The sequence below is a fragment of the Heptranchias perlo genome, chromosome 7, assembly GCF_035084215.1.
Source record: "Heptranchias perlo isolate sHepPer1 chromosome 7, sHepPer1.hap1, whole genome shotgun sequence".
Classification (NCBI taxonomy): domain Eukaryota; kingdom Metazoa; phylum Chordata; class Chondrichthyes; order Hexanchiformes; family Hexanchidae; genus Heptranchias; species Heptranchias perlo.
Genome location: NC_090331.1, coordinates 75,971,204 through 76,043,292, shown reverse-complemented (window position 1 = coordinate 76,043,292; position 72,089 = coordinate 75,971,204). Strand labels below are relative to the sequence as shown.

Below are 72,089 nucleotides of genomic sequence, written 5' to 3'. Positions count from 1 at the left end.
TCCCTATCTCTCCTGTGGACCTTATAACCCGGTATATTTAGTTCCCATTCCTGACCATCCTGCAGCCATGTCCCACTGATAGCTTTCATGTCATCCCCTCCAATTTGAATTTGAACCTGTAGTTCATTTAATTTATTCCTTATACTCCGTGCATTTGTATATAGAACTCTTAGTTGGGCCACACACCCTAGCCTGACCTTCAGCTTTGATGCTGGGATAATCGCCTTATGCCTTCTAGTTTCCACTCTATCTGTAGTGTCTAAAGTACACTTTCTTTCCGCTGCTCTACGCTTTTCCCTTTCACTTGTTCTTGAACAACTGTTTGTACTATTTGTATTGTAAATTTCCCCTGGGTCTTCCTCTCTCTTGCTGCTCTCAACTTTATTCCCTTCTGACTCCCCGCTAAGGTTCCCATTCCCCTGCCACTCTAGTTTAACCCTTCCCCAACAGCACTAGCAAACACCCCCGCAAGGACATTGGTCCCGGTCCTGCTCGGGTGTAACCCGTCTCTCTTGTACAGGTCCCACCTTCCCCAGAACCGGCCCCAATGTTCCAGGAATCTAAATCCCTCCCTCCTACACCATCCCTGCAGCCACGCATTCATCCTGTCTATTCTCCTGTTCCTATACTCACTAGCACATGGCACTGGTAGTAATCCTGAGATCACTACCTTTGAGGTCCTGCTTTTTAATTTATCTCCTAACTCCTTAAATTCACCTTGCAGGACCTCATCCCTTTTTTTACCTATGTTGGTACCGATATGGACCACGACTACTGGCTGTTCACCCTCCCCCTCCAGAATGCCCTGCAGCCGTTCCGTGACATCCTTGACCCAAGCACCAGGGAGGCAACGTACCATCCTGGAGTCACGTTTACGGCTGCAGAAACGCCTATCTGTTCCCCTTACAATTTAATCCTCTATCACTATAGCCCTGCCACTCTTCTTCCTCCCCTCCTGTGCAGCAGAGCCACCCGTGGTGCCACGAACTTGGCTCTTGCTGCATTGCCCTGATAAGCCATCTCCCCCAACAGTATACAAAGCAGAATATCTGTTTGAGAGGGAGATGGTCCCAGGGGACTCCTGCTCTACCTGCCTGGTCTTTTTACTCTGCCTGGCGGTCACCCATTTCCTTTCTGCCTGCATAATCTTTACCTGCGGTGTGACCACCTCACTGAACGTGCTATTCACGATAGTCTCAGCATCGCGGATGCTCCACAGTGAATCCACCCGCAGCTCCAACTCCGAAATGTGGTTTGCCAGTAGCTGCAGCTGGACACACTTCCTGCACACATGGTCACCAGGGACACTGGTAGTGTCCATGACTTCCCACATAGTGCAGGAGGAGCATATCACGGGTGCGAACTCTGCTGCCATGATTGCCTTAGATTTACGCTGCGTTCACCTCTCAGACTCTCCTCCCACTCTCGGTCTCTCCTTTTATATTGTCCTCACCTCTTGGACTCTCCTGCCTCACCTGCGACGTCGCACAGTAGTTGTCTCTTGTTGCGGGTCTGCTGCTGCTTTTATGCCCACTCTCAGTCTTCTGCTGCTCAGGTCCGCCGCCGCTCTGCAGAAAAAGTTAGGATAAGCAAGGCAAAGCAGCACCTCCTACCCCCACTTCACCAAACTCCCACACTTACCAAACTCTGAAGTGACCACTCTGTGTTCCGCTGCACTCCGTGTTGTAATAGTATGGTTTGGAAAAACAGTAACACATTCTGTTCTGATTTAAGGTCTCCACTTTATTGTGATATTGTTTGATCATTTTATGGTGATAGCATCTTCTGCCGTTGACTGTTTTACAGTGTATTGTCCACACTGTCCAGCCTTGAATCGCTGTGTGCAGTGCCAGAGGAGATCAATTGGTGTTACCATAAATGTAAACATGTTAATAAATCATTCCCATGAATCTCTCTGCTCACTGCATAATTTAGAGAAATCAAACAACCATCACAATAACTTGGTACAAATTTCTACTACCTGACTATAATACAACAACTTGCACATATATTGTCTTTAACACAGTAAAACGTCCCAAGGTGCATCACAGGAGCATAATAATGTACAGCAAAATAATAATATTTCTGTCTGACAACATATTATTTTTGATATGTATTATCTCAAATGTCCTTCATTAAGTTTCTGTTGCGTGACACAAGTGTAATGTTATTCCTTTGGTCAGGTTAGTGTTGGAGAAGGCATTACCCAGTTGGATTTAGATATTGATGTCCAGGAAACTACGTGTCTCAAAAGTTCCGGACTCGATCCGACACAATGTGCACTGAAACCTTTGCCGAATGCTGTGAGTATTACAAAGTTTGCCATTTGCTTCTCCGCTGTAATTAATCCTTAGATTGGAGGCTTTAGTGTGATGGTAAAATGGCACAATGAGTGACCATGAAATCATGGAATATTTGAAGTTTAGTCCTCTATTGGCTGATATTTCTCACTGGCCCCCACACAGCAGAAACCAATAAATCACCCACCTGCGTCTCAGCATTTTCGGGGTAATTTTGCAAGGCTGTGCTGTCAGCCTGGAGCCTCAGTGAACACAAGAGACAGGGCAATTATACTATAATCTACAACCCTGATTTTAACACAAGTCGACCACACCATCCTCCTCAATGCCTCTTTGTCGTGTAGCTGAATGGGACTGGCCTCGATTAGTTCCTCTCTTACCTATCCAATAGTAGCCAGAGCATCTCCAGCAATGGTTTCTGTTCCCAATTCCGCACATTTACCTCTGGAATCTCCCAAGGACCTATCCTTGGTCACCTCCTCTTCCTCATCTACATGCTGCCGTCGACGACATCGTCCGATGACATGCGTCAAGTTCCACATGTACGCTGACAATACTAAGCTCTACCTCTCCACCACCTCTCTCGAACCTTCCACTGCCTCTGTGTTGTCAGACTGCTTGTCCAACATCCAGTCCTGGATGAGCCGCAATTTCCTCCAGTTAAACATTGTGACAATTGAAGCAATTTGTCTTCGCCCCCCTCCCCCATGTAACGTTGGGACCGATTCCATTCCCCTTCCCAGCCAATGATTCAGGCTGTACCAGACTGTTTGCAATGACGGGGTCCTATTTGAACCTGAGCTGAACTTCAGCTCATTTAAAAACTCTGCTGCCGATATCCTATTTCGCATTAAGTTCCACTCACCCATCAGCTTGCCGACCTGCATTGGCTCCCAATCCCCCAACGCCTCCAATTTAAAATTCATGGTCTCACCCCTCCCTATCTCTGTAACCTTTTCCAGTCCTTCAACCTTCTGAGAACTCTATGTTCCTCCAACTCATGCCTCTTATACATCACCCACTCCCTTAGAATTAGTAAGTTTCTCTTTCACTGTGGTAGATGTTGGCTGACACCTATATGTATATAAACGTGTTCTACAGATAGTCAGATATACACACTGGAGGTGGAACTCTATGTTGTGCACTCGATGTCTCTCGGCCTTAGTCTTTCTTTCCAATGACATTGGTTGGTTCTTTCTTTCTCCCTCTCTAATAATGGTCTTTCTGCCTCCCTCTGCAGTGACTATTCCAGAACTCTGCCAACTGAATCTTCATCCTGTAATGAATCCCACTTATCTATCACTCCTGTTCTTGTTGACCTTCACTGGCTCCCTGACCCCCAGTGCAATGATTTGCAATGACTTGGAGGAAGCTCTGAGGGTAGCAAGGGCACAGAATGTACTCTGGGTGGGGCCTTCAATGTCCATCACCAAGAGTGGCTCGGTAGCACCACTACTGACCGAGGTGGCCGAGTCCTGAAGTACATAGCTGCCAGATTGGGCCTGCAGCAAGAGCTGAGCGAACCAACACGAGGGAAAAACCCACTTGACCTCGTCCTTACTAACTACCTGTCGCAGATGCCTCTGTCCATGACAGTATTGGTAGGAGTGACCACCGCACAATCCTCGTAGAGACGAAGTCCCGTCTTTGCATTGAGGACACCATCCAACGTGTTGTGTGCCACTACCACCGTGCTAAATGGATAGATTCAGAACAGATCTAGTGCTCAAAACTGGTCATCCATGAGGCACTGTGGGCCATCAGCAGCAGCAGAATTGTATTCCAGCACAATCTGTAACCTCATGGCCCGGCATATTCCTCAACCTGCCATAACCAACAAACCAGGGGATCAACCCTAGTTCAATGAGGTGTGTAGAAGAGCATGCCAGGAGCAGAACCAGGTGCACCTAAAAATGAGATGCCAACCTGGTGAAGCTACAACTCAGGACCACATGCATGATAAACAGTGGAAACAACATGCTATAGACAGAGCTAAGGGATTCCACAACCTACGGATCAGATAAAAGCTCGGCAGTCCTGCCACATGCAGTCGTGAATGGTGGTGGACAATTAAACAACTAACGGGAGTAGGAGGTTCTGTAAACATCCCCATCCTCAATGAAGGCAGAGTCCAGCGCGTGAGTGCAAAAGACAAGGCTGAAGCGTTTGCAACCATCACCAGCCAGAAGTGCCGAGTGGATGATCCATCTCAGCCTCCTCCCGATATCCCCACCATCACAGAAGCCAGCCTTCAGCCAATTCGATTCACTCCACGTGATATCAAGAAACGGCTGAGTGCACTGGATACAGCAAAGGCTATGGGCCCCAACAACTTCTCGGCTGTAATGCTGAAGACTTGTGCCCCAGAACTAGCCACGCCTCTAGCCAAACTGTTCCATTACAGCTACAACAGTGGCATCTACCCGACAATGTGGAAAATTGCCCAGGTATGTCCTATCCACAAAAAGCAGGACAAATCCAATCCGGCCAATTACTGCCACATCTACTCTCAATCATCATCAAAGTGATGGAAGTTGTCGTCGACAGTGCTATCAAGCGGCACTTACTCACCAACCACCTGGGTATTCTGCGGTGAGTAACTCACCTGCTGACTCCCCAAAGCCTTTCCACCATCTACAAGGCACAAGTCAGGAGTGTGATGGAATGATCTCCACTTGCCTGGATGAGTGCAGCTCCAACAACACTCAAGAAGCTCAACACCATCCAGGACAAAGCAGCCCGCTTGATTGGCACCCCATCCACCACCTTAAACATTCACTACCTTCACCACCGGCGCACAGTGGCTGCAGTGTGTACCATCCACAGGATGCACTGCAGCAACTCGCCAAGGCTTCTTCGACAGCACCTCCCAAACCCGCAACCTCTACCACCTCGAAGGACAAGGGCAGCAGGCACATGGGAATAACACCACCTGCACGTTCCCCTCCAAGTCACACACCATCCCGGCTTGGAAATATATCGCCGTTCCTTCATTGTCGCTGGATCAAAATCCTGGAACTCCCTACCTAACAGCACTGTGGGAGAACCTTCACCACACGGACTGCAGCAGTTCAAGAAGGCAGCTCACCACCAACTTGTCAAGGGCAATTAGGGATGGGCAATAAATGCCGGCCTCGCCAGCGACGCCCACATCCCATGAACGAATTTTTAAAAAAAATTTCAAAATCCTCCTCCTTGTTACCAATTCCTCCATCGTCTCACTCCACATTACGTCAGTCAGCATGAACTTACATTCTTGAAATTTCCTGCCAAATCTTTCTGCCTTGCGACCCTCTCATCTTCAAAAGCCTCCTTAAAAAGCTACTACTTCAACCACACCTTTGGTTACCTCACCAAACTCGTGCTCCCCTTTTCTTGCAAATTACCTGGCGTCTGTCTCCTTTTCTCAACAAAAACAACAACAACTTGCATTGAAATAGCGCCATTAATGTAGTAAAACATCCGAAGGCACTCCACAGGAGCGATTAGCAAACAAAATTTGACACTGAGCCACATAAGAAGATATTAGGACAGGTGAAAAGTTTCCAGTGCACAGTGACTTATAGTTACTTGCATACTTACAGCTTTAAAGTTTTAAAACGTGCCAAGGTGCTGCAACAGGCTGTGTCAGAGACTATCAGAACAGGAGCGGGGAGAAGATTTAGGTAACCAAAGGTGTGGTTGGGGAGTGGCCTAGACTGCACAGACTCCGATCAGTTCCTACCTAAAATGGATTCGGGCTCCTATTTACCTCATAGGACCCTGATTTCCATATTAAGGGGGGCCTAAGACCTGAAATAGACAGGGGCTTTGGGGACAGGCCCGTTTCAAAATGGAGCCAGCCGCATCAGCGGTGTTAACCTGGTGGTAAGGCTACTGACCCCATTTTGAGGTCGTTAATGGCAGACGAAGGCACTCAAAATCGACCACAAGGATTTGAAATGAATGGACTGAGGTTTGAGGAAGCAGGACAGGAATGACAGATGAACAACAATTCGTACAGGACAGGACGTGAGCAACGGAAATTTGGATAAGATGGAGTTTGCATAGGATTGCGCTTGAGGTGCCAGTAGCAGAGGCATTGAAGAAATGAAGCCTGGAGGTGATAAAGGCATGGGTGGAGATGAGATTGGAAAAGAGGTGAGCAATATTACAGGAGTGGAACGAATGTGGAGTTTGAAGTTCAGCTCAGAGTAAAACAGGAAATTGAGGCTTTGCACCATCAGAATCAGCCTGAGCAAGAAACTAAGAAAGGGATTTAAGGAGAACAGTTTGTGGCAAGCACCAAACAAGTTGGTTGCTGTCTTCAAATCTTAACCTTCAACCTCATGCAACGTGTTTCGAACAAATGCTTGACAAGAGGGCTGTACTCCAGAAAGGGGGTTGTTTATTGCTTTGCTTGTTTGGTTGCCATCCTTTATCTCGTCTGTAGTCTTATTCTTTGCTCTGATGAAGGGAATTGTTGATGCTATAAATAGCTTAAAGAATACACAGGAAGGTTTGGATATTTAACTCGAATTCCCTATAGTAGTCATAGATCTCGGATCACTTTTGAAGCTTCAGCAATGCTGCACATCAGAATGCAACAGCATTCCTGACGCCTGGTGTTGTTTAGGTATTAAGGATGGGAAAGATGTCAGATGACATAGTCCCATCTGTAATCTACAATTTGTCTTTGGGTAGGCCTGCCGTCCCTTCCCACAGAGTATCCCAGATGTGGCAGTGGAGCTCAGGGAGCTGAAAAAGAATAACACAGAGTCGATCCCCCTCACTGAGCAGCTTGTAAAGTCTCCCTCACTGCAGAACTATCACAATATCACATTAATGTGCAATGTAACATTTACCCTGACGATAAAACAATGACCTGTGTTAATAAAACTCCTGGATGTTAACAGTATCCTGGCACTCATACCTGTGACCATTAGTTCAATTTTCCATTGTTGATGCCCACTCACTATTTCAAAATTCACTCTGTTTAGGAACACTAGTAATGAATTACCAAACAACTCTCTATATCTGTAGGTAACTGCTACTTGCATGAGCCAGGTGAGGATTGAAGGTGATGCGATCCTGAGTGTTCAACAACAATGCATGAACACAAATTTTGCAACAACCACAGTGCCTGCAACCAGTGAAAGAACAACATCAACTCCAGCACCAACATCAACTCCAGCACCAACATCAACTCCAGCACCAACAACAACTCCAGCACCAACATCAACTCCAGCACCAACATCAACTCCAGCACCAACATCAACTCCAGCACCAACATCAATTCCAGTACCAACAACAACTCCAGCACCAACAACAACCACGACCACCACCACCACGACCACAACAACAACAACAGCGTCAACTCAACCCCCAACATCATCATCGGAGAGTAGTGAATCATCAGAGGAATGCCGTAGAAAGGTAAATCACAGATTTTTTTTGTTGAATTTAGTTTTTTTTAATTTGTTCATGGGATGTGGGCATCGCCGGTGAGGCCAGAATTTATTGCCCATCCCGAATTGCCGTTGAGAAGGTGGTGGTGAGCCGCCTTCTTGAACTGCTGCAGTCCGTGTGGTGAAGGTTCTCCCACAGTGCTGTTAGGAAGGGAGTTCCAGGATTTTGACCCAGCGATGATGAAGGAACGGTGATATATTTCCAAGTCGGGATGGTGTGTGACTTGGAGAGGAAGGTGCAGGTGATGGTGTTCCCATGTACCTGCTGCCCTTGTCCTTCTAGGTGGTAGAGGTCGCGGGTTTGGGAGGTGCTTTCGAAGAAGCCTTGGCGAGTTGCTGCAGTGCATCCTGTGGATGGTACACACTGCAGCCACAGTGCGCCGGTGGTGAAGGGAGTGAATGTTTAGGGTGGTGGATGGGGTGCCAATCAAGCGGGCTGCTTTGTCCTGGATGGTATTGAGCTTCTTGAGTGTTGTTGGAGCTGCACTCATCCAGGCAAGTGGAGAGTATTCCATCACACTCCTGACTTGTGCCTTGTGGATGGTGGAAAGGCTTTGGGGAGTCAGGAGGTGAGTCACTTGCCGCAGAATACCCAGCCTCTGACCTGCTCTTGTAGCCACGGTATTTATTTGGCTGGTCCAGTTAAGTTTCTGGTCAACGGTGACCCCCAGGATGTTGATGGTGGGGGATTCAGCAATGGTAATGCCATTAAATGTCAAGGGGAGGTAGTTAGAGTCTCTCTTGTTGGAGATGGTCATTGCCTGCCAGTTGTCTGTCACTAATGTTACTTGCCACTTATCAGCCCAAGCCTCAATGAAATAATGACCTGCAATTTCCTGAAACAACAGAGTAAGTACGGCGTAATGCTGATTTTCAGCGCAAAAGATCGTGCAAGTCACTTACACCCTTTCCTTAGGCTATGCCCAAATTTCCTTGATCTTTTGCGATGATTCTGTGATACCTCTGCTGAAACCCTCCACTGCACATTAATATAGTTCTGCCTCCATAAAAAATGAAGCTCATGCAAATTTCCTGAATTTACACCAGTTCTGAACAGACTGTAAATTCAAACCTATAATTTGAAGCACAACAGGGCCCAAACTTATATTTTGGTGCTTTATGGTAACTTTATAAGTGATTTTTACAAAATTCTCTTCAGTGGGACCTACAATGAATTTGCTTTATCTGAGAATCCATTTTTATGGCATCAGAATGATTTGCATTAAGAATTGAAAAACTTCCATGATTGCATTTTCTTAAACGTGCTGTGCCGAACATGCACAAAAGATAGTTTGATGGCTTCAAACTTTAATTTTCATACATAAAGAGGGACTTAAAAAGGAATATGGTGTAAGTTCAGCACTTTATTGGGGTCCTGATTGATTATACTGATTTCCCTTTATTTGATGCTGGTTTTTACATTCTGCTGTATGCTAATGTGATTCCCAGAGAGAATTCTTACGTAACTCTCCGACAGGAAGATTGGCGTAAATTTTGGCTTAACTTGCCGGTTACATCGTTTCAGGAAATTCTGGCCCATATCAATAGGAAATCACACCCTGAGGAAACATTGGATGGAAATATCTAAGTTCCCTTGTCACTGCTACGGCCTAACATGCAGTAGGTGGCTTGCCAGAAAATTATTGGTGAACTGCCTGTGATATTCCTCCCACTAATGTCAATTGACAGATTATCTTCTCAAACCAAATGACTGTGATTGGTTAACCCCCAATGCACACTAATTCTTTTAGCCAATGGAGTGGCTAACTTGCTCGTGACAAGGTCCCACAAATAGAAAATGAGATAAATGAGCAATGAATCTGCTTTGGTGGTGCTGGTTGAGGGAGCAGATGTTGGCCAAGAGAGCTCCCTGCTCTTCTTCGGATAATGCTCCGGGATCTTGTATGTCCATCTACATGAGCAGACACGGTCTCAGTTTTACATCTCATCTAAAGAATGGCATTACCAACAATACAGCACTCCCTCAGCACTGCACTGAAATGTTAGGCTAGATTATATGCTCATCTCTTGCAACGGGGATTGATCCCATGATCATTTGGCTCAGAGGAAGGAACTCTATTACTGAACCAGGCTGACATACTTCTAACTGATGCAGATTTAAACCTGTCTATGGAGAGACACTGAAGTGAAGTCTAAAAATGGATGCTTGACAGGTCTGACTGCAAGTTAGTATCGAGGCGAATTGTTCAGACATTTAATCTGTTCTAGAAAACTCTCTATATAAAATAACCTTTGTTTTCCCTTGACTGAAGCTATAAATGATACATTTTAATTTAGAAACATGGCAAAAAAAGAAGAAATAAGCATTGCAGAAAAAGACGTCGTTGGTGGGAACCTCGTTGGCGGAGACGTGGTAGATGGGGACATAATAGGTGGGGACGTGGTAGGTGGAGACGTTATCGGTGGGGACGTGATAGGAACAGAAGAACATCCCACCGAAGATCAGAAGGAAGAAGGAACGACTGGAGAGAGTAAAATACAGATTTAGTAAGTACCACTAGAGATTATTTGTCACTTTTTGAAGAGTAAGTTGTGCTTATTTTTGTCCCTTTTCTGTGGTCACAGAATTCCATAAAATTACAACTTGTAAATAGGCCGTTCGGCCCAAGTGGTCTGTGTTGGTATTTATCCTACATGTGAGCAGTACTCCTAATCCCATATGCCTGCCCAGTTCCCATATCCCTTTATGCCCCTTGTCTTCAGCCACCAATCTAACCTACTAACCTAACCATAAATATTGATATGGTCCATTGTGATGGTTTTGTTTTAAGTAATATTATGGATTTATTTTTTTCTGTTCTATATATTATCTTCTATATCTTATTTTCTATATATGGTCACCTCTCAGATGCCTCCTATCAAGGTTGAATAGTTCTCCAGTCATTCCTCATCACTCAATTCTCTGACAACAGGGATCAGACTCTTTTTCTGAACTGCCTTCATGATTTGAATGTCTTCCTTGTGTCTCAGAGATCAGAACTGGATGCAGTACTCAAAGTGTGGTCTGACCAGAGCACAGTTCGACTTAAGCATGACTTTGTCTACCTTGTACTCTTCTGTTTCGGCTATATAGTTCAGCATTCTATTTTTTCTTTGATTGTTCCCCTGCAATGATTGAACGTGTTCCAGAATCTCCTTTACCTGTAGCTTTGGACACACATTTGGTATCACTAGCAAATTTTACATTATTTTGAAATTTTTTATAATGACAGCGAAGAACCGAATACAAGACCTGTGGAATCCATTAGTCAATAACCCCAAGAGAGCTTTTTCAACTTATAGAAAGACTGTACTGTCCAGGGTATAGGTTGTAAGAATCATTGAGTGTTGTGTTCCTCGCATTTACCATTATTAGAGGACTTGATAAATCTTTGTGTGTGAGGATGAAACCAATAGTCCCAATTTCTTTCAAACTCCCCTTCACTCACGTAGCTGTGTGTGAACAGAGTTATAAACGTTCCATGTATCTGTACTTTGTTATTGGTCACAGCAAGTGGACACTTCCAGAATTAAACGATTAACCCAAAGGTGGCACCATAAATATCCCGTGGGAAACGCACGTCCTTTCCGATATCAGCCCCGTTCTACACATGCTCCAAGTCAAACAGTCACATTCATTCCACTGAGGAGAGATTTTCGGCTCATTCACTAACTAAATAATGTTCACCAAAAAACTCTTAGAAAAGTGGTTACTAATATTCAGCGGAAAATATTGGAACGTGTTACTGAATTAGTTTTGTTGATTAAATTACAGATGTTATAAGAAAACTGAAGATCGGACGGAAATATCGGGACAAAGGAAGGTGGTAAACATGAGGAAAATACCACATGGCTTAAACTGTCTAATTTTAAAGCATTATGTTTCACAATTAAATATAAGAAAGTAGTTTATTGTTTAATCATTAGTATTTCATACTATAGCTTATTATACTAGTGTTCGTGATGTTATCACTGCTCAGCAATACGCCAACTAACTAAATCATGTGATACATTCCATATCAGACCTCAAAGTGAACCGGGATAATAAACAGAACATTGCTGTCTAATTACTGTATCACTGGGGCTCTTTCAGCTCTGGGAAACAATATGAGAAATAACTCACACCCAGGACATTAACCAACTGGGAGATTTCACATCCACAACGGAGCTCCCACAATACACATCAGATTAATAAAATAAAATGGAATGCCTTCCTTCATGTGCTGTCAGTTAAATCAGTGGTGAGTTATCACAAAGTCCAGCTCTCAATCTGCTCCATGTTCATGAGAAGTTTCATTGGTTCAGTGAGGGCCGAGGATGAGGATAATTTCTGCAACGTGAAACTGATTAGAACCTTTCTCACCAATGCCCACAGACATTGTACCTCCCACTGAGAGCTCACACAGCAGCTAAAGAACCTAGAGTTCCAATCTGTCAAGTAAATGACTGGGCCACCAGAGGGAAGTGTAAAAGTCAGGGGGTCAGAAGTTATTACTAAGTTAAGTCTGGAGCCACAGATGTAGCTGAAGTGCTCAGTACCAGTTCTGGTGTAACTGGTAATTGTACTGTCAGCCATGCATCGAGTTTCACTCAATGATTCATACTGAATGTAATCGTTGATGGAAGAAAGCAGTGAACCTGGACGAAGCTGAAATTCATATTACTTCCTTTGGCAGAATTTTTTCAACAGACCTGCAAAAGTGGGTGTTTGTTCTTTTTGTGTTCTCCCTGGATAGAAGTTTTGGCCATTCTTCCCCTTACTCCTTCCCTGCTCTTGGGTTGCCCAGTATAACTACTCATTATCCAGCTACCACCCCCTTAGGAGTGGATTTCTACCAGACAATCCCATGTTGTGTATGCAAGAAAGCAGTTTCTCACACCATCTCATGTATGAATGCCTATTGGAAGCATCTGAAATGAAATGATAAACTCCCTATTGTCCCGGATTGTTATGCAAAGCAGTTTGAAGAGCAGATTCATTATTACACAAATACCCTCATTTCTATATGGCTCAGCCTTTCCCTGTGTCAAAAATTCCTTTGGGAATTCCTATGGCATTACTAAAGCTGGATGAGAAAGTGAAGGAAGAAATGGATGAAGGCAAGTTATAGCAAAGAAGGCTCATGCTCCACTCGTTGACATTTACTGAAGTGAGTAATCTGAGCCCTTCACCTACAGTCCTGGCCTATTGTTTATAATACAGTGGCACAATCAACACATGCCCTCCATTAACATCTGCTGTACCTCAACTGCCATGCATACCCACTAATCTGTCTGCTACTATTTTAATACAACTCATGAAATGAACAGTTGAGCTTACACTCGAACAAATTTCTACCATTTAATTTCTGCACAAGTGAATTAAATATGTGGCATCAATGTTTCACACCGTGGTATTTCTCCTTGACAGTCAATGGTGTGAGTCTTTTTGAAACAAATCAGCTGGTCTTTCTAAGAGTTCCCGAGGTGGTGCGAGTAAGTGCGGTGAAAGGTTGCTGATCCTCATGGAGACTTTGGGCGATGGATGTAGCATTGCAGCTCCCTTGGTACTGGGTTATAAGATGACCCTGTAACCACAGGTAGAGTTTCTGACTGGCTGCTCCTGCTGGCTTACTGGCACTTCCTTAATCCTTTGAGGTGACTAGCTAACTTGGTCAGATTTGGCATCACCATGAGAGTGCTGCTTTATCGTTATAATTAATAACCAGGAAATAGGGGGCCCTGAATGGGTGCACTGACATCTGCCCTGATTGCCTGATCGGTGTCGTAAAATAAAAAAAACAGTCAAATAGAGAGGATAAAACCCCTGGTCCAGATGGATTGCATCCACGTTACTGAAAGAAGCAAGGGAAGAGATAACAGCAGCATCATTATAAATATATGTGTAAAATTTAATCAGAAAAGAGAATAGTGCCAAAGGACTGGGGGATAGCAATGTTATTCCTATATTTAAAAGGGGAGATAGAACTAAAGGGAGGAGGAGGCTCTGTAAACATCTCCATCCTCAATGATGTCGGAGTCCAGCACGTTAGTACAAAAGACAAGGCTAAAGCGTTTGCAACCATCTTCAGCCAGAACTGCCGAGTAGATGATTCATCTCGGCCTCCTCCTGATACCCCACCATCAAAGAAGCCAGTCTTCAGCCAATTCGATTCACTCCACGTGATATCAAGAAATGGCTCAGTGCACTGGATGCAGCAAAGGCTATGGGCCCCGACAGCATCCCGGCTGTAGTGCTGAAGACTTATGCTCCAGAACTAGCTGCGCCTCTAGCCAAACTGTTCTAATAGAGTTACAACACTGGCATCTACCCGACAATGTGGAAAATTGCCCAGGTATATCCTGTCCACAAAAAGGAGGACAAATCCAATCCGGCCAATTTCCGCCCGATCAGTCTACTCTCAATCATCAGCAAAGTGATGGAAGGTGTCGTCCGCAGTGCTATCAAGCGGCACTTACTCACCAACAAACTGATGCTCAGTTTGGGTTCAGCCAGAACACTCGACTCCAGACCTCATTACAGCCTTGGTCCAAACATGGACAAAAGAGCTAAATTCCAGAGGTGAGGTGAGAGTGAATGACCTTGACATCAAGGCAGCATTTGACCGAGTGTGGCACCAAAGAGCCCTAGTAAAATTGAAGTCAATAGGAATCAGCAGAAAACTCTCCAGTGGCTGGAGTCATACATAAGGAAGATGGTAGTGGTTGTTAAAGGCCAATCATCTCAACCCCAGGGCATTGCTGCAGGAGTTCGTCAGGGCAGTGTCGTAGGCCCAACCATCTTCAGCTGTTTCATCAATGACCTTTCCCCCATCATAAGGTCTGAAATGGGGATGTTCGCTAATGATTGCACAGTGTTTCGTTCCACTCGCAACCTCTCAAATAATGAAGCAGTCCGAGCACACATGCAGCAAGACCTGGACAACATCCAGGCTTGGGCTGATAAGTGGCAAGTATTCGTGCAAGACAAGTGCCAGGCAATGACCATCTCCAACAAGAGACAGTCTAACCCCTTCCCTTGACATTCAACGGCATTACCATTGCTGAATCTCCCACCATCAACATCCTGGGGGTCACCACTGACCAGAAACTTAACTGGACCAGCCATATAAATACTGTGGCTACAAGAGCAGGTCAGAGGCTGGGTATTCTGTGTTAAGTGACTCACCTCCTGACTCCTCAAAGCCTTTCCACCATCTACAAGGCACAAGTCAGGAGTGTGATGGAATAATCTCCACTTGCCTGGATGAGTGCAGCTCCAACAATACTCAAGAAGCTCAACATCATCCAGGACAAAACAGTTCACTTGATTGGCACCCCATCCACCACCCTAAACATTCATTCCCTTCACCACCGGTGCATATGTGGCTGCAGTGTGTACCATCCACAGGATGCACTGCAGCAACTCGCCAAGGCTTCTTCGACAGCACCTCCCAAACCCGCGACCTCTACCACCTAGAAGGACAAGGGCAAATGGCACATGGGAACAACACCACCTGCACATTCCCCTCCAAGTCACACATCATCCTGACTTGGAAATATATCGCCGTTCCTTCATCATCGCTGGGTCAAAATCCTGGAACTCCCTTCCTAACAGCACTGTGGGAGAATCTTCTCCACACGGACTGCAGCGGTTCAAGAAGGCGGCTCACCACCACCTTCTCAAGGGCAATTAAGGATGGGCAATAAATCCTGGCCTCGCCAATGACGCCCACATCCCATGAATGAATAAAAAAAAAGTCTGCGGAACTATAGCCCAGTTAGCTTAACATCGTTGGTAGGAAAGGAAATGGAATCCTTGCACAAAGATGTAATTGAAAAACATCTAGAAACCGAAAATATAATAAATAATAATCAGCACGGATTCCAAAAGAGAAGTTCATTCTTGACCAACCTTATTGAATTCTTTGAAGAATTAACAAAAATGTAGATAAGGGTATGTTGGACATGTTGGAGAGTTAAGGGTTAATCGTTGAACTGACCTGTATAACAATAGCTGGTCATGGAGCAACAGGCTTTCTAAGATAAATAGGAAACCAGCTAGGTTTCTTGGAGAAGGAAGAATGGATTATATGGTCTACTTCCAATGTCTGATAATGATCTGCAAGGAATGCCTGTGCAAAGAGATAGTGACTGTGATGATATCGACCATGAGTGATTAATGTATAACTTCAGTGACTAGTGTAATAAACAAAGGCAGAGGGATCAATTAACCATGGTATAGAGTGGATGTTTAGGTAAATAAGCTGTCAATAAACTCTTATTGAAAGGTTCTGAGAACAAACAGATCAAAGACCTGTTTATGGAATGTACCTTTGAAGTAAGCAACAAAGACTGCTTACATTAATAAGTTGTTCTTGAATGAATCTAAGAACAGATAAATCATGAGGTCTTATCTGTGAAATGTACCTTCGAAATAAGCAAACTAAGGTGTATAAGAAGGATGGTTTTCCAGGGTTGGTTGGAGAGCTCGAAAGAAAGAGAAATCCAAAGTTATTCCTGTGTAGGGTGCAAATTGATCAACTCTGCTGTATGTGAATAAAATCTGCTCTGTATATTCCACTATCGAGTGTTTCATACTTACTCGAAGCATGTCATTGTGAACCTTACAGGAAGGAGTTTAACAATTGGTGCCGTGAATTCGTTCAACAAATACACGCGTGGTGAATACGATTTAATTTAACTTCGACAGTGCAAATAACTAGCTCCTGTCAGTCACAATCTAGAGAATAAGATGGAATCAGACAAGATAGAAAGTTTCTCGACCAAGTTTATCCCTTTTAAAATTTCTAACTGAGAGGTAAAGGGGAACATCTGACTTTTCCAAAGCAATTTTAAAAGGGAGCTGGGATGAGATTGAGCAGGCACTGGAGAATGTGTGTCAGCCGAAACAAAAAGACAGGAGACAGAAATCATAGCTGTTGCAGGGATTGCGTCTGGGAATAGGCATCCTCTGGAACCAGCACGATCAGACACAGGCTGAAACTAGAGTCTTAAAGGCAGAAATAGAGGAGCTTACAAAGGACTGAGATGCTGTCAGAGTCCATGCTGTACAAGCTACTAATTCCTTCCTGGTTAGTCACAATGGTATGGAATGAATGCACAATGAGGGAGAGGAATTGGAAGATGAAGTACACAGCTTAGAAGGTGAGGTGGACAGACTACAGATAGAAAAGGTGCTGGAAAAAGTGTGCCAGTAGAAAGAAAAAGACAGTGGCCCTGGGATGAAAAAGAAACCGGCGAGATGGTTGTTCGACTTTGTGGGTCACTTCTGTGCACAGAAAAGTGAGGCCAACGTGGGTGATCTAATGAAAAGAGGAAGAACGGTCTGAGGTGTTGTTCATGAATTCAGGAAAGGAAGCTGAGGATGAGAAACTGTTACAGAAACAGTTGGAGATGAAAGCAATGGGAGCAGCTTGCTCAGAAGCACTTCAAGGTTATGTAGAAATGGGTCGCCTCAAAACTGATAAGATGTTCAGTGAAAAGGTAAAATGTGGGAGTTGCAAGCATGGTGTAAAGGGTTGTGGAATCAGAGTTGGAATGTTGAAACCAGCAGTGAGAGAGGCTGTTCCAGAGGGTGAACTGAGAAAAGGACCAGGACTCTCGACTGGATTCTTAACATCCCCTTCACCTTTTACTCTATGTTATTACACTCCTCCTGTGTACCAACAGAGAAAAGTGTTAAGAATTGTGCAGGAGGCAACAGGCTTGGGTGAGGACACAGAATGTGAGCTTGAGACTTTGAATCAGTACAGAATGGGGTTAAGTAGCAAGGATGTGATAGCTGTTAATAAACTGACAGGACCCTTTGATCTCATGATTGACAAAGTGACCGTGAAGGAGAAAAAAAGAATGATTAGAGGATCTACTCCTATCTATGTGATAACAATCCGGAGACATCGTGTAGTTGGATTGTAGTACAGAATTGTTTCACAGAGTGGTTAAGTCAGAGGAATTTTTTTTCGGAATTTAATTGTATTAGGATCTTTGTGCAAGTTTTCAAGGCACAAAAACTTTAAAAATAAAATAGAATGTGGTTCTTTTTCATTTGGTGAAGTTTTTTCAAGTTTATTTGAAAGCTGTGGAAGCTGCATGCTGCAAGCTCACACTGGTTAATGAGGTCTGGGATGAAAAAAAATCCGGCGAGATGGTTGTTCGACTTTGTGGGTCACTTCTGTGCACAGAGAAGTGAGGCCAACGTGGGTGATCTAATGAAAAGAGGAAGAACGGTCTGAGGTGTTGTTCATGAATTCAGGAAAGGAAGCTGAGGATGAGAAACTGATGCAGAAACAGTTAGAGATGAAAGCAATGGGAGCAGCTTGCTCAGAAGCACTTAAAGCTCACACTGGTTCATGAGGTCTGGGTCTATCTTTTTTTAACTGCTAAGAAGTAAATTAATTCCATAAGCAGCTTTGCTTTTTTTTTGCTTTCTAGTATGTGATTGACTCTGTTTAATTCTTGGAATCAGTCAGGAGAAGGAGAAAAAGCTGGAGTAAGCGATGAAAACATTGTTTCTCCTACAGATGACTGTTGATAAAGAATCCCTGATAGTGAATCCAGTAATGATCCAAGGAGACAGAGAGAAAAAAGCATTGTGGTACAACCTTCTCATCTGTGGTATGTTGTTTATCATGGTGGCAACAATATTGTTGGTGTGTACTGGTATATAAAAAAACGTTCATCTCTGAAACTTTCATCTCTGTCCCAGCAGGCCCTGTTACACATCAGGCTAACTGGGTGGAAGAAGCAAATGATCCCTGTCCTATCTCTGGGACTGCTTTGACTGATGTGACCTGAAATGAGATTTGTGTTGGTATAATGGCTCGATGAAATGTTTTGAGAATCAATGGATCAGTTGTGGACCGCATAATAAAGATCCTTACAAGAACGCGGGGACAATACTATATCACTATTATGTTTCATCCTGGTGCCCATCCCCCAGCCAAATTTGTTTAAGTATTGGAGAAAGTGCAAAAAAGATTGACAAGGATGATACCAGAAGTGAAAGGGTAGAGCTATCAGAGAAGGTTGGACAGGCTGGGACTGTTTTCCCTAGAAGAGGAAAAGAGAAGAGTGCGAGGTGACCTGATCGAGGTCTTTAAAATTATGAAGGGGTTCGATAGGGTAGTCATAGAGAAAACATTTCCATTTATTATTAGTCCAACACAAGGGGTCATAAATATGAGATAGTCACTAATAAATTCACTCAGGAATTCAGGAGAAACTTCTTTACCCAGAGAGTGGTAAAAATGAGGAACTTGATATGGAGAAGTTAAGGTGAACAGCATAGTTGCATTTAAAGGAAAGTTAGATAATAACATGAGGGAGAAATGAATGGAAGGATGTGCTGATAAGGTTAGATGCAGTAGAGTGAGTGCAGGTTCGTGTGGAGTATAAACACTGGAACAGACCTGTTGGGCCGAATGGCCTGTTTCTGTGTGTAATGCTGTAATTCTATGCATCCTTAGCTCAGAGGGAGTTCCAGCTTTCTATTTTATTTCTAACTTTCTCAAAGAATTTGAGCCGGTTACACAAGGAGGAACTTCAGCAACATGCTACCAATTTCTCCACAAGCTATTGCTATAGTGCCACTCCTGCAATCTAACCCTTAATAGTTTGCATTATTTGACCCAGGTTAAATCAATGGGCTGCTCGTTGTGTGGATCTGATTTGTACCTGGATTAAATATAGATAATACTCGTAAATCTATTGTGGCCCTTTACACAGACCAAGGAAATGGTGGGGTAGACTTTTGTCTTCACTGCCTGGGCGGTGCAGATCACACATCTTTTATAGAACCCACCTAACTTTCATCGCAGCAAGATCAAGGCAATGAAAGGCAGAAATAAAGAGCATGCGATCCACCATGCCAAATTTCCGACCAGGAATTAACAATTCAAATCTACAACGAGACATCTTTTAGTTGTTTATTGTATCAGGTCGAGATGGTTACAGCGCCACCACTGGATAAAAGAAGAATAACAAATGGACCACGGTATTTTTTGGCCGGTCCAGTAAAGTTTCTGGTCAATGGTGACCCCCAGGATGTTGATGGTGGGGGATTCGGCGATGGTAATGCCGTTGAATGTCAAGGGGAGGTGGTTACACTCTCTCTTGTTGGAAATGGTCATTGCCTGGCACTTGTCTGGCACGAATGCAATTTGCCACTTATCAGCCCAAGTCTGGATGTTGTCCAGGTCTTGCTGCATGCGAGCACGGCTGCTTCATTATCTGAGGGGTTGCGAATAGAACTGAACACTGTGCAATCATCAGTGAAGATCCCCATTTCTGACCTTATGATGGAGGGAAGGTCATTGATGAAGCAGCTGAAGATGGTTCGGCCTAGGACACTGCCCTGAGGAACTCCTGCAGCAATGTCCTGGGGCTGAGATGATTGACCTCCAACAACCACTACCATCCTTTGTGTTAGGCATGACTCCAGCCACCGGAGAGATTTCCCCCTGATTACCAAATTGACTTCAATTTTACGAGGGCTCCTTGGTGCCACACTCGGTCAAATGCTGCCTTGATGTCAAGGCCAGACACTCTTATCTCACCTCTGGAATTCAGCTCTTTTGTCCGTGTTTGGACAAAGGTTGTAATGAGGTCTGGAGCCGAGTGGTCCTGGCGGAACCCAAACTGAGCATCGGTGAGCAGGTTATTGGTGAGTAAGTGCTGCTTGATAGCACTGTCGATGACACCTTCCTTCACTTTGCTGATGATTGAGAGTAAATTGATGGGGCGGTAATTGGCCGGATTGGATTCATCCTGCTTTTTGTGGACAGGATATACCTGGGCAATTTTCCACATTGTCGGGTAGATGCCAGTGTTGTTGCTGTACTGGAACAGTTTGGCTAGAGGCGCAGCTAGTTCTGGAACACAAGTCTTCAGCACTACAGCCGGGATGTTGTCAGGGCCCATAGCTTTTGTTGTATCCAGTGCATTCAGCCGTTTCTTGATATCACGTGGAGTGAATCAAATTGGCTGAAGACTGGCTTCTGTGATGGTGGAGATCTCAAGAGGAGGCCGAGATGGGCCATCCACTTGGCACTTCTGGCTGAAGATGACTTTTGCCTCGTAAGAGGGAATCCGGAAATTAAGGCCACTTGTTCTTTGAGACATCCTGTGGAAGAATTAACAAGAACATGGTAACCATTACTGTTACTGTTAAAGAGTGAACCTCTGATTTCTGCAGATTGGGGAATGTGTTGCCAACTGAAGGATTTTATATATGTATTTTGCTATTTTGTTGCTTCAAATTCTGTAGAATCATGTCTTCTGGATTCTTTTTTTGCTGCAGCCAGACTGCTTCATGATTTTTTTTGCGTTCACCTGAGATGAGGTCCCTGATTTTAAACTGCCCCCACCTGACGGAGAAAGGGGTGAGGTGAGGGGTGTGGAGTTTAAACAATGCGAGTCACTTACCTCCCTGGTCCTGCTGCCTTCCTGCTACGTCCTGATATTAACCTTTTCTTTTGAGCAAGACACCTGCAGGAAGGAAGTGGGGTCCTACTTTAAATATGCAGATTGGATCTGATGATGTCATTCGGACCCAATTTGCAATTTTAACCTGAGGCCTGAGTGGGGAACAGTGACGACTCCCCCATCAGGCAAACGTGTTGGGAGCCGGATCCTGGGCCAGAAAAGGCCCTGTAAAGTTTTTATTTTAGGTTTTCTCATGGGCCTCACAAGGAATCCTTGGGCCAACCTTGCACTGCGCTTCACCCCTCCCGAACTTTGACAGATTTTACCCCCGCCAAGATCGAGGCCGGAGCCTTCCACCCTCCCGATCCCTGCCAACAGCCTTTCCCCCCTCCCGATCCTTGCCGACAGTCTTCCCCCTCCCCACCCCCCCCCACTGACCCCCGGTAACCTTTAACACGGGTCCCCAGGAGCGGCCTGCTGTCGGCAGATGCACACTCCCCTGTGCCGGCCATGCAGACCATCTGGCCGGTTGTCAGGCAGGATTTATTTAAAAGAGGCACGGCCGTTAAGATCGGCAGGGTCTCCATGTCTCCGGCCTTAAAGAGTTTGTCACCTGTTACCGGGGTCCCCCACATCCTTCCCGTCCCCAATTAAAATCGAAGCTGATATTTCAGACTCCTCAGGTTCAAATTATGCAGAACATAGAAACCTCCCTCTCCTCCTGTCTCATCTTTATCTTTCCTAAACACCCTATATCCCACCATATTAAACTCACTCTCATCCTCTGGATTGTGCCATGTTTCTATAATCCCTATGACAACATCATTTTCTTCTATTACACATGCTTCCAATTCCAGCATTTTATTCCGATTGCTTCGAACATTCACATGATATTATTTAATTGCATTCATTGAGACTTTTTCTATTTGTTTTCTTTGCTTGAATTTATTTTCTGCCTCCTAATTGTTTTCATCCCTTTGACCAGTCTTCAAATTCATTTTATTCATCAATAAAGTCTGATTCCCTAGCCCACTCCAATTGGAGTTTAAAAGAGCCTCAATAATTGTATCACATCTACGTTAGGCTTTCTGAAGCACATCTACTGCAGATTCAGAAAGATTGCAAATATCGAACTATTAAATGTTTCAGTATAATTTTTTAAAGTAATTTTCAGTGATTTTAATTCAGATTACTCAGGTGGAGGACTGGACACCCAAATCAAAAATGCTTATTTTTGGTGCTAAACCCATTTTCAGCTGCATTAATAAAACTGCACCAAGTTACCACCATTAATTACATCAAGAAATACTTTTTAATGGAAAGAAATAGAAGAAACGATTGTGTTCTATTACGCTGCCCGATTGCACTGGTTCATGGGAGATTTCACGTTTGTGATTATGCAAATCAATTTTGGTGGAAACTTGAACTGTAACCTAACCAGCCCAATTTCCTGATTGCGCCCAAAGCACAAACTCTACCACCTAACATTTACTGGATACATTTGACCTTTTTGAACTCACCTTCATATTGGGGTTTGGGGCACAATCCTCATTTAATTGCTGATATGCACTAGCAGCAGGCAAAGCTCCACGCTGCGAGGATAAATTCATAAAAGTACACTTTATTAGTTTGTTCGATATCTCATGCCTAGTTCATGGTCATCAGAAGTTGTTTATGCGAAGAATACTTTTGGCATTACAACTGTAGATGTGAGAGAATGGAATACCTTTTTGAAGCAGACCGCTTGGAGCATTATATGGTGCAGTCGGCCAGACACTCGGGGTAATGTTAGAAAGTCACTCTCCTGGCACAGAGCATCATCTGCAGGGAGTTCATTCTAGGAATTAGGGTGTGCTTCCCATGATTTTCCATCCATTAAAATGAATAGACAAAAATCATGGGCCACGTGCACACTAATTCCTGATATGCACTCCTGGGCAAGTCAAGCTCCATTGAGGCTGATGGATATGAAGAGCACGAGTTGACCGTTTGGCACAGGCTGGTCCCATTAACTACTTCCAAATAATAAGTGAGGAGCTTTGCCCTGTACATTGTCAGTATTTAGTAGATGACAAGTGAAAGTATGTGTGGATTAGACAAAAACATTGGGCTCTGAATTTCTGTTTGGCTCCTGCAGTAATGTCAGTGGAAGATCAGTGGAAACCCTGCAGATCTCCTGACAGAGAACCCCCGCGGAAATATCCAGGTGGAGATAGAAGAACTTAAAAAAGAGTAGAACAAGATTGAAAGTCTCAAGGCAGATTTGGTCAAGAATCAAATCAGGACAAGTTGAATTAAGAACTGCCATAATGTGCATCCACATTTGTATGGCTTTTCCATTTGTCAAAGTACTGAAATGGTTTTAAGAACATACAACATAAGAAATAGGAGCAGGAGTAGGCCATACAGCCCTTCGAGCCAGCTCCGCCATTCAATAAGATCATGGCTGATCTTCGACCTCAACTCCACTTTCCCGCACTATCCCCATATCCCTTGATTCCCCTAGAGTCCAAAACTCTATCCATCTCAGCCTTAAATATACTCAACGACTCAGCATTCGCAGCCCTCTGGGGTAGAGAGTTCCAAAGATTCACAACCCTCCTCATCCCAGTCTTAAATGGCTGACCCCATATTCTGAGAATATGCAATCCAGTTCGAGACTCTCCAGCCAGGGGAAATAACCTCTCAGCATCGACGCTGTCAAGTCCTTTAAGAATTTTATACTTTTCAATGAAATCACCTATCATTCTTCTAAACTCCAGAGAATATATCAGATTATGATTTTCGAAGTGTCCTGTTACTATGTCCTTAATAATGGCTTCTAGCATTTTCCCTACTACTAATGTCAGGCTAACTGGCCTGTAATTCATTGTTTTCTCTCTCTCTCCTTTCTTGAATAGCGGGGTTACATTTGCTACCTTGCAATCCATGGGGACTGTTCTAGAATCTAGGGAATTCTGGAAGATCAAAACCAATGCATCCACTATCTGTGCAGCCACCTCATTTAAAACCCTACGATGTAGACCATCAGGTCCAGTGGATTTGTTGGCTTTTCGAACCATTAATTTCTCCAGCACTTTTTATTTATTAATTTTAATTACTTCAAGTTCCCCACTCTCATTAGTTGGTGGGTCCTTGGTTCCCCGCTATTTCCAATATGTCTTTTGTGTCTTTTACTGTGAAGACAGATACAAAATATTTGTTTAAGTCGCTGCCATTTCCTTATTCCCCGTTATAATTGCTCCTGTCTCAGACTCTAAGGGACCCACATTTACTTTCACTAATCTCTTCCTTTTTACATACTTGTAAAAGCTCTTACAATCTGTTTTTATATTTCTTGCCAGTTTACTCTCATATTTAATTTTTTCTCTCTTTATCAATTTCTTGGTCATCATTTGCTGATTTCTAAAACCTTCCCAATCATCAGGAGTTCTACTCTTCTTGGCAACATTGTAAGCCTCTTGTTTTAATCTAATACTATCCTTAACTTCTCTAGTTATCCATGGTTGGATCACTTTCCCCATGGAGTTTTTATTCCTTAAGGGAATGTATATTCATTGAGAATTATGAATTATTTCTTTAAATGTTCGCCATTGCTTATCTACTCTTATATCTTTTAATCTAATTTCCTAATCTACCTTAGCCAAATCACCACTCATCCCTATGTATTTGGCTTTGTTTACATTTAAGATCCTAGTTTCAGACTTAACTACATTACTCACGAAGAAAATATGAAATTCTATGATATTATAATCACTCTTCCCCAGAGGATCCTTAACTATAAGATTACTAATTAATCCTGTCTCATTGCACAATACTAAATCTAAAATAGCCTGTTCCCTGGTTGGATCTTTGACATATTGTTCTGGAAAAATGTTTCAAATGGATTTCATGAACTCATCCTTCTGGGGTCCCCTTACCTGCCTGACTCGCAGTCACATCCTCATATCCCTGACCACTAACCAAATCTAAACCACTACCTAACCGAAAGGGTGTGACTGCCTCCTGGATCAAAGTGTCAAGGTAACTCTCCCCCTCCCTAATACATCGCAATGTCTGCACCTCAGACTCCAGCTCAACAACTCTGAGCTGAAGTTCCTCGAGTTGCAGACACTTACTACAGATGTGGTTGCCGGGGATCACGCTGCTCTCTACAAACTCCCACATTCTGCGGTTACGGCACATCACCTGCAATGCCATCCCTATCTAACCTTGTTTTATTTATTTAATTAATCAAAGTTTTTACGTAATTAATTGACCTGGTTTATTTTTCTAAACGAATTAATTTATCTACTTTAAACCAGTTTCCCGCTGTTTTAATTGTTTAGTTTTAAGACATTTTAACTAACATTAACAGACTATTTTTATCCTGTACTGGTGTAAGCCAGTTGTAAATGAACTGGTGGAAATCTCACTGGAATGGTAATGTGTTAATAGCATTCAATTCTCCAGGATCGGACCATTTGCAAAATTTATTCACAGTTTCAAGTGCAGATTTGAACAGACACATGGAGCAGATTAATGGGTGGGAGTGGAAAATTGTGTGTCAGTGAAATTTAAACAGTTGCAGGTAATTAAAAGAAAGCGCAAGAATATGGGGAGAAATATTTTTAAAGTTTGTGGAAGGACAAAAAGCATCGAAAACCAATGGCAACCTTTGCCAAGACTGAAAGAGAGGCAAAAATAAAGAGGAAGGAAACCCAGTGTTCCAGCATCAGTCTACAGGCAAGTGATGGAGCAGCCCAGCACCCAATCACCTGTTTTTTGGCTGCTGAAGTAGAGGTGGTGCTGCATGAGATGGTTGTGAAGATGGTCGCCCTGTTTGAAGGTAGCCACGGTAGCATCTGCACAGAGGTGGAGACGGGATTGAGGTCTCAGCTGACCAGCACCGTAAAGCTGCATTGGTAGGTATCCTTACAGCAGGTGGCACAGCTCTACATCTGTGACCGTAACTCTTCACAGGCAGTCAGGGCTGGTTGATATGTTTGGTGGCATCTTGGTGGCTGTTGTCAATCAGGGCATACTGGCTGTTGAGCCCCCTGTCATGCCTCTTTCATGCAGTGCCACTGAAAGCATGACCTATAATGCCATTGGAAGCATCCACATGACGGTTAGTCAGGCATTCACAAATGTTAATGGTATCTTTAGATCTGTTGTTCCAGATTCCATTGGGAAGAGGAGCCTCCACATTCACCAATCGTTTGACAAAGGAGGTACGTTCATAAAGAAAGAAGGAAAGAAAGAAAGAACTTGCATTTATGAAGCACCTTTCATGTTCTCAGGACATCTCAATGCCCTTTACAATCACTGAGTTACTATTGAAGTGTAGTCAATGTTGTTATTGTAGCCAAAAGCAGTGGCCAGGTTTCTACAAAAAGCGAATGAGATGAAACCATTTTATCTGTTGTAATGCTGTTGATTGAGGGATGAATAATGGTCAAGACATCCGGAGCACTGTCTTCTCTTCTTCAAAAATTGTGCCATGGGATCTTTAACATCCACCTGAACAAAGAGACAGGGCCTTGGCTTAACATCTTGTGTGAAATATGGCATCTCTGACAATGGAGCACTTCCTCAGTACTGCACCAAAGGATTAGCCTAGATTATATGCTGGAATGGAACACATAAGAACATACGGAATAGGAGCAGGAATAGGCCATATGACCCCTCAAGGCTGCTCCGCCATTCAATCAGATCGTGGTTGATCTTTGACCTCAACTCCACTTTCCCGCCCGATCTCCATATCCCTTGATTCACCTTGAGTCTAAAAATCTATCCATCTCAGATTAAATATATTTAATGACTCAGCATCTACAGCCTTCTGGGGTAGATAATTCCAAAGATTCACAACCCTCTGCATGAAGAAATTCCTCCTCATCTCAGTCTTGAATGGCCGACCCCGTATCCTGCAATTATGCCTCCTATTTTAGACTCCTTAGCCAGGGGAAACAATCTCTCAGCATCTACCCTGTCAAGCCCCCTCATAATCTTATATGTTTCAATGAGATCACCTCTCATTCTTCTAAACTCCAGACAGTATAGGCCCATTCTACACAAGCACTCTTCATAGGACAACCCTCTCATCCAGGGAATTAATCTAGTGAACCTTCGTTGCACTGCCTCTAAGGCAAGTATATCCTTCCTTACATAAGGAGACCAAAACTGTACGCAGTACTTCAGGTGAGGTCTCACCAAAGCCCTGTACAACTTAAGTCAGACTTCCTTACTCTTGTACTCCAACCCCCTTGCAATAAAGGCCAACATGTCATTTGCTTTCCTAAGTGTCTGCTGTACCTGCATACTAACTTTTTGTGTTTCTTGTACAAGGACACCCAAGTCTCTCTGAACACCAACATTTAGTAGTTTCTCACCATTTAAAAAATATTCTGTTTTTCTATTCTATTTTTGTGTACAGCCTGATCTGCCCGGCATCCTTCCATAGAATCTTCTCTTCTTCCTAAAATCTTAGATAGGAGTATTCCTAATGGGCAATAATATTCCCAATAATAATGTTGGCAACGGGTGGGAGGTGGGGGAGGGGGTGCAATACAAGTGTCAGGAGAAAGAAAGTCAAGAACAGTCCGGAATTGGCCTAAAAACAATTTTCCTTACATTACTGTGCATTAGTTCATACATTCCTTACATTAGTTGGACATCGAAGAGTTAATAAATTTTGGACATTTCTAAAATAAACGCTAAATACATCAAATGAGATGAATGAACTGAAATACTGTCTGCTTGTTTGAACAGATTTTATTATCCAGAATTTAATTGTAAATAAAACAAAAGGTAAGATAAAATGCAGCTTGAAAGAATTAAAAGTTACAGTTGCAGGACGGTCTCTGGTTATAAATCAATTTGAACTTCTTCAAAACCCATTGTGCTGTTGCAATTGACTCCTGCCCCACCCCCTCAAGGTTTTGACAAGCAAGAAGTAATTCATCTTTACTTCTGTATTGTTGAAGTTAAGTATTTGGACTGTACGAGTTTTTTTAAGAAGTTGTTCTGACACTTTTTGAATTTCCAGCATTTCAATCTGACGAGTCACAGCTTTCTGAAGTGAATTAAAGCCGGCAGGCCGATATTTAAAGCAGTGATTTAGATGGTTAAACTTGTTAAACTGTTTAATTTTTTGTGTATTGAGGCAGGGAAAGGATTTTAACTCTGCCTCAGGGGCTCGAATTTAGCAGGCCTGCGGGTTCCCAGCGGGTGGTCCTCCGGGAGCGTCGAAAACGCGAACGGCGAAATTAGTGGGTTGCCCACGCGATCGTAGCAGGCAATCCACTAATAGGAATCAATTACCTGCTCCTCCGGGGTCCACGGCGCTGGCCTGCGCGTCGGTCGGGCTGCGCATGCGCAGTACGATCTGTCAGCTGGAGGATCTCTAGTTAAAGGGGCAGTCCTCCACTGACAGATGCTGCAACCAATGGGACAAATTGCAGCATGGAGCAGCCCAGGGGGAAGGCTGCTCCCAGTTTAATGATGCCTCACCCCAGGTATCATCAGATGGGGTGAGGAGGAGGGGGAGGACACAGATCTTCCCCCCGGCGGGCGGGAGGAAGCGGCCTGCCTCTGCCACCAAGAAGGCCTGGCTCGAGGTGGCAGAGGGGGTCACCTGCGCCACCAACATATCGCCCACCTGCATACAGTGCAGGAGGCGCTGCAATGACCGCAGTAGGTCAGCCACAGTGAGAACACGAAGTCTTTCCCCTACACTCCGTCTGCCACAACACTGCCCCCACCCCAAATCTCCTTCGGCACCGCCAACACTATTCTGTCACATCACCCTTCATGCCCACTCACACCCCATCCTCATCTTACCTCCACCTACTCACCTCGCCAGTACTCATCCTGCCACTAACACGCGACCCAATCCTCATACAATCTCATGGCTCCATCCCATACTCACCCTCTCGTGCATCTCCCTCACGGCCAGCCTCACTCAACCTGCCACCACCTGTGCTGCAGCCACAGGGCATGCATCACATATGTGCAGTAGGCAGCGTAAGGCAAACGTCTCGTCAGCATGAAGGGGGTGCACAAGGGTGTCTGAGGGTTTGTCATGGGTGTTACCCATATGGAATTTCAGAGCCACAAACAGCACACATTACATTGACACCACCACTGCCATGTTTCCGCGAATCCTGTCCATTGTGTCCAATAATGCCCGCTCCTGGGTATCACTATGAGGACCCACCACTGATGCCACCCATCGTGTTACTGCAGAGTAGGTGCAGGTGTATTTGCAGGGCTCGTCCGCGCAGACAACTGAGAGACATCGGCGGTGTTGCCGGCTGCACCCTGGAAGGATGCGGAGGAGAAGGTGTGGAGGACAGTGGTGACTTTGCCAGCGACAGGTAAGCAGTTGGTGCTGGGGCCAGCCAGGAGCAGCTCGGCATGAAAGAGGCTGCAGATCTCCACGACTACATGTCGAGCGAATCTGCGCCTCCCTGTGCACTGCTGCTCGGAGAGGTCCGGGGAGCTGCGCCTCGGTCTGTGGACCCTGTGGCGAGGGTAGTGCCCTCTGCGACGCGTCTCTCTCTGCGGTAGCCCTCCCTCCTGCTGTGCAGGTGGGCGTGCAACCACACCGTGTTGGGGGGATCCACGTCTCTGCGGCGGACGGCGTGGACTGCGAGGCTGCTGGTGGTGGTCATGCTCTTCGTCCTCCGAGGGTGTCCACACACCACCCAACTGGCAGGTGTTGATCTGAGGGGTTGTGCAGGGTAGGTGTGTGGGTCCTCGGACTGGGGCTGCGGTTTCGTGTCGGTCTGTCCTCTGGCTTGGCCGGGGGGTGGTGGGGGGCAGGGGTTGCCCTATGTGACGCGGTGGCCTCCTGCGTGGGTGAGGGCGCTCCCCCATGGAGCGCACCTTGGCACCTGCCACAGGCTGCTGGCTGCAACACGCCTGGTTTGAAGGGTCCTGTTTCCCCCAGTGTGGGAAACTGACTGCTTTGAACGTAAAATCCCACACTTCCTCTTTTGACAGCTGCTTCAGCTCATTAACTGACCACAACGAGCAAGTTAAGTGCTCTCAAGTGGAACCCCGCTGGCTTTAATTGCCTGCGGGATTCCCACCAGCGGGGCTTGCGCGCGCAGCCCCGCACATCAGCGCGGTACCCGGAAGTGGCCGGGATTTCGTCCGAATCCGGTCACGTGATCGGAGATCGGGATTTTCGGGGCCCCCCCGCTGGAAACCCGCAGGTAACCCGACCCTAAAATCGAGCCCAAGGTGTTTCCTGTGGCCTCTGAAACACACCATGGAAACGAAGGTGAGTTGCAGCCGGTGTGGATAACGTAGATGTGGATAAAAGGTGAGTTTTTGCAGCAGGGCAAGCAATTCTCTCAGACAAACCTTTGGCTGGGAGTTCTTTATGTTTAGATTCAGATTTCTTTGTTCACACTCAGAATTCTTGTGTACACACATATCTACCAACATTTTGGATGCTTTCAAACTGACAACATCAGGATGGGTGGGGGCTCAATGATTGAATTCAGCAGTATCTGTGATAAGAAGGGAAAATTGGCCATTCTTGTTCAATATGTGGACTTTAATAGCGATACTTCTGCAGTTCAATAGCCTGTTGAAACTAATTTTGCTCTTCAGCACTACGTCATCCCTGGTTCCCTGAACAAAGGGGCCGATCAGCAATTTTTTTTTCCAAATATTCCATTTCATCCGGGGTCTAAGCATTTCCTTTCACCAATGAGGTCTATTTCAGCTATCTAGAGAACGGCACACCTCAACACACTCGGCTCCAGGAATATCCTAGGCCCTAACTGAGTGAGTGTGTACTCCTGGTGTAAGGAGACCCCACCCCTAGATGCAACTTGCCCCACAACACTTTCTTTATTCGTTCATGGGATGTGGGCGTCGTTGGCGAGACCGGCATTTATTGCCCATCCCTAATTGCCCTTGAGAAGGTGGTGGTGATCTGCCTTATTGAACCGCTACAGTCCGTGTGGTGAAGATTCTCCCACTGTGCTGTGAGGAAGGGAGTTCCAGGATTTTGACCCAGCAATGATGAAGGAACAGCGATATATTTCCAAGTCGGGATGGTGTGTGACTTGGAGGATAACATGCAGGTGGTGTTGTTTCCATGTGCCTGCTGCTCTTGTCCTTCTAGGTGGTAGAGGTCGCGGGTTTGGGAGGTGCTGTCGAAGAAGCCTTGGCGAGTTGCTGCAGTGCATCCTGTGGATGGTACACACTGCAGCCACAGTGCGCCAGTGGTGAAGGGAGTGAATGTTTAGGGTGGTGGATGGGGTGCTAATCAAGCGGGCTGCTTTGTCCTGGATGGTGTCGAGCTTCTTGAGTGTTGTTGGAGCTGCACTCATCCAGGAAAGTGGAGAGTATTCCATCACACTCCTGACTTGTGCCTTGTAGATGGTAGAAAGGCGTTGGGGAGTCAGGAGGTGAGTCACTCGCCGCAGAATACCCAGCCTCTGACCTGCTCTTGTAGCCACAGTATTTATGTGGCTGGTCCAGTTAAGTATCTGGTCAATGGTGACCCCCAGGATGTTGATGATGGGGGATTCAGCAATGGTAATAGCGTTGAATGTCAAGGGGAGGTGGTTAGACTCTCTCTTGTTGGAGATGGTCATTGCCTGGCACTTATCTGGCGCGAATGTTACTTGCCACTTATGAGCCCAAGCCTGGATGTTGTCCAGGTCTTGCTGCATGCAGGCACAGACTGCTTCATTATCTGAGGGGTTGCAAATGGAACTGAACACTGTGCAATCATCAGCGAAGATCCCCATTTCTGACCTTATGATGGATGGAAGGTCATTGATGAAGCAGCTGAAGATGGTTGGGCCTAGGACACTGCCCTGAGGAACTCCTGCAGCTTTGTCGTGGGGCTGAGATGATTGGTCTCCAACAAACACAACTATCTTACTTTGTGTTAGGTATGACTCCAGCCACTGGATGGTTTTCCTCCTGATTCCCATTGACTTCAATTTTTCGAGGGCTCCTTGGTGCCACACTCGGTCAAATGCTGCCTTGATGTCAAGGGCAGTCACTCTCACCTCACCTCTGGAATTCGGCTCTTTTTTTCCATGTTTGGACCAAGGCTGTAATGAGGTCTGGAGCCGAGTGGTGCTGGCGGAACCCAAACTGAGCATTGGTGAGCAGGTTATTGGTGAGTAAGTGCCGCTCGATAGCACTGTCGACGACACCTTCCATCACTTTGCTGATGATTGAGAGTAGGCTGATGGGGCGGTAATTGGCCGGATTGGATTTGTTCTGCTTTTTGTGGACAGGAGATAACTGGGCAATTTTCCACATTGTCGGGTAGATGCCAGTGTTGCAGCTGTACTGGAACAGTTTGGCTAGAGGTGCGGCTAGTTCTGGAGCACAAGTCTTCAGCACTACAGCCGGGATGTTGTCGGGGCCCATAGCCTTTGCTGTATCCAGTGCACTCGGCCGTTTCTTGATATCACATGGAGTGAATCGAATTGGCTGAAGACTGGCTTCTGTGATGGTGGGGATATTGGGAGGAGGCCGAGATGGATCATCCACTCGGCACTTCTGGCTGAAGATGGTTGCAAACGCTTATCAGCCTTTTCTTCAGCCAGAAGTGCCGAATGGAAGGATGTCAAGGCCTTAGAGAGGGTGCAGAAGAGATCAACTAGAATGGTACCAGGGATAAAAGACTTCAGTTACGTGGAGAGATTAGAGAACCTGGAGTTGTTCTCCTTCGAGCAGAGAAGGTTTAGGGGAGATTTGATGGAGGTGTTCAACATCATGAAGGGTTCTGGTAGAGTAAATAAGGAGAAACTGTTTCAAGTGGCAGAAGGGTCGGTAACCAGAGGACACAGATCTTAGGTAATTGGCAAAAGAACTCGAGGCGAAATGGGGAACAAAATATTTATGCAGCGTGTTGTTGTGATCTGGAATGCACTTGCTGGTAAGGTGGTGGAAGCAGATTTAATAATAGCTTTCAAAAGGGAATTGGATAAATATTTGAAAGGGAAAAATTTGCAGGGCTATGGGGAAAGAGCAGGGGAATGTTACTAATTGGATTGCTCTTTCAAAGAGCTGGCACAGGCACGATGGGCCAAATGGCCTCCTTCTGTGCTGTATCATGCTATGATTCTATGATTCGATGTCTCAGAGTTTATTCATTTAAATATGAAAGTTCAGCATTCCTTCCTTCCATCACAGTTCATCATAAATAATTTGCAAGGTTACCAAAATAATTAGCAGCCTGGAATGTATTGATTATGAAACTGGAAATTGACACACATCATTCCTTACAAAACATATTGCAACACCCAATAATACTTTTAGAAGACCAACTGGTAAGATTTTGCAGGAAATGACGGGAGTGATTGTGGTCTGATTACATCATTGTTCCATAATTTGCGCTGCTGTTTTGCATGATCTGAAGTATATAAACATTGAACAGAACCAGACAACAGACAGAGAGAAGAACGAACTAGAAGTGTCCTCCATTAATCCATACAGGCAAAATGAAACTCATGATCTTCATTTTTGCTGCAGTCCAGATCCTCTACTGTTCTGGCAAGTATTGAAGTGTGCTGTCCAATGATTAGAGTATGATTTGTTGTTCTGATGATCAGTTGATGTTAAACCAAATGGCAACTTCAAAAATGTATTGATCCTTAAACCCCATTGCTTTTTGATTCAGGTCAGTCATGTAGCGGTATTACCTTTTCAAGGATTAACATAGTTTTAAATGCTACGATTACAAAGGTGAATGAAGATTCCACAATTAGTAACCTCTTCCGTGTGACCAGGTGTGAAGTAAAACGAGTAAGTACCATCAAATCCAACTGATTGTTTTCTCTTGCCCAGATATAAATGTTATTACTATGAATTTCTTCTGTTGCATTGCATTGTACTTTACTTTGAGAATCAAACCACTGTTGAGATAGAAAATAATAATTTGTCGTCTTTTAGAAGAATCCAATCCACACTGTTTGAAATGGTATAATTAGCTACCTATATCTTACTAAAAATCTTGTGTGTGAATGCATTTTCTGTCAACTAACTACTTCCTGTTGTCACATTTCTTTTTTCATTATTTCATGTCAGCTTCTAAACTTGAAATTATAATTGGATCTCCATATCGAGCTTCCCATTCACCTTCGGGGAAGCTTGATATGGAGATCCAATTATGATGTTTAGAGAGGTAATTTCAAGTTTAAAAGTTGACATAACATTTCCAGTGGCAAAAGGAGAAGTGAGATAAGCACATGAGGGAGAAAGGAATAGAAGGGTATGTTGATACGGTGCGATGAAGTAAGGTGGAGGAGGCTCACCTGGAGCATAAGCACTGGCATAGATATGTTGGGCCAAATGGCCTATTTCTGTGCTCTAAAATCCTATGTAAAAATAACTGCTGCGAGGCTGGAGTTCCATTCCAGGAGGCTGTAGTGACCAGCTCTGGCCACCAGGTACCGCTGTGGAGTAATTCTTAATTTGCTGAAGTCCATCTCCACCATCTTGCTGTTCTGGCCGTCGAAGTGAGTCATTTAGTTTCTCAAATTTGTAACTTTTTATTTATATTTTTATATGTATGTTTCAAACTTCCTCTCAAATGTCCCCATCCATGCTTCTCATTCCTGTGATCAGTCACCCACCCGCCTCTTCCCTGTGGTGCTCAAACTTTGGGTTGAGCCTTACTGCTTCTTGTTTTCCAGTCCGATCTTCCACTTTCCCCTCAGAAATCCTCCATACTGTCAGGTAATTTTCTTCATGTCTCCCGCTGTATGGTGCTATCGCTGCTGCCTCCCTGCTGTGGTGAGAGTTTCCCACCTCACTTGCCCGACATTTGCTGCAACCTCCAATTTGACTCCACTGTTCCTGCTTCATTTCTGTCCAGCCTTGAAATGTGCTTTGCTCCTCAAATCGCTCTTTAATTGTTCCTCCATCATCCTGCCCTTGACTGATATATCTGCCCTTTTCATTTCCTGCTGCCTCTCTCACTATTGGCTGTATTTGCCTGCCTACTTAGATTATAAAAAATTATTTTTGTTTCTACAATGAAAAGTAACATATCATAAAAATTATTTCTCAAAATGGTACTTCTTTGAATTATCTCTGCTGCTGCCCATTGACTGGCTGCTTGTCTTTGTTAATTTACTTATATTAAATTACATAAGTTTAAAATAATTTTAATTGGCTAATTTTTAGGTCCAGCTTAGCTATTACCCTGCTGATTGGAATTTTGTTGAGGTGCTGTGTTGGCTCCATCTCAAATTTCACTTTTATATCAATAAGAATTTTCCATCATGTACTTTTTTCATGGAGAATTGACAGGACTCTTTAAAAGTGAATGAGATTACACATATGAAGAATGTGCCAAATGATGACTATCCTTGTGCAGTGCCACGAGAGATGGACAAGTATATTATTAAAATATTTTATAAGGTGTACACTTCCTGTCCACAAACCTTACTTCTTAAAAATCATAGTATCATTGAAATCATAGAGGGAGGCCATTCGGCCTATTGTGTCTGTGTCGGCTGAGAAAGAGCTATCTAGCCTAATCCCACTTTTCAGCACTTGGTCTGTAGCCCTGTAGGTTACGGAACTTCAAGTGCACATCCAAGCACTTTTTAAATGAGTTGAGGGTTTCTGCCTCTACCACCCTTTCAGGCAGTGAGTTCCAGACCCCCACCACCCTCTGGGTGAAAAAAATTCTCCTCAGCTCCCCTCTAATCCTTCTACCAATTACTTTAGATCTATGCCCCCTGGTCACTGACCCCTCTGCTAAGGGAAATAGGTCCTTCTTATCCACTCTATCTAGTCCCATCATAATTTTATATACCTCAATTAAATCTCCCCTCAGCTCCTTTGTTCCAAAGAAAACAACCCCAGCCTATCCAATTTTTCTCATAGCTAAAATTCTCCAGCCCTGGTATCGTCCTTGTAAATCTCCTCTGTACCTTTTCTGATACAATCACATCTTTCCTGTAATGTGGTGACCAGAATTGAATGCAGTACTCAAGCTGTGACCTAAGCAATGTTTTATACTGTTCTAGCATAACCTTCCTGCTCTTAGATTCTATGCCTCGGCTAATAAAAGAAAGTATCCTGTATGCCTTTTTAACTACCTTATCAACGTGTCCTGCTATCTTCAGGGATCTGTGTACATGCACTCCAAGGTCCCTCACTTCCTCTACATCTCTCAGTATCCTCCCATTTATTGTGTACTCCCTTGCTTTGTTTGCCCTCCCCAAATGCATTACCTCACACTTCTAAGGATTGAATACCATTTGCCACTTTTCTGCCCACTTGACCATTCCCTTGATATCTTCCTACAGTCAACAGCTTTAATCCTCACTATCAACCACACGGCCAATTTTTGTATCATCTGCAGACTTCTTGATCAAGCCCCCCACATTCAAGTCCAAATCATTAATATATAGCACAAAAACAAGGGACCTAGTACTGAGTCTTGAGGTACCCCACTGGAAACAGCTCTCCAGTCGCAAAAACACCTATCAACCATTATCCTTTTCTTTCTGCCACTTAACCAATTTTGGATCCAACTAGCCACTTTCCCTTGGATCGCATGGGCTTTTACTTTTTTGCCCAGTCTGCCATATGGGACCTTGTCAAAAGCCTTGCTAAAATCCATGTAGACTACATCAAATGTGTCACCCTCATCGACCCTCCTTGTTACCTCCTCAAGAAATTCAATCAAGTTAGTCAGACATGACCTTCCCTTAACCAATCCATGCTGACTGTCCTTGATTAACCTGTATTTTATAAATGACAATTTATGCTGTCCCTTAGAATCGATTCCAATAATTTGGCCACCATCGAGGTTGGACTGACTGGCCTATAATTACTCGGTCGGTCTCTTTCTCCCTTTTTAAACAATGGTACAATGTTAGCAGTCCTCCAATCCTTCGGCACCACACCTGTAGCCAGAGAAGATTGGAAAATGGTCAGAGTCTCTGCTATTTCCTCCCTTGTTTCTCTTAACTGCCTGGGGTACATTGCATCCGGGCCTGGTGATTTATCTACTTTCAAAGATGCTAAACCCCTTAATACTTCCTCTCTCACTATGTTCTTGTTCGAATAAATTTTGGTCATGCTTTTATTTTAAAATTTACAATGTTAAAATGGTATATCAACATTTTAGAATGCAATTTTGGTATGGTGTCTGTTGCCTGTCACAGGGTAGTTGCAGGCTTTGTCCACTAGATGCATTGATGCTTGAGTCTCTTGACTTCATCTGGCATCTTATTTTTCTTATATTTTGAATCTACAAATTTTGGGAGTGTGCTGCGGGCACATTTTAACTTTTTGATTTTGTTTAAAACTTTTTATGGCCTGTCCCATTTACCTTCAAACACTCCCCATTTTCCCCCATGAAACGCTGATAGGATTAGACGAAGTAAGGAGGGAGGAGGTTAGTGTCGAGCATAAACACCGGCATGGACCTGTTGGGCCGAATGGCCTGGTTCTGTGCTGTACATTCTATGTAATTCCATGTAATGATGGTCTGCCATCCAGCCGAGACTTGTTTCTTTCTGATTGCCAGCCCCGCATCTACTGCTTTCTCCAAACAGGAATTGCCTCCCTGCTGGGAATTTTTTCCAGACCCACTCCCTTCCTCTTTCTCCCAGGGCCTGCCCTCTGTTTCTCCCTGCATCGTCCACCTTTCCCAAATAATTTGTCTGGCCACGTCCTAGCTGCCAATCATTAAAAATAATTTTAAAGTATTTGTAGCCTGGCTCTGCTTCTGAAGCTTGGTCCATTCCCAGTCTTCAAGCTGTACTCCAGTCCCAGTCATAGCTGCCAACCTGCTCCCAATTGTAAACAATTTTACAACACCAAGTTATAGTCCAGCAATTTTATTTTAAATTCACAAGCTTTCGGAGGCTTCCTCCTTCGTCAGGTAAATGCCACATCATAACCTGCTCCCAGCTGCTGCACAATTAATTTAACAATACTTGCTGCTTTTATTTCATCAATACATTGCGGAGGAGTCATTTTATTTAATTAATAAAATTAATAGGATTCCTGTTGGATTAAACGGCTCTGGTTTTATTCAATCAATAAATTTGTGCACAAATGATCAATTACACGATGAACACCATTACCATCAAATGAACACTGCTTTTATTTTATTCATATAATTTTAGGGGAAGAGCAACTTGACAGGATATCCACTAGCATATTATCAAAACTTTTAAGTCATGCTTTTTAAATCAATATTGAGCATTGAAACTGCCTAAGTTAACATTTAGAATGGAGATCAGTATGTAAACGTTCCAATGTAACCTGCAGCTGCCTGTCATGATTTAGTTGCAGGCTCAGGCCACTAGATTAGCAGTGCTGCTTGTGTTGTCACAGTTGATAATGTCTGCGCGTTTCATCAGGGCAGGGGGAGGGGCCAATGACAAAACTTTCATTCCTTCGGTACGCCCTGGTTGAATTGCCTATTTCCCAAAAGCAATCAATATCTTGAAGAGCAATTACCACTGGGAAATGACATTTCGGGCCCTACTTTTCGGATTGGCAGGTTGTAACTAGTGGGGTGCTGCAAGGATCAGTGCTTGGGCCTCAGCTGTTTACAATATATATCAATGACTTCGATAAGGGGACCAAGTGTAATGTATCCAAGTTTGCAGATGATAGAGAGCTAGCTGGGAAAGTAAGCTGTGAGGAGGACGCAAAGACACTGCAAAGGGACATAGACAGGTTAAGCGAGTGGGTGAGAAGGTGGCAGATGGAGTAAAATGAGAGGAAATTTGAAATTATCCACTTTGGTAGGAAGAATATAAAAGCAGAATATTTTATAAAAGGCGAGGGACTAAGACATGTTGGTATTCAGAGGGATTTGTGTGTCCTTGCACATGAATCACAGAAACTTAACATGTAGGTACAACAAGTGATTAGGAAGGCAATGGTATGTTAACCTTTATTGCAAGAGGTTTGGAGTATAAGAGTAAGGAGTTCTTGCAGCAATTAGACAGGGCTCTGGTGAGACATGGAATACTGTGTACAGCTTTGGTCTCCTTACCCAAGGAAGGATATATTTGCCATGGATGGGGTGCAAGAAACTTCACTAGATTGATTCCTGGAATGAGAGAGTTGTCCGATGAAGAGAGATTGAGTAGAATGGGCCTATATTCTCTGGAGTTTAGAAGAATGAGAGGTGATCTAATTGAAAATTCTAAGAGGGCTTGACATGGTAGATACTGGGAGTCTGTTTCCCCTGGCTGGGGAGTCTAGAACTAGGGATCATTGTCTCAGGATGAGGTGTCGGCCATTTAGCACCGAGATGAGGACATCTTTCTTCACTCAGAGGGTTGTGAATTTGAGGAATTCTCTACCCCAGAGGGCTGTGGATGCTCATTCGATGAGTATATTGAAGACTGAGATTGATAGATTTTTGGACACTAAGGGAATCAAGTGATATGGGGATAGGGTGGGAAAGTGGAGTTGAGGTACAAGATCAGCCATGATCCTACTGAATGGCGGAGCAGGCTCGAGGGACCATATGGTCTACTCATGCACCTATTTCTTATGGTTACAATAGTTGCACAGCAAGTAGGTCTGCAGCATGGAGGCGTACTTTTCTTTGGTTGTACACTCCGAAAAATTGTTGGGATTTCCAGCGGGATATTCATCTTGCCAGTCTCACATCTTTCTGTGTGTTGATGTAGGGGGGTTGGCAGACAGAAGTGGCAAATACGTCATAATCAGTGGTTCCTGCTACTTTATCAATTTATTAATTCAATTGTGCTGTCTCAGCTGTGCTGTGATATTGATCAACGAGTTGGCAGCTGTGAGTCATCGTTCTTGTGGTTCGTGCGAGTTTCTGTGGGTTCAGTTCTCATAGGAACATAGGAACATAGGAACAGGAGTAGGCCATTCAGCCCCTCGTGCCTGCTCCGCCATTCGATAAGGTCATGGCTGATCTGTGATCTAGCTCCATATACCTGCCTTTGACCCATATCCCCTAATACCTTTGGTTGCCAAAAAGCTATCTATCTCAGATTTAAATTTAGCAATTGAGCTAGTATCAATTGCTGTTTGCGGAAGAGAGTTCCAAACTTCTACCACCCTTTGTGTGTAGAAATGTTTTCTAATCTCACTCATGAAAGGTCTGGCTCTAATTTTTAGACTGTGCCCCCTACTCCTAGAATCCCCAACCAGCGGAAATAGTTTCTCTCTATCCACCCTATCTGTTCCCCTTAATATCTTATAAACTTCGATCAGATCACCCCTTAACTTTCTAAACCCTAGAGAATACAACCCCAATTTGTGTAATCTCTCTTCGTAACTTAACCCTTGAAGTCCGGGTATCATTCTAGTAAACCGACGCTGCACTCCCTCCAAGGCCAATATGTCCTTCCGAAGGTGCGGTGCCCAGAACTGCTCATAGTACTCCAGGTGTGGTCTAACCAGGGTTTTGTATAGCTGCAGCATAACTTCTGCCCCCTTGTACTCTAGTCCTCTGGATATAAAGGCCAGCATTCCATTAGCCTTCTTGATTATTTTCTGCACCTGTTCATGACACTTCAATGATCTATGCACCTGAACCCCCAAGTCCCTTTGGACATCCACAGTTTTAAACTTTTTACCATTTAGAAAGTACCCTGTTCTATCCTTTTTTGATCCAAAGTGGATGACCTCACATTTGTCTACATTGAATTCCATTTGCCACAATTTTGCCCATTCACCTAATCTATCAATATCGCTTTGTAATTTTATGTTTTCATCTACACTGCTTACAATGCCACCAATCTTTGTGTCATCGGCAAAATTAGATGTAAGACTTTCTATGCCTTCATCTAAGTCGTTAATAAATATTGTGAATAATTGAGGCCCCAAGACAGATCCCTGCGGGACTTCACTAGTCACATCCTGCCAATGGGAATACTTACCCATTATCCCTACCCTCTGTCGCCTTTCGCTCAGCCAATTTCCTAAGCAAGTCCGTACTTTTCCCTCGATTCCATGGGCTTCTAACTTAGCTAACAGTCTCTTATGTGGGACATTGTCAAATGCCTTCTGGAAGTCCATATAAATAACATCCATTGACATTCCCCTGTCCACTACTTTAGTCACCTCTTCAAAAAATTCAATCAGGTTTGTCAGGCATGACCTACCTTTCACAAATCCGTGCTGGCTCTCCCTGATTAACTGAAAATTCTCGAGGTGTTCAGTCACCCTATCCTTAATTATGGACTCCCGCAATTTCCCCACAACAGATGTTAGGCTAACTGGTCTATAATTCCCCAGTTTCCCTCTCTCTCCTTTCTTAAAAAGCGGAGTGACATGTGCAATTTTCCAATCGAGAGGGACAGTTCCTAAATCTAGAGAACTTTGAAAGATTATAGTTAGGGCATCTGCAATCTGCTCACCTACTTCCTTTAAAACCCTGGGATGGAAACCATCTGGTCCTGGGGATTTGTCACTCTTTAGTGCTATTATTTTCTTCATTACTGTTGCTTTACTTATGTTAATTTTATCGAGTCCCTGTCCCCGATTCAATATTAGTTTTCTTGGGATTTCTGGCATGCTATCCTGTTTTTCTACTGTAAATACTGACGCAAAGTAATTATTCAACATGTCCGCCATTTCCCCATTGTCAACGACAATATCCCCACTTTCAGTTTTTAAGGGGCCAACACTGCTCCTGACCACCCTCTTTTTCCTAATATAACTATAAACGTTCTTTGTATTGGTTTTGATATCCCTTGGAAGTTTCTTTTCATACTCTCTTTTTGTAGCTCTTACTATCTGTTTTGTGACCCTTTGTCGATCTTTGTATCTTTCCCATTCGCCAGGATCTGTACCATTTTTTGCCTTTTTGTATGCCCTTTCCTTATGTCTTATACTGTCCCTTACCTCTTTAGTTGTCCATGGTTGTTTTTTTTGGCAAGTAGAGTTCTTGCCCCTCAGGGGTATAAACCAGTTCTGCATCTCATTAAAAGTTTCTTTAAACATTTCCCACTGATCATCAGTCGTTTTACCCATTAACAGATTTGCCCAGTTTACTGTGGACAGTCTCTGTCTCATCCCATTGAAGTCGGCCTTACCCAAGTCTAGAATCTTAGCAGCTGACTCACTTTTTTCCCTTTCAAACACTACCTTGAACTCGATCATGTTATGATCGCTATTGGATAGATGTTCACGCACAGTTAAGCCGTTAACTAAATCTGGTACATTACTCATTACTAAATCTAGTATGGCTTGCCCCCTTGTTGCCTCCAGGACATACTGCTGTAGAAAATTATCCCGGACACAGTCATGAAATTCGCTACCTTTCTGACAGTTGCTGGTCTGCTTTTCCCAATCTATGTGAAGGTTAAAGTCTCCCATTAAGACCACTATGCCTTTCTTACACGCTTGTCTAATCTCTGTATTTATGCAATCAAGCACTTCAGAACTGCTGCCAGGGGTCCTATACACAACTCCCACTATAGTCTTAGATCCTTTCCTATTTCTCAATTCAACCCATAAGGTCTCTGTTGGCTGCTTACCTCTCGTTATATCCTCCTTTATCATTGAATTGATTTCATTTCTAATCATTAAGGCTACTCCTCCCCCTCTTCCATTTTCCCTATCTCTCCTGTGGACCTTATAACCCGGTATATTTAGTTCCCATTCCTGACCATCCTGCAGCCATGTCTCACTGATAGCTTTCATGTCATCCCCTCCAATTTGAATTTGAACCTGTAGTTCATTTAATTTATTCCTTATACTCCGTGCATTTGTATATAGAACTCTTAGTTGGGCCACACACCCTAGCCTGAGCTTCAGCTTTGATGCTGGGATAATCGCCTTATGCCTTCTAGTTTCCACTCTATCTGTAGTGTCTAAAGTACACTTTCTTTCCGCTGCTCTACGCTTTTCCCTTTCACTTGTTCTTGAACAACTGTTTGTACTATTTGTATTGTAAATTTCCCCTGGGTCTTCCTCTCTCTTGCTGCTCTCAACTTTATTCCCTTCTGACTCCCCGCTAAGGTTCCCATTCCCCTGCCACTCTAGTTTAACCCTTCCCCAACAGCATTAGCAAACACCCCCGCAAGGACATTGGTCCCGGTCCTGCTCGGGTGTAACCCGTCTCTCTTGTACAGGTCCCACCTTCCCCAGAACCGGCCCCAATGTTCCAGGAATCTAAATCCCTCCCTCCTACACCATCCCTGCAGCCACGCATTCATCCTGTCTATTCTCCTGTTCCTATACTCACTAGCACATGGCACTGGTAGTAATCCTGAGATCACTACCTTTGAGGTCCTGCTTTTTAATTTATCTCCTAACTCCTTAAATTCACCTTGCAGGACCTCATCCCTTTTTTTACCTATGTCGTTGGTACCGATATGGACCACGACTACTGGCTGTTCACCCTCCCCCTCCAGAATGCCCTGCAGCCGTTCCGTGACATCCTTGACCCAAGCACCAGGGAGGCAACGTACCATCCTGGAGTCACGTTTACGGCTGCAGAAACGCCTATCTGTTCCCCTTACAATTTAATCCTCTATCACTATAGCCCTGCCACTCTTCTTCCTCCCCTCCTGTGCAGCAGAGCCACCCGTGGTGCCACGAACTTGGCTCTTGCTGCATTCCCCTGATAAGCCATCTCCCCCAACAGTATACAAAGCAGAATATCTGTTTGAGAGGGAGATGGTCCCAGGGGACTCCTGCGCTACCTGCCTGGTCTTTTTACTCTGCCTGGCGGTCACCCATTTCCTTTCTGCCTGCATAATCTTTACCTGCGGTGTGACCACCTCACTGAACGTGCTATTCACGATAGTCTCAGCATCGCGGATGCTCCACAGTGAATCCACCCGCAGCTCCAACTCCGAAATGTGGTTTGCCAGTAGCTGCAGCTGGACACACTTCCTGCACACATGGTCACCAGGGACACTGGTAGTGCAGGAGGAGCATATCACGGGTGCGAACTCTGCTGCCATGATTGCCTTAGATTTACGCTGCGTTCACCTCTCAGACTCTCCTCCCACTCTCGGTCTCTCCTTTTATATTGTCCTCACCTCTTGGACTCTCCTGCCTCACCTGCGACGTCGCACAGTAGTTGTCTCTTGTTGCGGGTCTGCTGCTGCTTTTATCCCCACTCTCAGTCTTCTGCTGCTCAGGTCCGCCGCCGCTCTGCAGAAAAAGTTAGGATAAGCAAGGCAAAGCAGCACCTCCTACCCCCACTTCACCAAACTCCCACACTTACCAAACTCTGAAGTGACCACTCTGTGTTCCGCTGCACTCCGTGTTGTAATAGTATGGTTTGGAAAAACAGTAACACATTCTGTTCTGATTTAAGGTCTCCACTTTATTGTGATATTGTTTGATCATTTTATGGTGATAGCATCTTCTGCCGTCGACTGTTTTACAGTGTATTGTCCACACTGTCCAGCCTTGAATCGCTGTGTGCAGTGCCAGAGGAGATCAATTGGTGTTACCATAAATGTAAACATGTTAATAAATCATTCCCATGAATCTCTCTGCTCACTGCATAATTTAGAGAAATCAAACAACCATCACAATAACTTGGTACAAATTTCTACTACCTGACTATAATACAACAACTTGCACATATATTGTCTTTAACACAGTAAAACGTCCCAAGGTGCATCACAGGAGCATAATAATGTACAGCAAAATAATAATATTTCTGTCTGACAACATATTATTTTTGATATGTATTATCTCAAATGTCCTTCATTAAGTTTCTGTTGCGTGACACAAGTGTAATGTTATTCCTTTGGTCAGGTTAGTGTTGGAGAAGGCATTACCCAGTTGGATTTAGATATTGATGTCCAGGAAACTACGTGTCTCAAAAGTTCCGGACTCGATCCGACACAATGTGCACTGAAACCTTTGCCGAATGCTGTGAGTATTACAAAGTTTGCCATTTGCTTCTCCGCTGTAATTAATCCTTAGATTGGAGGCTTTAGTGTGATGGTAAAATGGCACAATGAGTGACCATGAAATCATGGAATATTTGAAGTTTAGTCCTCTATTGGCTGATATTTCTCACTGGCCCCCACACAGCAGAAACCAATAAATCACCCACCTGCGTCTCAGCATTTTCGGGGTAATTTTGCAAGGCTGTGCTGTCAGCCTGGAGCCTCAGTGAACACAAGAGACAGGGCAATTATACTATAATCTACAACCCTGATTTTAACACAAGTCGACCACACCATCCTCCTCAATGCCTCTTCTCTGTCGTGTAGCTGAATGGGACTGGCCTCGATTAGTTCCTCTCTTACCTATCCAATAGTAGCCAGAGCATCTCCAGCAATGGTTTCTGTTCCCACTTCCGCACAGTTACCTCTGGAATCTCCCAAGGACCTATCCTTGGTCACCTCCTCTTCCTCATCTACATGCTGCCGTCGACGACATCGTCCGATGACATGCGTCAAGTTCCACATGTACGCTGACAATACTAAGCTCTACCTCTCCACCACCTCTCTCGAACCTTCCACTGCCTCTGTGTTGTCAGACTGCTTGTCCAACATCCAGTCCTGGATGAGCCGCAATTTCCTCCAGTTAAACATTGTGACAATTGAAGCAATTTGTCTTCGCCCCCCTCCCCCATGTAACGTTGGGACCGATTCCATTCCCCTTCCCAGCCAATGATTCAGGCTGTACCAGACTGTTTGCAATGACGGGGTCCTATTTGAACCTGAGCTGAACTTCAGCTCATTTAAAAACTCTGCTGCCGATATCCTATTTCGCATTAAGTTCCACTCACCCATCAGCTTGCCGACCTGCATTGGCTCCCAATCCCCCAACGCCTCCAATTTAAAAATCATGGTCTCACCCCTCCCTATCTCTGTAACCTTTTCCAGTCCTTCAACCTTCTGAGAACTCTATGTTCCTCCAACTCATGCCTCTTATACATCACCCACTCCCTTAGAATTAGTAAGTTTCTCTTTCACTGTGGTAGATGTTGGCTGACACCTATATGTATATAAACGTGTTCTACAGATAGTCAGATATACACACTGGAGGTGGAACTCTATGTTGTGCACTCGATGTCTCTCGGCCTTAGTCTTTCTTTCCAATGACATTGGTTGGTTCTTTCTTTCTCCCTCTCTAATAATGGTCTTTCTGCCTCCCTCTGCAGTGACTATTCCAGAACTCTGCCAACTGAATCTTCATCCTGTAATGAATCCCACTTATCTATCACTCCTGTTCTTGTTGACCTTCACTGGCTCCCTGACCCCCAGTGCAATGATTTGCAATGACTTGGAGGAAGCTCTGAGGGTAGCAAGGGCACAGAATGTACTCTGGGTGGGGCCTTCAATGTCCATCACCAAGAGTGGCTCGGTAGCACCACTACTGACCGAGGTGGCCGAGTCCTGAAGTACATAGCTGCCAGATTGGGCCTGCAGCAGGAGCTGAGCGAACCAACACGAGGGAAAAACCCACTTGACCTCGTCCTTACTAACTACCTGTCGCAGATGCCTCTGTCCATGACAGTATTGGTAGGAGTGACCACCGCACAATCCTCGTAGAGACGAAGTCCCGTCTTTGCATTGAGGACACCATCCAACGTGTTGTGTGCCACTACCACCGTGCTAAATGGATAGATTCAGAACAGATCGAGTGCTCAAAACTGGTCATCCATGAGGCACTGTGGGCCATCAGCAGCAGCAGAATTGTATTCCAGCACAATCTGTAACCTCATGGCCCGGCATATTCCTCAACCTGCCATAACCAACAAACCAGGGGATCAACCCTAGTTCAATGAGGTGTGTAGAAGAGCATGCCAGGAGCAGAACCAGGTGCACCTAAAAATGAGATGCCAACCTGGTGAAGCTACAACTCAGGACCACATGCATGATAAACAGTGGAAACAACATGCTATAGACAGAGCTAAGGGATTCCACAACCTACGGATCAGATAAAAGCTCGGCAGTCCTGCCACATGCAGTCGTGAATGGTGGTGGACAATTAAACAACTAACGGGAGTAGGAGGTTCTGTAAACACCCCCATCCTCAATGAAGGCAGAGTCCAGCGCGTGAGTGCAAAAGACAAGGCTGAAGCGTTTGCAACCATCACCAGCCAGAAGTGCCGAGTGGATGATCCATCTCAGCCTCCTCCCGATATCCCCACCATCACAGAAGCCAGTCTTCAGCCAATTCGATTCACTCCACGTGATATCAAGAAACGGCTGAGTGCACTGGATACAGCAAAGGCTATGGGCCCCGACAACTTCTCGGCTGTAATGCTGAAGACTTGTGCCCCAGAACTAGCCACGCCTCTAGACAAACTGTTCCATTACAGCTACAACACTGGCATCTACCCGACAATGTGGAAAATTGCCCAGGTATGTCCTATCCACAAAAAGCAGGACAAATCCAATCCGGCCAATTACTGCCACATCTACTCTCAATCATCATCAAAGTGATGGAAGTTGTCGTCGACAGTGCTATCAAGCGGCACTTACTCACCAACCACCTGGGTATTCTGCGGTGAGTAACTCACCTGCTGACTCCCCAAAGCCTTTCCACCATCTACAAGGCACAAGTCAGGAGTGTGATGGAATGATCGCCACTTGCCTGGATGAGTGCAGCTCCAACAACACTCAAGAAGCTCAACACCATCCAGGACAAAGCAGCCCGCTTGATTGGCACCCCATCCACCACCCTAAACATTCACTCCCTTCACCACCGGCGCACAGTGGCTGCAGTGTGTACCATCCACAGGATGCACTGCAGCAACTCGCCAAGGCTTCTTCGACAGCACCTCCCAAACCCGCAACCTCTACCACCTCGAAGGACAAGGGCAGCAGGCACATGGGAATAACACCACCTGCACGTTCCCCTCCAAGTCACACACCATCCCGGCTTGGAAATATATCGCCGTTCCTTCATTGTCGCTGGATCAAAATCCTGGAACTCCCTACCTAACAGCACTGTGGGAGAACCTTCACCACACGGACTGCAGCAGTTCAAGAAGGCAGCTCATCACCACCTTCTCAAGGGCAATTAGGGATGGGCAATAAATGCCGGCCTCGCCAGCGACGCCCACATCCCATGAACGAATTTTTAAAAAAAAATTCAAAATCCTCCTCCTTGTTACCAATTCCTCCATCGTCTCACTCCACATTACGTCAGTCAGCATGAACTTACATTCTTGAAATTTCCTGCCAAATCTTTCTGCCTTGCGACCCTCTCATCTTCAAAAGCCTCCTTAAAAAGCTACTACTTCAACCACACCTTTGGTTACCTCACCAAACTCGTGCTCCCCTTTTCTTGCAAATTACCTGGCGTCTGTCTCCTTTTCTCAACAAAAACAACAACAACTTGCATTGAAATAGCGCCATTAATGTAGTAAAACATCCGAAGGCACTCCACAGGAGCGATTAGCAAACAAAATTTGACACTGAGCCACATAAGAAGATATTAGGACAGGTGAAAAGTTTCCAGTGCACAGTGACTTATAGTTACTTGCATACTTACAGCTTTAAAGTTTTAAAACGTGCCAAGGTGCTGCAACAGGCTGTGTCAGAGACTATCAGAACAGGAGCGGGGAGAAGATTTAGGTAACCAAAGGTGTGGTTGGGGAGTGGCCTAGACTGCACAGACTCCGATCAGTTCCTACCTAAAATGGATTCGGGCTCCTATTTACCTCATAGGACCCTGATTTCCATATTAAGGGGGGCCTAAGACCTGAAATAGACAGGGGCTTTGGGGACAGGCCCGTTTCAAAATGGAGCCAGCCGCATCAGCGGTGTTAACCTGGTGGTAAGGCTACTGACCCCATTTTGAGGTCGTTAATGGCAGACGAAGGCACACAAAATCGACCACAAGGATTTGAAATGAATGGACTGAGGTTTGAGGAAGCAGGACAGGAATGACAGATGAACAACAATTCGTACAGGACAGGACGTGAGCAACGGAAATTTGGATAAGATGGAGTTTGCATAGGATTGCGCTTGAGGTGCCAGTAGCAGAGGCATTGAAGAAATGTAGCCTGGAGGTGATAAAGGCATGGGTGGAGATGAGATTGGAAAAGAGGTGAGCAATATTACAGGAGTGGAACGAATGTGGAGTTTGAAGTTCAGCTCAGAGTAAAACAGGAAATTGAGGCTTTGCACCATCAGAATCAGCCTGAGCAAGAAACTAAGAAAGGGATTTAAGGAGAACAGTTTGTGGCAAGCACCAAACAAGTTGGTTGCTGTCTTCAAATCTTAACCTTCAACCTCATGCAACGTGTTTCGAACAAATGCTTGACAAGAGGGCTGTACTCCAGAAAGGGGGTTGTTTATTGCTTTGCTTGTTTGGTTGCCATCCTTTATCTCGTCTGTAGTCTTATTCTTTGCTCTGATGAAGGGAATTGTTGATGCTATAAATAGCTTAAAGAATACACAGGAAGGTTTGGATATTTAACTCGAATTCCCTATAGTAGTCATAGATCTCGTATCACTTTTGAAGCTTCAGCAATGCTGCACATCAGAATGCAACAGCATTCCTGATGCCTGGTGTTGTTTAGGTATTAAGGATGGGAAAGATGTCAGATGACATAGTCCCATCTGTAATCTACAATTTGTCTTTGGGTAGGCCTGCCGTCCCTTCCCACAGAGTATCCCAGATGTGGCAGTGGAGCTCAGGGATCTGAAAAAGAATAACACAGAGTCGATCCCCCTCACTGAGCAGCTTGTAAAGTCTCCCTCACTGCAGAACTATCACAATATCACATTAATGTGCAATGTAACATTTACCCTGACGATAAAACAATGACCTGTGTTAATAAAACTCCTGGATGTTAACAGTATCCTGGCACTCATACCTGTGACCATTAGTTCAATTTTCCATTGTTGATGCCCACTCACTATTTCAAAATTCACTCTGTTTAGGAACACTAGTAATGAATTACCAAACAACTCTCTATATCTGTAGGTAACTGCTACTTGCATGAGCCAGGTGAGGATTGAAGGTGATGCGATCCTGAGTGTTCAACAACAATGCATGAACACAAATTTTGCAACAACCACAGTGCCTGCAACCAGTGAAAGAACAACATCAACTCCAGCACCAACATCAACTCCAGCACCAACATCAATTCCAGTACCAACAACAACTCCAGCACCAACAACAACCACGACCACCACCACCACGACCACAACAACAACAACAGCGTCAACTCAACCCCCAACATCATCATCGGAGAGTAGTGAATCATCAGAGGAATGCCGTAGAAAGGTAAATCACAGATTTTTTTTGTTAAATTTAGTTTTTTTTTATTTGTTCATGGGATGTGGGCATCGCCGGTGAGGCCAGAATTTATTGCCCATCCCGAATTGCCGTTGAGAAGGTGGTGGTGAGCCGCCTTCTTGAACTGCTGCAGTCCGTGTGGTGAAGGTTCTCCCACAGTGCTGTTAGGAAGGGAGTTCCAGGATTTTGACCCAGCGATGATGAAGGAACGGTGATATATTTCCAAGTCGGGATGGTGTGTGACTTGGAGAGGAAGGTGCAGGTGATGGTGTTCCCATGTGCCTGCTGCCCTTGTCCTTCTAGGTGGTAGAGGTCGCGGGTTTGGGAGGTGCTTTCGAAGAAGCCTTGGCGAGTTGCTGCAGTGCATCCTGTGGATGGTACACACTGCAGCCACAGTGCGCCGGTGGTGAAGGGAGTGAATGTTTAGAGTGGTGGATGGGGTGCCAATCAAGCGGGCTGCTTTGTCCTGGATGGTATTGAGCTTCTTGAGTGTTGTTGGAGCTGCACTCATCCAGGCAAGTGGAGAGTATTCCATCACACTCCTGACTTGTGCCTTGTGGATGGTGGAAAGGCTTTGGGGAGTCAGGAGGTGAGTCACTTGCCGCAGAATACCCAGCCTCTGACCTGCTCTTGTAGCCACGGTATTTATTTGGCTGGTCCAGTTAAGTTTCTGGTCAACGGTGACCCCCAGGATGTTGATGGTGGGGGATTCAGCAATGGTAATGCCATTAAATGTCAAGGGGAGGTAGTTAGAGTCTCTCTTGTTGGAGATGGTCATTGCCTGCCAGTTGTCTGTCACAAATGTTACTTGCCACTTATCAGCCCAAGCCTCAATGAAATAATGACCTGCAATTTCCTGAAACAACAGAGTAAGTACGGCGTAATGCTGATTTTCAGCGCAAAAGATCGTGCAAGTCACTTACACCCTTTCCTTAGGCTATGCCCAAATTTCCTTGATCTTTTGCGATGATTCTGTGATACCTCTGCTGAAACCCTCCACTGCACATTAATATAGTTCTGCCTCCATAAAAAATGAAGCTCATGCAAATTTCCTGAATTTACACCAGTTCTGAACAGACTGTAAATTCAAACCTATAATTTGAAGCACAACAGGGCCCAAACTTATATTTTGGTGCTTTATGGTAACTTTATAAGTGATTTTTACAAAATTCTCTTCAGTGGGACCTACAATGAATTTGCTTTATCTGAGAATCCATTTTTATGGCATCAGAATGATTTGCATTAAGAATTGAAAAACTTCCATGATTGCATTTTCTTAAACGTGCTGTGCCGAACATGCACAAAAGATAGTTTGATGGCTTCAAACTTTAATTTTCATACATAAAGAGGGACTTAAAAAGGAATATGGTGTAAGTTCAGCACTTTCGTGGGGTCCTGACTGATTATACTGATTTCCCTTTATTTGATGCTGGTTTTTACATTCTGCTGTATGCTAATGTGATTCCCAGAGAGAATTCTTACGTAACTCTCCGACAGGAAGATTGGCGTAAATTTTGGCTTAACTTGCCGGTTACATCGTTTCAGGAAATTCTGGCCCATATCAATAGGAAATCACACCCTGAGGAAACATTGGATGGAAATATCTAAGTTCCCTTGTCACTGCTACGGCCTAACATGCAGTAGGTGGCTTGCCAGAAAATTATTGGTGAACTGCCTGTGATATTCCTCCCACTAATGTCAATTGACAGATTATCTTCTCAAACCAAATGACTGTGATTGGTTAACCCCCAATGCACACTAATTCTTTTAGCCAATGGAGTGGCTAACTTGCTCGTGACAAGGTCCCACAAATAGAAAATGAGATAAATGAGCAATGAATCTGCTTTGGTGGTGCTGGTTGAGGGAGCAGATGTTGGCCAAGAGAGCTCCCTGCTCTTCTTCGGATAATGCTCCGGGATCTTGTATGTCCATCTACATGAGCAGACACGGTCTCAGTTTTACATCTCATCCAAAGAATGGCATTACCAACAATACAGCACTCCCTCAGCACTGCACTGAAATGTTAGGCTAGATTATATGCTCATCTCTTGCAACGGGGATTGATCCCATGATCATTTGGCTCAGAGGAAGGAACTCTATTACTGAACCAGGCTGACATACTTCTAACTGATGCAGATTTAAACCTGTCCATGGAGAGACACTGAAGTGAAGTCTAAAAATGGATGCTTGACAGGTCTGACTGCAAGTTAGTATCGAGGCGAATTGTTCAGACATTTAATCTGTTCTAGAAAACTCTCTATATAAAATAACCTTTGTTTTCCCTTGACTGAAGCTATAAATGATACATTTTAATTTAGAAACATGGCAAAAAAAGAAGAAATAAGCATTGCAGAAAAAGACGTCGTTGGTGGGAACCTCGTTGGCGGAGACGTGGTAGATGGGGACATAATAGGTGGGGACGTGGTAGGTGGAGACGTTATCGGTGGGGACGTGATAGGAACAGAAGAACATCCCACCGAAGATCAGAAGGAAGAAGGAACGACTGGAGAGAGTAAAATACAGATTTAGTAAGTACCACTAGAGATTATTTGTCACTTTTTGAAGAGTAAGTTGTGCTTATTTTTGTCCCTTTTCTGTGGTCACAGAATTCCATAAAATTACAACTTGTAAATAGGCCGTTCGGCCCAAGTGGTCTGTGTTGGTATTTATCCTACATGTGAGCAGTACTCCTAATCCCATATGCCTGCCCAGTTCCCATATCCCTTTATGCCCCTTGTCTTCAGCCACCAATCTAACCTACTAACCTAACCATAAATATTGATATGGTCCATTGTGATGGTTTTGTTTTAAGTAATATTATGGATTTATTTTTTTCTGTTCTATATATTATCTTCTATATCTTATTTTCTATATATGGTCACCTCTCAGATGCCTCCTATCAAGGTTGAATAGTTCTCCAGTCATTCCTCATCACTCAATTCTCTGACACCAGGGATCAGACTCTTTTTCTGAACTGCCTTCATGATTTGAATGTCTTCCTTGTGTCTCAGAGATCAGAACTGGATGCAGTACTCAAAGTGTGGTCTGACCAGAGCACAGTTCGACTTAAGCATGACTTTGTCTGCCTTGTACTCTTCTGTTTCGGCTATATAGTTCAGCATTCTATTTTTTCTTTGATTGTTCCCCTGCAATGATTGAACGTGTTCCAGAATCTCCTTTACCTGTAGCTTTGGACACACATTTGGTATCACTAGCAAATTTTACATTATTTTGAAATTTTTTATAATGACAGCGAAGAACCGAATACAAGACCTGTGGAATCCATTAGTCAATAACCCCAAGAGAGCTTTTTCAACTTATAGAAAGACTGTACTGTCCAGGGTATAGGTTGTAAGAATCATTGAGTGTTGTGTTCCTCGCATTTACCATTATTAGAGGACTTGATAAATCTTTGTGTGTGAGGATGAAACCAATAGTCCCAATTTCTTTTAAACTCCCCTTCACTCACGTAGCTGTGTGTGAACAGAGTTATAAACGTTCCATGTATCTGTACTTTGTTATTGGTCACAGCAAGTGGACACTTCAAGAATTAAACGATTAACCCAAAGGTGGCACCATAAATATCCCGTGGGAAACGCACGTCCTTTCCGATATCAGCCCCGTTCTACACATGCTCCAAGTCAAACAGTCACTTTCATTCCACTGAGGAGAGATTTTCGGCTCATTCACTAACTAAATAATGTTCACCAAAAAACTCTTAGAAAAGTGGTTACTAATATTCAGCGGAAAATATTGGAACGTGTTACTGAATTAGTTTTGTTGATTAAATTACAGATGTTATAAGAAAACTGAAGATCGGACGGAAATATCGGGGCAAAGGAAGGTGGTAAACATGAGGAAAATACCACATGGCTTAAACTGTTTAATTTTAAAGCATTATGTTTCACAATTAAATATAAGAAAGTAGTTTATTGTTTAATCATTAGTATTTCATACTATAGCTTATTATACTAGTGTTCGTGATGTTATCACTGCTCAGCAATACGCCAACTAACTAAATCATGTGATACATTCCATATCAGACCTCAAAGTGAACCGGGATAATAAACAGAACATTGCTGTCTAATTACTGTATCACTGGGGCTCTTTCAGCTCTGGGAAACAATATGAGAAATAACTCACACCCAGGACATTAACCAACTGGGAGATTTCACATCCACAACGGAACTCCCACAATACACATCAGATTAATAAAATAAAATGGAATGCCTTCCTTCATGTGCTGTCAGTTAAATCAGTGGTGAGTTATCACAAAGTCCAGCTCTCAATCTGCTCCATGTTCATGAGAAGTTTCATTGGTTCAGTGAGAGCCGAGGATGAGGATAATTTCTGCAACGTGAAACTGATTAGAACCTTTCTCACCAATGCCCACAGACATTGTACCTCCCACTGAGAGCTCACACAGCAGCTAAAGAACCTAGAGTTCCAATCTGTCAAGTAAATGACTAGGCCACCAGAGGGAAGTGTAAAAGTCAGGGGGTCAGAAGTTATTACTAAGTTAAGTCTGGAGCCACAGTTGTAGCTGAAGTGCTCAGTACCAGTTCTGGTGTAACTGGTAATTGTACTGTCAGCCATGCATCGAGTTTCACTCAATGATTCATACTGAATGTAATCGTTGATGGAAGAAAGCAGTGAACCTGGACGAAGCTAAAATTCATATTACTTCCTTTGGCAGAATTTTTTTCAACAGACCTGCAAAAGTGGGTGTTTGTTCTTTTTGTGTTCTCCCTGGATAGAAATTTTGGCCATTCTTCCCCTTACTCCTTCCCTGCTCTTGGGTTGCCCAGTATAACTACTCATTATCCAGCTACCACCCCCTTAGGAGTGGATTTCTACCAGACAATCCCATGTTGTGTATGCAAGAAAGCAGTTTCTCACACCATCTCATGTATGAATGCCTATTGGAAGCATCTGAAATGAAATGATAAACTCCCTATTGTCCCAGATTGTTATGCAAAGCAGTTTGAAGAGCAGATTCATTATTACACAAATACCCTCATTTCTATATGGCTCAGCCTTTCCCTGTGTCAAAAATTCCTTTGGGAATTCCTATGGCATTACTAAAGCTGGATGAGAAAGTGAAGGAAGAAATGGATGAAGGCAAGTTATAGCAAAGAAGGCTCATGCTCCAATCGTTGACATTTACTGAAGTGAGTAATCTGAGCCCTTCACCTACAGTCCTGGCCTATTGTTTATAATACAGTGGCACAATCAACACATGCCCTCCATTAACATCTGCTGTACCTCAACTACCATGCATACCCACTAATCTGTCTGCTACTATTTTAATACAACTCATGAAATGAACAGTTGAGCTTACACTCGAACAAATTTCTACCATTTAATTTCTGCACAAGTGAATTAAATATGTGGCATCAATGTTTCACACCGTGGTATTTCTCCTTGACAGTCAATGGTGTGAGTCTTTTTGAAACAAATCAGCTGGTCTTTCTAAGAGTTCCCGAGGTGGTGCGAGTAAGTGCGGTGAAAGGTTGCTGATCCTCATGGAGACTTTGGGCGATGGATGTAGCATTGCAGCTCCCTTGGTACTGGGTTATAAGATGACCCTGTAACCACAGGTAGAGTTTCTGACTGGCTGCTCCTGCTGGCTTACTGGCACTTCCTTAATCCTTTGAGGTGACTAGCTAACTTGGTCAGATTTGGCATCACCAATAGAGTGCTGCTTTATCGTTATAATTAATAACCAGGAAATAGGGGGCCCCGAATGGGTGCACTGACATCTGCCCTGATTGCCTGATCGGTGTCGTAAAATAAAAAAACAGTCAAATAGAGAGGATAAAACCCCTGGTCCAGATGGATTGCATCCACGTTACTGAAAGAAGCAAGGGAAGAGATAACAGCAGCATCATTATAAATATATGTGTAAAATTTAATCAGAAAAGAGAATAGTGCCAAAGGACTGGGGGATAGCAATGTTATTCCTATAATTAAAAGGGGAGATAGAACTAAAGGGAGGAGGAGGCTCTGTAAACATCTCCATCCTCAATGATGTCGGAGTCCAGCACGTTAGTACAAAAGACAAGGCTAAAGCGTTTGCAACCATCTTCAGCCAGAACTGCCGAGTAGATGATTCATCTCGGCCTCCTCCTGATACCCCACCATCAAAGAAGCCAGTCTTCAGCCAATTCGATTCACTCCACGTGATATCAAGAAATGGCTCAGTGCACTGGATGCAGCAAAGGCTATGGGCCCCGACAGCATCCCGGCTGTAGTGCTGAAGACTTATGCTCCAGAACTAGCTGCGCCTCTAGCCAAACTGTTCTAATAGAGTTACAACACTGGCATCTACCCGACAATGTGGAAAATTGCCCAGGTATATCCTGTCCACAAAAAGCAGGATGAATCCAATCCGGCCAATTTCCGCCCGATCAGTCTACTCTCAATCATCAGCAAAGTGATGGAAGGTGTCGTCCGCAGTGCTATCAAGCGGCACTTACTCACCAACAAACTGATGCTCAGTTTGGGTTCAGCCAGAACACTCGACTCCAGACCTCATTACAGCCTTGGTCCAAACATGGACAAAAGAGCTAAATTCCAGAGGTGAGGTGAGAGTGAATGACCTTGACATCAAGGCAGCATTTGACCGAGTGTGGCACCAAAGAGCCCTAGTAAAATTGAAGTCAATAGGAATCAGCAGAAAACTCTCCAGTGGCTGGAGTCATACATAAGGAAGATGGTAGTGGTTGTTAAAGGCCAATCATCTCAACCCCAGGGCATTGCTGCAGGAGTTCGTCAGGGCAGTGTCGTAGGCCCAACCATCTTCAGCTGTTTCATCAATGACCTTTCCCCCATCATAAGGTCTGAAATGGGGATGTTCGCTAATGATTGCACAGTGTTTCGTTCCACTCGCAACCTCTCAAATAATGAAGCAGTCCGAGCACACATGCAGCAAGACCTGGACAACATCCAGGCTTGGGCTGATAAGTGGCAAGTATTCGTGCAAGACAAGTGCCAGGCAATGACCATCTCCAACAAGAGACAGTCTAACCCCTTCCCTTGACATTCAACGGCATTACCATTGCTGAATCTCCCACCATCAACATCCTGGGGGTCACCACTGACCAGAAACTTAACTGGACCAGCCATATAAATACTGTGGCTACAAGAGCAGGTCAGAGGCTGGGTATTCTGTGTTAAGTGACTCACCTCCTGACTCCTCAAAGCCTTTCCACCATCTACAAGGCACAAGTCAGGAGTGTGATGGAATAATCTCCACTTGCCTGGATGAGTGCAGCTCCAACAATACTCAAGAAGCTCAACATCATCCAGGACAAAACAGTTCACTTGATTGGCACCCCATCCACCACCCTAAACATTCACTCCCTTCACCACCGGTGCATATGTGGCTGCAGTGTGTACCATCCACAGGATGCACTGCAGCAACTCGCCAAGGCTTCTTCGACAGCACCTCCCAAACCCGCGACCTCTACCACCTAGAAGGACAAGGGCAAATGGCACATGGGAACAACACCACCTGCACATTCCCCTCCAAGTCACACATCATCCTGACTTGGAAATATATCGCCGTTCCTTCATCATCGCTGGGTCAAAATCCTGGAACTCCCTTCCTAACAGCACTGTGGGAGAATCTTCTCCACACGGACTGCAGCGGTTCAAGAAGGCGGCTCACCACCACCTTCTCAAGGGCAATTAAGGATGGGCAATAAATCCTGGCCTCGCCAATGACGCCCACATCCCATGAATGAATAAAAAAAAAGTCTACGGAACTATAGCCCAGTTAGCTTAACATCGTTGGTAGGAAAGGAAATGGAATCCTTGCACAAAGATGTAATTGAAAAACATCTAGAAACCGAAAATATAATAAATAATAATCAGCACGGATTCCAAAAGAGAAGTTCATGCTTGACCAACCTTATTGAATTCTTTGAAGAATTAACAAAAATGTAGATAAGGGTATGTTGGACATGTTGGAGAGTTAAGGGTTAATCGTTGAACTGACCTGTATAACAATAGCTGGTCATGGAGCAACAGGCTTTCTAAGATAAATAGGAAACCAGCTAGGTTTCTTGGAGAAGGAAGAATGGATTATATGGTCTACTTCCAATGTCTGATAATGATCTGCAAGGAATGCCTGTGCAAAGAGATAGTGACTGTGATGATATCGACCATGAGTGATTAATGTATAACTTCAGTGACTAGTGTAATAAACAAAGGCAGAGGGATCAATTAACCATGGTATAGAGTGGATGTTTAGGTAAATAAGCTGTCAATAAACTCTTATTGAAAGGTTCTGAGAACAAACAGATCAAAGACCTGTTTATGGAATGTACCTTTGAAGTAAGCAACAAAGACTGCTTACATTAATAAGTTGTTCTTGAATGAATCTAAGAACAGATAAATCATGAGGTCTTATCTGTGAAATGTACCTTCGAAATAAGCAAACTAAGGTGTATAAGAAGGATGGTTTTCCAGGGTTGGTTGGAGAGCTCGAAAGAAAGAGAAATCCAAAGTTATTCCTGTGTAGGGTGCAAATTGATCAACTCTGCTGTATGTGAATAAAATCTGCTCTGTATATTCCACTATCGAGTGTTTCATACTTACTCGAAGCATGTCATTGTGAACCTTACAGGAAGGAGTTTAACAATTGGTGCCGTGAATTCGTTCAACAAATACACGCGTGGTGAATACGATTTAATTTAACTTCGACAGTGCAAATAACTAGCTCCTGTCAGTCACAATCTAGAGAATAAGATGGAATCAGACAAGATAGAAAGTTTCTCGACCAAGTTTATCCCTTTTAAAATTTCTAACTGAGAGGTAAAGGGGAACATCTGACTTTTCCAAAGCAATTTTAAAAGGGAGCTGGGATGAGATTGAGCAGGCACTGGAGAATGTGTGTCAGCCGAAACAAAAAGACAGGAGACAGAAATCATAGCTGTTGCAGGGATTGCGTCTGGGAATAGGCATCCTCTGGAACCAGCACGATCAGACACAGGCTGAAACTGGAGTCTTAAAGGCAGAAATAGAGGAGCTTACAAAGGACTGAGATGCTGTCAGAGTCCATGCTGTACAAGCTACTAATTCCTTCCTGGTTAGTCACAATGGTATGGAATGAATGCACAATGAGGGAGAGGAATTGGAAGATGAAGTACACAGCTTAGAAGGTGAGGTGGACAGACTACAGATAGAAAAGGTGCTGGAAAAAGTGTGCCAGTAGAAAGAAAAAGACAGTGGCCCTGGGATGAAAAAGAAACCGGCGAGATGGTTGTTCGACTTTGTGGGTCACTTCTGTGCACAGAAAAGTGAGGCCAACGTGGGTGATCTAATGAAAAGAGGAAGAACGGTCTGAGGTGTTGTTCATGAATTCAGGAAAGGAAGCTGAGGATGAGAAACTGTTACAGAAACAGTTGGAGATGAAAGCAATGGGAGCAGCTTGCTCAGAAGCACTTCAAGGTTATGTAGAAATGGGTCGCCTCAAAACTGATAAGATGTTCAGTGAAAAGGTAAAATGTGGGAGTTGCAAGCATGGTGTAAAGGGTTGTGGAATCAGAGTTGGAATGTTGAAACCAGCAGTGAGAGAGGCTGTTCCAGAGGGTGAACTGAGAAAAGGACCAGGACTCTCGACTGGATTCTTAACATCCCCTTCACCTTTTACTCTATGTTATTACACTCCTCCTGTGTACCAACAGAGAAAAGTGTTAAGAATTGTGCAGGAGGCAACAGGCTTGGGTGAGGACACAGAATGTGAGCTTGAGACTTTGAATCAGTACAGAATGGGGTTAAGTAGCAAGGATGTGATAGCTGTTAATAAACTGACAGGACCCTTTGATCTCATGATTGACAAAGTGACCGTGAAGGAGAAAAAAAGAATGATTAGAGGATCTACTCCTATCTATGTGATAACAATCCGGAGACATCGTGTAGTTGGATTGTAGTACAGAATTGTTTCACAGAGTGGTTAAGTCAGAGGAATTTTTTTTCGGAATTTAATTGTATTAGGATCTTTGTGCAAGTTTTCAAGGCACAAAAACTTTAAAAATAAAATAGAATGTGGTTCTTTTTCATTTGGTGAAGTTTTTTCAAGTTTATTTGAAAGCTGTGGAAGCTGCATGCTGCAAGCTCACACTGGTTAATGAGGTCTGGGATGAAAAAAAATCCGGCGAGATGGTTGTTCGACTTTGTGGGTCACTTCTGTGCACAGAGAAGTGAGGCCAACGTGGGTGATCTAATGAAAAGAGGAAGAACGGTCTGAGGTGTTGTTCATGAATTCAGGAAAGGAAGCTGAGGATGAGAAACTGATGCAGAAACAGTTAGAGATGAAAGCAATGGGAGCAGCTTGCTCAGAAGCACTTAAAGCTCACACTGGTTCATGAGGTCTGGGTCTATCTTTTTTTAACTGCTAAGAAGTCAATTAATTCCATAAGCAGCTTTGCTTTTTTTTTGCTTTCTAGTATGTGATTGACTCTGTTTAATTCTTGGAATCAGTCAGGAGAAGGAGAAAAAGCTGGAGTAAGCGATGAAAACATTGTTTCTCCTACAGATGACTGTTGATAAAGAATCCCTGATAGTGAATCCAGTAATGATCCAAGGAGACAGAGAGAAAAAAGCATTGTGGTACAACCTTCTCATCTGTGGTATGTTGTTTATCATGGTGGCAACAATATTGTTGGTGTGTACTGGTATATAAAAAAACGTTCATCTCTGAAACTTTCATCTCTGTCCCAGCAGGCCCTGTTACACATCAGGCTAACTGGGTGGAAGAAGCAAATGATCCCTGTCCTATCTCTGGGACTGCTTTGACTGATGTGACCTGAAATGAGATTTGTGTTGGTATAATGGCTCGATGAAATGTTTTGAGAATCAATGGATCAGTTGTGGACCGCATAATAAAGATCCTTACAAGAACGCGGGGACAATACTATATCACTATTATGTTTCATCCTGGTGCCCATCCCCCAGCCAAATTTGTTTAAGTATTGGAGAAAGTGCAAAAAAGATTGACAAGGATGATACCAGAAGTGAAAGGGTAGAGCTATCAGAGAAGGTTGGACAGGCTGGGACTGTTTTCCCTAGAAGAGGAAAAGAGAAGAGTGCGAGGTGACCTGATCGAGGTCTTTAAAATTATGAAGGGGTTCGATAGGGTAGTCATAGAGAAAACATTTCCATTTATTATTAGTCCAACACAAGGGGTCATAAATATGAGATAGTCACTAATAAATTCACTCAGGAATTCAGGAGAAACTTCTTTACCCAGAGAGTGGTAAAAATGAGGAACTTGATATGGAGAAGTTAAGGTGAACAGCATAGTTGCATTTAAAGGAAAGTTAGATAATAACATGAGGGAGAAATGAATGGAAGGATGTGCTGATAAGGTTAGATGCAGTAGAGTGAGTGCAGGTTCGTGTGGAGTATAAACACTGGAACAGACCTGTTGGGCCGAATGGCCTGTTTCTGTGTGTAATGCTGTAATTCTATGCATCCTTAGCTCAGAGGGAGTTCCAGCTTTCTATTTTATTTCTAACTTTCTCAAAGAATTTGAGCCGGTTACACAAGGAGGAACTTCAGCAACATGCTACCAATTTCTCCACAAGCTATTGCTATAGTGCCACTCCTGCAATCTAACCCTTAATAGTTTGCATTATTTGACCCAGGTTAAATCAATGGGCTGCTCGTTGTGTGGATCTGATTTGTACCTGGATTAAATATAGATAATACTCGTAAATCTATTGTGGCCCTTTACACAGACCAAGGAAATGGTGGGGTAGACTTTTGTCTTCACTGCCTGGGCGGTGCAGATCACACATCTTTTATAGAACCCACCTAACTTTCATCGCAGCAAGATCAAGGCAATGAAAGGCAGAAATAAAGAGCATGCGATCCACCATGCCAAATTTCCGACCAGGAATTAACAATTCAAATCTACAACGAGACATCTTTTAGTTGTTTATTGTATCAGGTCGAGATGGTTACAGCGCCACCACTGGATAAAAGAAGAATAACAAATGGACCACGGTATTTTTTGGCCGGTCCAGTAAAGTTTCTGGTCAATGGTGACCCCCAGGATGTTGATGGTGGGGGATTCGGCGATGGTAATGCCGTTGAATGTCAAGGGGAGGTGGTTACACTCTCTCTTGTTGGAAATGGTCATTGCCTGGCACTTGTCTGGCACGAATGCAATTTGCCACTTATCAGCCCAAGTCTGGATGTTGTCCAGGTCTTGCTGCATGCGAGCACGGCTGCTTCATTATCTGAGGGGTTGCGAATAGAACTGAACACTGTGCAATCATCAGTGAAGATCCCCATTTCTGACCTTATGATGGAGGGAAGGTCATTGATGAAGCAGCTGAAGATGGTTCGGCCTAGGACACTGCCCTGAGGAACTCCTGCAGCAATGTCCTGGGGCTGAGATGATTGACCTCCAACAACCACTACCATCCTTTGTGTTAGGCATGACTCCAGCCACCGGAGAGATTTCCCCCTGATTACCAAATTGACTTCAATTTTACGAGGGCTCCTTGGTGCCACACTCGGTCAAATGCTGCCTTGATGTCAAGGCCAGACACTCTTATCTCACCTCTGGAATTCAGCTCTTTTGTCCGTGTTTGGACAAAGGTTGTAATGAGGTCTGGAGCCGAGTGGTCCTGGCGGAACCCAAACTGAGCATCGGTGAGCAGGTTATTGGTGAGTAAGTGCTGCTTGATAGCACTGTCGATGACACCTTCCTTCACTTTGCTGATGATTGAGAGTAGATTGATGGGGCGGTAATTGGCCGGATTGGATTCATCCTGCTTTTTGTGGACAGGATATACCTGGGCAATTTTCCACATTGTCGGGTAGATGCCAGTGTTGTTGCTGTACTGGAACAGTTTGGCTAGAGGCGCAGCTAGTTCTGGAACACAAGTCTTCAGCACTACAGCCGGGATGTTGTCAGGGCCCATAGCTTTTGTTGTATCCAGTGCATTCAGCCGTTTCTTGATATCACGTGGAGTGAATCAAATTGGCTGAAGACTGGCTTCTGTGATGGTGGAGATCTCAAGAGGAGGCCGAGATGGGCCATCCACTTGGCACTTCTGGCTGAAGATGACTTTTGCCTCGTAAGAGGGAACCTGGAAATTAAGGCCACTTGTTCTTTGAGACATCCTGTGGAAGAATTAACAAGAACATGGTAACCATTACTGTTACTGTTAAAGAGTGAACCTCTGATTTCTGCAGATTGGGGAATGTGTTGCCAACTGAAGGATTTTATATATGTATTTTGCTATTTTGTTGCTTCAAATTCTGTAGAATCATGTCTTCTGGATTCTTTTTTTGCTGCAGCCAGACTGCTTCATGATTTTTTTTGCGTTCACCTGAGATGAGGTCCCTGATTTTAAACTGCCCCCACCTGACGGAGAAAGGGGTGAGGTGAGGGGTGTGGAGTTTAAACAATGCGAGTCACTTACCTCCCTGGTCCTGCTGCCTTCCTGCTACGTCCTGATATTAACCTTTTCTTTTGAGCAAGACACCTGCAGGAAGGAAGTGGGGTCCTACTTTAAATATGCAGATCGGATCTGATGATGTCATTCGGACCCAATTTGCAATTTTAACCTGAGGCCTGAGTGGGGAACAGTGACGACTCCCCCATCAGGCAAACGTGTTGGGAGCCGGATCCTGGGCCAGAAAAGGCCCTGTAAAGTTTTTATTTTAGGTTTTCTCATGGGCCTCACAAGGAATCCTTGGGCCAACCTTGCACTGCGCTTCACCCCTCCCGAACTTTGACAGATTTTACCCCCGCCAAGATCGAGGCCGGAGCCTTCCACCCTCCCGATCCCTGCCAACAGCCTTTCCCCCCTCCCGATCCTTGCCGACAGTCTTCCCCCTCCCCACCCCCCCCACTGACCCCCGGTAACCTTTAACACGGGTCCCCAGGAGCGGCCTGCTGTCGGCAGATGCACACTCCCCTGTGCCGGCCATGCAGACCATCTGGCCGGTTGTCAGGCAGGATTTATTTAAAAGAGGCACGGCCGTTAAGATCGGCAGGGTCTCCATGTCTCCGGCCTTAAAGAGTTTGTCACCTGTTACCGGGGTCCCCCACATCCTTCCCGTCCCCAATTAAAATCGAAGCTGATATTTCAGACTCCTCAGGTTCAAATTATGCAGAACATAGAAACCTCCCTCTCCTCCTGTCTCATCTTTATCTTTCCTAAACACCCTATATCCCACCATATTAAACTCACTCTCATCCTCTGGATTGTGCCATGTTTCTATAATCCCTATGACAACATCATTTTCTTCTATTACACATGCTTCCAATTCCAGCATTTTATTCCGATTGCTTCGAACATTCACATGATATTATTTAATTGCATTCATTGAGACTTTTTCTATTTGTTTTCTTTGCTTGAATTTATTTTCTGCCTCCTAATTGTTTTCATCCCTTTGACCAGTCTTCAAATTCATTTTATTCATCAATAAAGTCTGATTCCCTAGCCCACTCCAATTGGAGTTTAAAAGATCCTCAATAATTGTATCACATCTACGTTAGGCTTTCTGAAGCACATCTACTGCAGATTCAGAAAGATTGCAAATATCGAACTATTAAATGTTTCAGTATAATTTTTTAAAGTAATTTTCAGTGATTTTAATTCAGATTACTCAGGTGGAGGACTGGACACCCAAATCAAAAATGCTTATTTTTGGTGCTAAACCCATTTTCAGCTGCATTAATAAAACTGCACCAAGTTACCACCATTAATTACATCAAGAAATACTTTTTAATGGAAAGAAATAGAAGAAACGATTGTGTTCTATTACGCTGCCCGATTGCACTGGTTCATGGGAGATTTCACGTTTGTGATTATGCAAATCAATTTTGGTGGAAACTTGAACTGTAACCTAACCAGCGCAATTTCCTGATTGCGCCCAAAGCACAAACTCTACCACCTAACATTTACTGGATACATTTGACCTTTTTGAACTCACCTTCATATTGGGGTTTGGGGCACAATCCTCATTTAATTGCTGATATGCACTAGCAGCAGGCAAAGCTCCACGCTGCGAGGATAAATTCATAAAAGTACACTTTATTAGTTTGTTCGATATCTCATGCCTAGTTCATGGTCATCAGAAGTTGTTTATGCAAAGAATACTTTTGGCATTACAACTGTAGATGTGAGAGAATGGAATACCTTTTTGAAGCAGACCGCTTGGAGCATTATATGGTGCAGTCGGCCAGACACTCGGGGTAATGTTAGAAAGTCACTCTCCTGGCACAGAGCATCATCTGCAGGGAGTTCATTCTAGGAATTAGGGTGTGCTTCCCATGATTTTCCATCCATTAAAATGAATAGACAAAAATCATGGGCCACGTGCACACTAATTCCTGATATGCACTCCTGGGCAAGTCAAGCTCCATTGAGGCTGATGGATATGAAGAGCACGAGTTGACCGTTTGGCACAGGCTGGTCCCATTAACTACTTCCAAATAATAAGTGAGGAGCTTTGCCCTGTACATTGTCAGTGTTTAGTAGATGACAAGTGAAAGTATGTGTGGATTAGACAAAAACATTGGGCTCTGAATTTCTGTTTGGCTCCTGCAGTAATGTCAGTGGAAGATCAGTGGAAACCCTGCAGATCTCCTGACAGAGAACCCCCGCGGAAATATCCAGGTGGAGATAGAAGAACTTAAAAAAGAGTAGAACAAGATTGAAAGTCTCAAGGCAGATTTGGTCAAGAATCAAATCAGGACAAGTTGAATTAAGAACTGCCATAATGTGCATCCACATTTGTATGGCTTTTCCATTTGTCAAAGTACTGAAATGGTTTTAAGAACATACAACATAAGAAATAGGAGCAGGAGTAGGCCGTACTGCCCTTCGAGCCGGCTCCGCCATTCAATAAGATCATGGCTGATCTTCGACCTCAACTCCACTTTCCCGCACTATCCCCATATCCCTTGATTCCCCTAGAGTCCAAAACTCTATCCATCTCAGCCTTAAATATACTCAACGACTCAGCATTCGCAGCCCTCTGGGGTAGAGAGTTCCAAAGATTCACAACCCTCCTCATCCCAGTATTAAATGGCTGACCCCATATTCTGAGAATATGCAATCCAGTTCGAGACTCTCCAGCCAGGGGAAATAACCTCTCAGCATCGACGCTGTCAAGTCCTTTAAGAATTTTATACTTTTCAATGAAATCACCTATCATTCTTCTAAACTCCAGAGAATATGTCAGATTATGATTTTCGAAGTGTCCTGTTACTATGTCCTTAATAATGGCTTCTAGCATTTTCCCTACTACTAATGTCAGGCTAACTGGCCTGTAATTCATTGTTTTCTCTCTCTCTCCTTTCTTGAATAGCGGGGTTACATTTGCTACCTTGCAATCCATGGGGACTGTTCTAGAATCTAGGGAATTCTGGAAGATCAAAACCAATGCATCCACTATCTGTGCAGCCACCTCATTTAAAACCCTACGATGTAGACCATCAGGTCCAGTGGATTTGTCGGCTTTTCGAACCATTAATTTCTCCAGCACTTTTTATTTATTAATTTTAATTACTTCAAGTTCCCCACTCTCATTAGTTGGTGGGTCCTTGGTTCCCCGCTATTTCCAATGTCTTTTGTGTCTTTTACTGTGAAGACAGATACAAAATATTTGTTTAAGTCGCTGTCATTTCCTTATTCCCCGTTATAATTGCTCCTGTCTCAGACTCTAAGGGACCCACATTTACTTTCACTAATCTCTTCCTTTTTACATACTTGTAAAAGCTCTTACAATCTGTTTTTATATTTCTTGCCAGTTTACTCTCATATTTAATTTTTTCTCTCTTTATCAATTTCTTGGTCATCATTTGCTGATTTCTAAAACCTTCCCAATCATCAGGAGTTCTACTCTTCTTGGCAACATTGTAAGCCTCTTCTTTTAATCTAATACTATCCTTAACTTCTCTAGTTATCCATGGTTGGATCACTTTCCCCATGGAGTTTTTATTCCTTAAGGGAATGTATATTCATTGAGAATTATGAATTATTTCTTTAAATGTTCGCCATTGCTTATCTACTCTTATATCTTTTAATCTAATTTCCTAATCTACCTTAGCCAAATCACCACTCATCCCTATGTAATTGGCTTTGTTTACATTTAAGATCCTAGTTTCAGACTTAACTACATTACTCACGAAGAAAATATGAAATTCTATGATATTATAATCACTCTTCCCCAGAGGATCCTTAACTATAAGATTACTAATTAATCCTGTCTCATTGCACAATACTAAATCTAAAATAGCCTGTTCCCTGGTTGGATCTTTGACATATTGTTCTGGAAAAATGTTTCAAATGGATTTCATGAACTCATCCTTCTGGGGTCCCCTTACCTGCCTGACTCGCAGTCACATCCTCATATCCCTGACCACTAACCAAATCTAAACCACTACCTAACCGAAAGGGTGTGACTGCCTCCTGGATCAAAGTGTCAAGGTAACTCTCCCCCTCCCTAATACATCGCAATGTCTGCACCTCAGACTCCAGCTCAACAACTCTGAGCTGAAGTTCCTCGAGTTGCAGACACTTACTACAGATGTGGTTGCCGGGGATCACGCTGCTCTCTACAAACTCCCACATTCTGCAGTTACGGCACATCACCTGCAATGCCATCCCTATCTAACCTTGTTTTATTTATTTAATTAATCAAAGTTTTTACGTAATTAATTGACCTGGTTTATTTTTCTAAACGAATTAATTTATCTACTTTAAACCAGTTTCCCGCTGTTTTAATTGTTTAGTTTTAAGACATTTTAACTAACATTAACAGACTATTTTTATCCTGTACTGGTGTAAGCCAGTTGTAAATGAACTGGTGGAAATCTCACTGGAATGGTAATGTGTTAATAGCATTCAATTCTCCAGGATCGGACCATTTGCAAAATTTATTCACAGTTTCAAGTGCAGATTTGAACAGACACATGGAGCAGATTAATGGGTGGGAGTGGAAAATTGTGTGTCAGTGAAATTTAAAGAGTTGCAGGTAATTAAAAGAAAGCGCAAGAATATGGGGAGAAATATTTTTAAAGTTTGTGGAAGGACAAAAAGCATCGAAAACCAATGGCAACCTTTGCCAAGACTGAAAGAGAGCAAAAATAAAGAGGAAAGAAACCCAGTGTTCCAGCATCAGTCTACAGGCAAGTGATGGAGCAGCCCAGCACCCAATCACCTGTTTTTTGGCTGCTGAAGTAGAGGTGGTGCTGCATGAGATGGTTGTGAAGATGGTCGCCCTGTTTGAAGGTAGCCACGGTAGCATCTGCACAGAGGTGGAGACGGGATTGAGGTCTCAGCTGACCAGCACCGTAAAGCTGCATTGGTAGGTATCCTTACAGCAGGTGGCACAGCTCTACATCTGTGACCGTAACTCTTCACAGGCAGTCAGGGCTGGTTGATATGTTTGGTGGCATCTTGGTGGCTGTTGTCAATCAGGGCATACTGGCTGTTGAGCCCCCTGTCATGCCTCTTTCATGCAGTGCCACTGAAAGCATGACCTATAATGCCATTGGAAGCATCCACATGACGGTTAGTCAGGCATTCACAAATGTTAATGGTATCTTTAGATCTGTTGTTCCAGATTCCATTGGGAAGAGGAGCCTCCACATTCACCAATCGTTTGACAAAGGAGGTACGTTCATAAAGAAAGAAGGAAAGAAAGAAAGAACTTGCATTTATGAAGCACCTTTCATGTTCTCAGGACATCTCAATGCCCTTTACAATCACTGAGTTACTATTGAAGTGTAGTCAATGTTGTTATTGTAGCCAAAAGCAGTGGCCAGGTTTCTACAAAAAGCGAATGAGATGAAACCATTTTATCTGTTGTAATGCTGTTGATTGAGGGATGAATAATGGTCAAGACATCCGGAGCACTGTCTTCTCTTCTTCAAAAATTGTGCCATGGGATCTTTAACATCCACCTGAACAAAGAGACAGGGCCTTGGCTTAACATCTTGTGTGAAATATGGCATCTCTGACAATGGAGCACTTCCTCAGTACTGCACCAAAGGATTAGCCTAGATTATATGCTGGAATGGAACACATAAGAACATACGGAATAGGAGCAGGAATAGGCCATATGACCCCTCAAGGCTGCTCCGCCATTCAATCAGATCGTGGTTGATCTTTGACCTCAACTCCACTTTCCCGCCCGATCTCCATATCCCTTGATTCACCTTGAGTCTAAAAATCTATCCATCTCAGATTAAATATATTTAATGACTCAGCATCTACAGCCTTCTGGGGTAGATAATTCCAAAGATTCACAACCCTCTGCATGAAGAAATTCCTCCTCATCTCAGTCTTGAATGGCCGACCCCGTATCCTGCAATTATGCCTCCTATTTTAGACTCCTTAGCCAGGGGAAACAATCTCTCAGCATCTACCCTGTCAAGCCCCCTCATAATCTTATATGTTTCAATGAGATCACCTCTCATTCTTCTAAACTCCAGACAGTATAGGCCCATTCTACACAAGCACTCTTCATAGGACAACCCTCTCATCCAGGGAATTAATCTAGTGAACCTTCGTTGCACTGCCTCTAAGGCAAGTATATCCTTCCTTACATAAGGAGACCAAAACTGTACGCAGTACTTCAGGTGAGGTCTCACCAAAGCCCTGTACAACTTAAGTCAGACTTCCTTACTCTTGTACTCCAACCCCCTTGCAATTAGTTCATACATTCCTTACATTAGTTGGACATCGAAGAGTTAATAAATTTTGGACATTTCTAAAATAAACGCTAAATACATCAAATGAGATGAATGAACTGAAATACTGTCTGCTTGTTTGAACAGATTTTATTATCCAGAATTTAATTGTAAATAAAACAAAAGGTAAGATAAAATGCAGCTTGAAAGAATTAAAAGTTACAGTTGCAGGACGGTCTCTGGTTATAAATCAATTTGAACTTCTTCAAAACCCATTGTGCTGTTGCAATTGACTCCTGCCCCACCCCCTCAAGGTTTTGACAAGCAAGAAGTAATTCATCTTTACTTCTGTATTGTTGAAGTTAAGTATTTGGACTGTACGAGTTTTTTTAAGAAGTTGTTCTGACACTTTTTGAATTTCCAGCATTTCAATCTGACGAGTCACAGCTTTCTGAAGTGAATTAAAGCCGGCAGGCCGATATTTAAAGCAGTGATTTAGATGGTTAAACTTGTTAAACTGTTTAATTTTTTGTGTATTGAGGCAGGGAAAGGATTTTAACTCTGCCTCAGGGGCTCGAATTTAGCAGGCCTGCGGGTTCCCAGCGGGTGGTCCTCCGGGAGCGTCGAAAACGCGAACGGCGAAATTAGTGGATTGCCTGCTCCTCCGGGGTCCACGGCGCTGGCCTGCGCGTCGGGCGGGCTGCGCATGCGCAGTACGATCTGTCAGCTGGAGGCTCTCTAGTTAAAGGGGCAGTCCTCCACTGACAGATGCTGCAACCAATGGAACAAATTGCAGCATGGAGCAGCCCAGGGGGAAGGCTGCTCCCAGTTTAATGATGCCTCACCCCAGGTATCATCAGATGGGGTGAGGAGGAGGGGGAGGACACAGATCTTCCCCCCGGCGGGCGGGAGGAAGCGGCCTGCCTCTGCCACCAAGAAGGCCTGGCTCGAGGTGGCAGAGGGGGTCACCAGCACCACCAACATATCGCCCACCTGCATGTAATGCAGGAGGCGCTCCAATGACCTCAGTAGGTCAGCCAAAGTGAGTACACTTACTCTTTCCCCTACACTCCGTCTGCCACAACACTGCCCCCACCCCACATCTCCTTCGGCACTGCCAACACTACTCTGTCACATCACCCTTCATGCCCACTCACACCCCATCCTCATCTTACCTCCACCTACTCACCTCGCCAGTACTCATCCTGCCACTAACACGCGACCCAATCCTCATACAATCTCATGGCTCCATCCCATACTCACCCTCTCGTGCATCTCCCTCACGGCCAGCCTCACTCAACCTGCCACCACCTGTGCTGCAGCCACAGGGCATGCATCACATATGTGCAGTAGGCAGGGTAAGGCAAATGTCTCGTCAGCATGAAGGGGGTGCACAAGGGTGTCTGAGGGTTTGTCATGGGTGTTACCCATATGGAATTTCAGAGCCACAAACAGCACACATTACATTGACACCACCACTGCCATGTTTCCGCGAATCCTGTCCATTGTGTCCAATAATGCCCGCTCCTGGGTATCACTATGAGGACCCACCACTGATGCCACCCATCGTGTTACTGCAGAGTAGGTGCAGGTGTATTTGCAGGGCTCGTCCGCGCAGACAACTGAGAGACATCGGCGGTGTTGCCGGCTGCACCCTGGAAGGATGCGGAGGAGAAGGTGTGGAGGACAGTGGTGACTTTGCCAGCGACAGGTAAGCAGTTGGTGCTGGGGCCAGCCAGGAGCAGCTCGGCATGAAAGAGGCTGCAGATCTCCACGACTACATGTCGAGCGAATCTGCGCCTCCCTGTGCACTGCTGCTCGGAGAGGTCTGGGGAGCTGCGCCTCGGTCTGTGGACCCTGTGGCGAGGGTAGTGCCCTCTGCGACGCGTCTCTCTCTGCGGTAGCCCTCCCTCCTGCTGTGCAGGTGGGCGTGCAACCACACCGTGTTGGGGGGATCCACGTCTCTGCGGCGGACGGCGTGGACTGCGAGGCTGCTGGTGGTGGTCATGCTCTTCGTCCTCCGAGGGTGTCCACACACCACCCAACTGGCAGGTGTTGATCTGAGGGGTTGTG

The 72,089-nt window shown here is 44.2% G+C and overlaps 2 protein-coding genes across 2 annotated transcripts in view; both read left to right on the top strand.

The window, feature by feature from the left end:
* LOC137323365 (integumentary mucin C.1-like) overlaps nt 1-12,194 on the top strand; it is a 21,331-nt gene extending 9,137 nt beyond the window's left edge. Inside the window, exons 3-6 of the mRNA XM_067986852.1 lie at nt 2,184-2,303; nt 7,323-7,715; nt 10,046-10,255; nt 11,523-12,194. Of these exons, the coding sequence (XP_067842953.1) occupies nt 2,184-2,303; nt 7,323-7,715; nt 10,046-10,243 (711 nt within the window). The 3' untranslated portion in view covers nt 10,244-10,255; nt 11,523-12,194. The remainder of the gene's footprint in view (nt 1-2,183; nt 2,304-7,322; nt 7,716-10,045; nt 10,256-11,522) is intronic.
* A 21,379-nt stretch (nt 12,195-33,573) lies between these two features.
* On the top strand, nt 33,574-54,666 carry LOC137323364 (secreted phosphoprotein 24-like). Its single transcript, XM_067986851.1, has 6 exons — nt 33,574-33,691; nt 33,819-33,943; nt 44,888-45,007; nt 50,030-50,332; nt 52,663-52,872; nt 54,140-54,666. Exons 1-5 carry the CDS (start codon nt 33,640-33,642, stop codon nt 52,858-52,860), a joined length of 798 nt encoding a protein of 265 aa, XP_067842952.1. The 5' UTR covers nt 33,574-33,639; the 3' UTR covers nt 52,861-52,872; nt 54,140-54,666.
* The last annotated feature ends 17,423 nt before the right edge of the window (nt 54,667-72,089 follow it).

Coding starts and splice junctions, on each gene's coding strand:
- LOC137323364 (XM_067986851.1), top strand. CDS start 33,640: ATGAAACTCATGATCTTCATTTTTGCTGCAGTCCAGATCCTCTACTGT. Junction 33,692..33,818: donor CCAGATCCTCTACTGTTCTG/GCAAGTATTGAA, acceptor TTTTTGATTCAG/GTCAGTCATGTAGCGGTATT. Junction 33,944..44,887: donor CCAGGTGTGAAGTAAAACGA/GTAAGTACCATC, acceptor TCCTTTGGTCAG/GTTAGTGTTGGAGAAGGCAT.